The sequence below is a fragment of the Carassius carassius genome, chromosome 34, assembly GCF_963082965.1.
Source record: "Carassius carassius chromosome 34, fCarCar2.1, whole genome shotgun sequence".
Taxonomy (NCBI): Eukaryota; Metazoa; Chordata; class Actinopteri; order Cypriniformes; family Cyprinidae; genus Carassius; species Carassius carassius.
Window position 1 is genome coordinate 28,804,496 of NC_081788.1, and position 72,089 is coordinate 28,876,584.

The following is a 72,089-nucleotide window of genomic DNA, read 5'->3' on the forward strand; positions in this document are numbered from 1 at the left end:
CTCTTCTCTTCTCTTCTCTTCTCTTCTCTTCTCTTCTCTTCTCTTCTCTTCTCTTCTCTTCTCTTCTCTTCTCTTCTCTTCTCTTCTCTTCTCTTCTCTTCTCTTCTCATAAAACTCTATGCAAACCAACTTTTATTTAATAAATCATCAAAATGTCACTTTGTTAATGCCTTTTCCCTTTTTTTCAGGCAATCCCTGCAAAAATGAAAATTATAATCCTCAGGACATCCAAGATGTAGATGAGTTTGTTTCTTCATCAGAACAGATTTGGAGAAATGTAGCATTACATCACTTGCATCACATCTGTCACTTCTGGCCAAAATACGAGTCCATAATCCATAATAACACTACCACCAGTGAAAAAAATCCATCTCTGGTTTTCCTCACATATCAAAATCCACACACATATTTGTTTAAAACAGTTTTGGCTTGTAAACAGTGTTTGATACAGTATGTGCATATTTCTCTCCTGTTTCTCTCCTTTTTCAGGAAGAGATATTATGTAATATAGATTCATATTTTGGCCAGAAGCAATTTAAATGTACTAGCGGAAGCTATATAAAGGTACTATCTACATAATGTCAAGTGATGAAGAACTGTTGTAAATATGTGGACTGGATACAGTTATCATGCAGTATGCTGTGAAGGAACCAACTATTGTTGTGATTCTCATTCATACATTTTTGAATTAGCTGAAGTGTGTAATTTTGTCAATATGGCACCAAACTGAATTTCTGTATAATAGTAATAATTTATAATAACAATCAGTAATAATAATTATTATAACATAATTTTTTAACAGGTTTCCCAAACACTGCCCCTGCCTCTTGTACCCTCTGACACCTGTCTTCCATTGGTCAAAACCAGTTCACCCTTAAGCTGATAATTTGACCATTTTTCCCTGTTTTGGGGTGATTTTTAGTGGATGTGTGAAGTCAGATCTCCTCAAGTTCACACTGGTGTTCTAGCATATTAGAATGATTACTCAAGGATCATGTGACACTGAAGGACAGGCGTGATGATGCTAAAAATTCAGCTTTGATCCCAGGGATAAATGACATTTTCAATATATTCAAATAGAAAACTATTATTTTAAATTGAAATATATTTCACAGATATATTTTCAGCAAATAAATGCAGCTTTGGTGAGGCGAAGAGACTTTTAACAACATTAAACAATCATAATTATTCCAAACTTTTGACCGGTAGTGTATAAAGTAGTGCTATATAGTTTTCAGGTAGAGACATTTAAACTTGTGAAGTGTATACTCCCTTAAACTCATCAAAGACTGAATTCCTGCACCGGTCCGCGGCCCCTCCTTGCGTCTGACATTACTGAATAAAAGATCTTCTTCTCTTCTTCTCATGAGGCAGCTCTTCTGAAAGGATAATCACTCCTTTTCTTTATTCTGCCTTTTCTCTTTGCCAAAGCTGAGAGAACAGGAGCAGAGGGAACATGCACACCAGCTGGGTGAACCTGGGGTCAAAGGTCGGCCGTTTAATGGGAGGTTCAAACGTTGCTCAAAGCAGATAGGAGTGCGAAGGTGTCATTAATGTCCAGCCGGAATGCTCCAATAAAAACAGCATTTCCTCATGCAAAGCTGTCCATAAAAGAGCACAATAAATATCTCATTAGACTGATAGCTACTGGAACTCTGTATATATATTAGACATCTCAAAAGCACATGACAACATCTGCTAACAAGATACAGCATGCACACCCTTTACGGATGAACCCAAAATATGTCATATTTCCAGAGATGGTGAAACCCCAAGCATCTGCATTGCAAATGAAGCTTATTGTTCTTTATGGGCCATCTCAGGTTGACTTATGCGGTGACATTGCCGGTGGGTGAGATATGAAAGACATGCACAGAATCCTGTGCGGAGTGAAGTATGTCTGTAGATCTGGAAATCCAGCAGCAGAAGCGCATTTCCAACGCGAGCCTTTCGGTTCATGAATGTGCTGGAGGTGGCCTTGACTGTATGATGAATTACCGTCGCATATAATATTTTGTCACAGCAGGTTTATTGTGAGAAACATTGTAGGGCTGGAAAAGTCTTCTGCTCACCAATGCTACATTTATTTGATCAAAAATACAGTAATATTTGGAACTCTCAATTTCTCATATACATGGATCTAATGTGAAAACTGTTCATTTATGGCATTCAGCTTTTAATGTTGTGTCAGTTTTTCTAAAAAAAAAAAAATATTTTATTGCTATTTATTTATCTATTGTTATTATTAATTCATTTATTTTTATTATTACTATTTTTATTAAATATTAATATATTAATATTATTATTATTTATTAATGTATTTATTTTTTAAGTCTACCAGGGTTGGGATGGGTTCTAAATTTGCACAATTTTTTTTGTTGTATATTACTATTGCTAGAGGAAAATACAATAAACTATATATAAACTAAAAAAATATATAAATAATACAGTAATATTGTGTGATATTATTACGATTTAAAATAACACAATATGTTCTAACAATGTTTTTCTTATATTCCATTAAGTTATGAAAATATTATTTCTGAAAATCTAGGTTTTTTCAAACGTCTGAAAAACTTTTTTTTATTGTTATGTGAACGTTGAGATATCGTTCCACTTTATCCGTTTGTAAACAGTATGGAATGTTACTTTAGAATATTCACTGAAACATTCTAAACGTTACTTTTGAATGTTCTCTGAACATTCTAAAACAAGGTAACATTTAAAAAAACGTCGAATGAGCGTCCAACTGAAACATTTAAAAAATAAACCTTTCCAAGAACGATGTAAGGATGTTTTTCTGAAAACACAAGTAAAGACCTGATAACTGAACGAACTTGTTTCTTGTTGCTGGGAAGTAGACAACCCTTTTTTGCCTGACAAGTCATCAGAAAGTCTAAAAACATTTGCAGTCATTTCTTTGCATGGATAAACTCTTTCAGATGAACCTATCATATAAAAACAAAATAAACACTGATTGGTTGCTTTAACTGTGTATATCTCATTGTATTAGTTGCATTCTCGCAGTGATGTCATCAGTGGATGCTCACTGGTTTGCTGGTGACATGGAGATACACGTGTATATGTGTATGTAAGCACACAGACGTTCTGTATGTGTTGAAAGCGTGTAGCATCTGGCTCCAGCAGAAAACTCCCTCCTTCTCTGTTTCTCTTCTCCTCCACTTCCCCTTGTTTATCTAAACAAGCCGGACTAATCCCAACTATCAGGGGATGCTCTGTCAAAACGTGCGACAGGGGCCCTAAGGCGAACAGAGCCGGTGAGCAGCGTGCAGCTCAACCAGTTCACCAGTGACAGAGCAGAGGGGCGAGATTAGCATAATGCCTATCGGAGTGTGTGTGTGTGTGTGATGGATAGAGAGAGAGAGAATGTTTTGTGTGTGAGAAACAGGGCAAAAGTATATATCTGGTATAAAAAGGAACACGTATGCCACTGTGTGTGTTTGCAGTGACATGACAGCGTATTGCTGACTCTGTCTCATGTTTAGCATCTAACTTTTCACTCTGTGAAGCACCATCCGGTCTTCTTTCTCCTCTGGGTCTGCGGGACGGAGGAGAGCTCTGACCGCACCTACAGAAGCTGAGAGACGGAGCTCGTCTGAATATTCATGCCCTGGGCCCGCAGTACTACCCGAACCCCCCTAAAATCCTCTGCGCTCTACCCCAACGACGTGCTCCAGGTTAAGACTAGCTCCAAAAGAGACCCAGGCAGGAGAGAAGAAAGAATTAGTGAGAGGTTTGATGAACGACTCTTCCTTTTTTCCTTAGCCCCGCATTTCCAGGAATTAGAACATCTCGTTTTTTTTCTGATCTGATGTGTTGGGGCGAAATGTCAGATAACAGAAAGTGTCCGATTAGCGTCAAGTTTGATGTTTATTTGTTTGAACTGCACAGACATCAAGAGAAAAGTCAAAACCAAGATTTTTTTATTTTTTTTGTTTACATTTACATTACTCTTGCATTTTATTCCAATTGACTTCTTAATTATTCTTTAGATGAAATCACTGCACTCTACTGACTAGAGTGCATAAATCTGTAAAACTTTTCTTTGCAAGAAAAAACAAAGATCTAACTCTTTTTTTTATTATTAATTCTATACTGTTACTAGCATATTGTGGATGGTTGCTAGGATGTTTTTGCTGTTGTGTGTAGTTGATGGGGTTTCTATATGGTTTCTAGTGCAGTGCTAGGCTATTTGTAGTGTTTTGCGTGTAGTTGATGCGGGTTGACAGTGTGATGTCGGTTGTTGTGTGTTTAGGGGTCCAGCTCCTCTGATTCTGTTGTGTTTAGCTGTTGTATCGATGTGGATCACTAGTCTTGTGTTTGTAACTGGGCCGCATCTGTGAATGCACACTGGGCCAGTGTGTGTGTGTGTGTGTGTGTGTGTGTGTGTGTGTGTGTGTGTGCATGCAAGGCCTCATTATCCGAACACACCGAGCACTGGGATACTGGCCTCTATCAGCAGCCCAGTCGCCCACGGCATCTCTGTATCCCGACTGCCTCATCCACACACACAGACACACACACACACACACACAGCCCAATGCCAAGTGAACTCTAGGTTTAACATCAGGTCCAGGCAGATCTAGCACCTCTTATTGTTTTCAGAACCCATGAGCGCAATGGGACCCAATTGAGGCCTCATTACTTTATTGTTCTGAGAGGGTTTGGATGCGATTTACACACAGAATATTTTAATAATCCCTAGTTTGTTTCAGTTCAGTTCCATTTCTTGGTCCGAGCTTTGTTACACGACTCTTTCTTCCAGTTTAAAAGAGTATTTGTGTGTTTATTTATGCGCAGAGTGCTTGTATCCATCCCATCAAACTTTTTGTAATATTAGTGTCCTGAAAACACCTTCTCACGATGTCAATTAATCTCTAATATTCACTGTGGCTCATTGAAACAAATGAGCGTTGTGTGTTTTTTATTGCCTCTAATGGCTTCCTAATGTGCTGGAGTCTGCCTACTTAATAACGAAGTATCAATATGGCCCCGCTCAGTTATTAAGGCTTTTCATCATTTGCTGGACACTTGTTTAAACGCAGCTTGATTTGAACTGAATACGGGATAATAGAGAGGTGTGGCGATCATACGTTAGGAGTCCTAATCAATAACACCTCTGTTTTGCAGAGAAGAAGTCACGGATGAAGTTGTTGCGAGCATCTTAACAGGGGACGACAAAGACACGCTTTCAGCGAATAATGACCCGGGCTGCATCGCACGTACTGTTAAAGCAAAGCCTGGGGGTTTACTAACATCTCGGACCCCTGTCAGTCATGTGAAGGCCCATCCCTGCGCCCAATTATCTTTGAAGCCAGGGCCTCGGGGTCTGGATGTGATCAATGAGCATGCTTCGTCGTCAATACGGGTGCAGAAGAAGATCTATTGATCAGCCAACACTTGTGGACAGCCGCTGCGAGCAGGATAATGTCAGATTGAACCTCTGAGAATGTGTGTTCTCTGTGTGTGTGTGTGTTTGTGTGTGTGTGTACAGTACATAAGCCTATTTGGTCCTAGGTGTGTTGATGTTGTGCATTGGAAAAGTGTTTCTTTTGTTGAAGCTGAGGCTGAGGTGCTCACATGGAAGGCACAGGTTCAGATTAGAGCTTAATCTCTTCAATAACTTGTGGTTTAAGCATCACGGTTTGCTATTGTTCATATTAGACTTAGTGACTTCATCAAACTTGTAAATTATTAAACTTTAAAACTATAAAACTAATCAGGAAGAGTTAGAGAGCGTGTTTTTGCATGGATGCATATTTCTGTAGTTGACTGTACAAAAGTGTTCATCTATATTTCTGTTTTTGCAATAGAGAGAATATAATGTTATACACTAATTATTTGTTTATTTGTTTGTAATTTATTTTGTTTGCGTCTGCTCATCGAGGCATTTATTGGACCAAAGTTACAGTAAAAACAGTAATATTGTGAAATATTATCATAATTTCAAAAAACGATTTCTGTGATGTGCAGCTGAATTTTCTGCATCAGTCTTCTTCTGTGTCACAAGATCCTTCAGAAATCTTTCTAATATATTGATTTGCTGCTCAAGAAACATTTATCATCGTCATCAATGTTCAAAATAGTTGTGCTGCTTCATATTTTTGTGGAAACCGAAGTGACAATTTTATTTTCAGGACTTTTTGATGAATAGAATGTTCAAAGAACAGTATTTATTGAAATATAAATCTTGTCAAATTTGATCAATTTAATGCATCCATGTATGATTAATAAAAGTAACAATGTCTGAATGTTAAAATGTTGATGTTGAAACATTAGATGCAAAATATCAAAGCAAATGTATTTTATTGTAAAGAAAGATGCACTTTTCAAGTAAAACATTTAACAAAAATACATCTGTACAGCTTGAAATGATAAAACAGTAGTATTAGTTGTTGTATTGTGTGACATTTGTGTTTGTTTGGGGTTAATACAGTAGATCATGTTTATAGTGAATGTGACTCTCTACATCTGTGGTTCCTCTTTTACAACACCTGTACGGCACATAGACTTTTAGCAGAGCAGCATTTGAGCAGATGCACTCACTTGATTTGATATAAAACTCAATGACATTTTTAAGTGTTACTGAAGTGGCCAAATACTTAACAGGACCTCTGTGTTTACAACTGATGCGTGTGTGTGCGTGCGTGCGTGTGTGTGTGTGTGTTTATTAGGTGGCAGGTGGGCAGCGTCAGGACCAGGAGAGGCAGTGGCATCACGGTAAAGCCCTAAAGCCCTGTGGGACACTGGGATCAGGAGGAGGGGTCCAGATCCGTCCCGCCCGCTTCACCGCTGCACCTCAGCAGGCCTGACATCCACGCTCAGGGGGACGACCAACAATACAGCAAGCCTGCACTGTAATTAAAGCCTGGTCCAGACATGAGACCGCGGCTGACACAGCATGGGATGGAGCAGAGACCCAGCGGACTGATGTACATAAAACGAGTGCAAAACGAACAGACAGAAACAGACGCGCATGAGTAATGGAGGCTGCCGAAAACACACATGCGCGTGCACATGCAATCAAGATTAGGCACAAAAACACACTTTCTCACTCTGACAGGTCTGAATATCAAAGTTCCTCCGAGTTAACTGAAAAACCACTCGTGTGGTCCCGCAGGAGCCCAATAAGCTAACAGTTTTTCTTTGCGGCATGTACGTGCCAGATCACTTTTTGCTCCAAATCTGTTTCCCATTCCGCGCGCTGGTCCGGTGTCTCAATTATGATGGATGATGATTACAGAGAGATCGTTTTATGATGTATGCACTCGTTAAAACTAAAAGCCAGATCGTTGCGCTTGAGTAGCTAACCATTCTGTACATCATTTTAAGTGTGAAACTAATAAAGCCGGCATTTGATTTGAAGGACAGGAAATTAAGACGCCTTGATTCGGCCCAGAGAACGGGTGCTCAATAATCATAAGCTGCCAGACAGGCATTGTGTTTTTCCGACAGCCTTCAATGTGACTGGAATATTGGTCGCATCTTGTTTGGAATCAGATGTTTAAGAGAGATGTATGAGGGGTTTGTCAATGCAATATAGCATAGATGCAGAATTACCCATGTGTGTGTGTGTGTGTGTGTGTGTGTGTGTGTGTGTTTTTGTCGCATCATGTTGTTTCCTTGCACATATTACCAGATAAAACTTACAGAAACAGGAACCATTCTCAAAACTTTCTCAAACTTCTTCAAAAAGTCATATAGATGTTAGCACAAAATGGAACATCCCTACAACTTTATACATTTTTGATATACGTTATAATAATGCTGATAGAAAAGGTTCTTGCAACATAAAAAAATAAACGTTCAAATAATGTTATGGTTGGAAATAAAGTTAGAATGTTGTAAGAAACGTTTTGTTACATTTAAATAATGTTCTATCACAGCAAGAACATTTTGTTCTTAAAATATAAAAAATTTGGTTTCAACTAACAATCTAAGTGCAAATTAAGTTAGAAGAACATTGCAGGAAACGTTTTAGAAACCTTGGTATATCGTAGCAACCACAGCAAGAAAAACTGACGTTTTATTAACGTTCATACAATATTAAATATAATTTGAAATAATATTTAATAATAATGATCTTGGATGAAAATGAAGTAAACAAGAAAACTTCTTAAAATATGAAAAATAAAGATTCAAATAACATTCTGGGTGAAAATATAGTTGGTAGAACATTGTTTATAAACCCTTCAGAATGGTGTTCCCACAACGTTTTCATAACCTAAATTTGTTTTATCTAATATTACTTTAATAGATGCACTTTTTTATTTGAATTTCAAGTCAAGTCACCTTTATTTATATAGCGCTTTAAACAAAATACATTGCGTCAAAGCAACTGAACAACATTCATTAGGAAAACAGTGTGTCAATAATGCAAAATGACAGTTAAAGGCAGTTCATCATTGAATTCAGTGATGTCATCTCTGTTCAGTTAAATAGTGTCTGTGCATTTATTTGCAATTAAGTCAACGATATCGCTGTAGATGAAGTGACCCCAACTAAGCAAGCCAGAGGCGACAGCGGCAAGGAACCGAAACTCCATCGGTGACAGAATGGAGAAAAAAACCTTGGGAGAAACCAGGCTCAGTTGGGGGGGTCAGTTCTCCTCTGACCAGACGAAACCAGTAGTTCAATTCCAGGCTGCAGCAAAGTCAGATTGTGCAGAAGAATCATCTGTTTCCTGTGGTCTTGTCCTGGTGGTCGTCTGAGACAAGGTCTTTACAGGGGATCTGTATCTGGGGCTCTAGTTGTCCTGGTCTCCGCTGTCTTTCAGGGATGTAGAGGTCCTTTCTAAGGTGCTGATCCAGCATCTGGTCTGGATACGTACTGGATCCGGGTGACTGCAGTGACCCTCTGATCTGGACACAGACTGGATCTGGTGGCTACGGTGACCTCGGAACAAGAGAGAAACAGACAAATATTAGCGTAGATGCCATTCTTCTAATGATGTAGCAAGTACATAGGGTGTTATGGGAAGTGTTCCCGGTTCCGGTTTACCTAATTAATGCAGCCTAAATATCCTTTAACGGATTTGGATATTAAAAGCATATTAGTATTTTATATGTATGCCAGGTTAAAGAGATGGGTCTTTAATCTAGATTTAAACTGCAAGAGTGTGTCTGCCTCCCGAACAATGTTAGGAAAAGGACAAATAGGAAAAGGATCTGCCGCCCGCAGTTGATTTTGATATTCTAGGTATTATCAAATTGCCTGAGTTTTGAGAACGTAGCGGACGTAGAGGATTATAATGTAAAAGGAGCTCATTCAAATACTGAGGTGCTAAACCATTCAGGGCTTTATAAGTAATAAGCAATATTTTAAAATCTATGCGATGCTTGATAGGGAGCCAGTGCAGTGTTGACAGGACCGGGCTAATATGGTCATACTTCCTGGTTCTAGTAAGAACTCTTGCTGCTGCATTTTGGACTAGCTGTAGTTTGTTTACTAAGCGTGCAGAACAACCACCCAATAAAGCATTACAATAATCTAACCTTGAGGTCATAAATGCATGGATTAACATTTCTGCATTTGACATTGAGAACATAGGCCGTAATTTAGATATATTTTTGAGATGGAAAAATGTTTTACAAATGCTAGAAACGTGGCTTTCTAAGGAAAGATTGCGATCAAATAGCACACCTAGGTTCCTAACTGATGATGAAGAATTGACAGAGCAACCATCAAGTTTTAGACAGTGTTCTAGGTTATTACAAGCAGAGTTTTTAGGTCCCATAATTAACACCTCTGTTTTTTCAGAATTTAGCAGTAAGAAATTACTCGTCATCCAGTTTTTTATATCGACTATGCAATCCATTAGTTTTTCAAATTGGTGTGTTTCACCGGGCTGCGAAGAAATATAGAGCTGAGTATCATCAGCATAACAGTGAAAGCTAACACTATGTTTCCTGATGATTTCTCCCAAGGGTAATATATAAAGCGTGAAGAGAATGTATCAGTTAATGTTCAATTGAACTAAGATTAATAAATGTTTTAGAATTATTTGTCATTGTTAGTTAATATAATGTTTATTAAACATAACAAATTCAGCCTTATTGCAAAGTGTTACCAACGCAAAGTCTTGGGTTCGAATACCAGGGAATACATGAACTAAATGTAAACCTTGAATGCAAAGTAAGTTGCATTGGTCTGCCAAATGCGTAAATGTAAAGTTGACACATTGTGATTGATTGTAATGCAAACGAGGCAATCAATGTCGGAAAATAACAGGGCTTTAAGACAAGAATTCAGAAATCTCTGCACAATTAAACTAGAATAAATGTCAGGTGAAAATGTATGAAAAGTGACAACTGCAGCATTACCTTTAGTATCTGACGGACCATCTGTTAATGTCGCAAGTTCTTTTTACGTGTAGTTTTAGAGCATTAAACATTACAACCAATCACACACTTTTCTGTTGAGTTTATGAATGCAAAAGCCAATCAGAGGCATTTAGATTAGTCACCATTAATTAAGAAATCCTCAGTAAATGCTTGAGTTCTGTTCAGTGTGCACACTCAGTTCTGCATGAACAACAAAGCAATGTAAACTGCTTCTTTGATTATATCAGGAGGAGTCTTGCGAGAGTGTAAATCTCAGAATACAGGCACATTCTTTGCACATTTCTTTCTGTATATAATGTGATCTCGATTTGAATAACCAATTTCCGAAGTTTCAAAGAAGGTCATACAGGTTTAAAACAAGACATGGGTGTGTCGATGATTACAGATTTGACAATTTTTTGCTTAAGGTTGTTTGTCAGTATAATTTTGGCTCTCTTTGTGTCCATGTCCTCCACTCCACTTCCTGCCCTGGTCATGGCTAACAGGAAATGAAGCGATCTTCTGAGCTCTGATGCAAATGCTACACATCAATGATCTTAATTTAATCTCACAAGTTTCACATACTCAGCTGAGGGCAACATCTCCCCACCCTGCAGCCATCAGACACACACACACACACACACACACACACAAATTAACCCCATGCTAGAAAAAATAATTAGTTGTTTTCATCTAAAGCTGATCTCAGGGATTTCGTTTTGGGGCTGCACGTCACATCACTTTTCTCTTTCTCAAATCAAAAAATGTGTAAAAATGCATTTTTCCATTTGTCACATTGTTTAACCTCAATTGTCATTGCTGTAATACATAAAAAGTCATATTACTTATAAAGTAGTTATATCCATGCATGCAAAACTTGCATTAAAATATTTGTCTTTACTATAATACAGCAATCATTGTACAGTAAAGGTGTTCATTTAAAATAAATATAAACTTTTATTTAGCAAGGATCCACTAAATTGATCACAACTGTTTTCAACATTGATAATCTTCAGAAATGTTTCTTCAGCAGCAATTAGGATGATTTCTAAAGGATCATAATGAAGTGTGGAGGAATGATGCTGGAAATTCAGCTTTTCGTCACAGCAACCAAATACATTTGAGCATATCTTTACATAGAAAACAGTTATTTTAAATTGTAATACTATTTCCAAATTTGACAGTTTTACTGCATCAAATAAATGCAGCGTTGGTGAGCAGAAGAGATTTATTTCAAAAGTCTAAGCACTAAGAAAAATATTACAGATCTCAGGTTTTAAATAAAAAAAAATGAAAAAAAAGCAGTTTCCTCTGGTTTTCCTTTTGATTTTGAGGTGAAATGTGACCTGAATTGGAATTCAGCTTTGCAGTATATTATTATATAGGTCTCTTAGTCAACAGTATACTGCTTCTTTGCCATCACCACATCACTTCTAATGCAGTGGCATCAAACTGTAGCGTAACAAACCTCATTAGTTTCCTCCAGACAGTGATGCAGTGAGGTTTGAAGGTGTTGCTGTGGACACTTTCGAAGTGATTTCTAGTGAGATTAATGCACAAGAGAACTGCTTTACCTGCTCTGTAAGATATATTGTGCAATCATAGTCTTCCACGGTTTGACCTTTTGTGAGTATACTCACCTTAAAAGAGTAAATGGCAACTGTTGCTGTCCACCATATTGTTTATGTCAGACTAGAAAATTATTAGTTTTTACAAAGAATGCCAAAATGGATCTTTGTGTGGCTAATAATGTAGTGATGCGTTAACATAGAAAGCATACCAGTTAGCAGGGGCTAAAATAAACAAAATAGAGTTACCAAACTACCTTGAACAGCATTATTTTTATTTATTTATTCATTTATTTTTTGACTACTGACATTACAGCAGTCAAGGCAGCTCTGAGAAGATTCTAACTTGTATTTGTACAACTTCAACAAATGTGGAATGCTTTTGTGATGTGCTTTATTCTAGCCCAAGATGATAATGTTAATAATTTAATCACTTCTAAAGCGCATTATACTGTGAATCTCATTGTTTACAGAAATCTCCAGTTCCCATGTGTCTAAGACCTAGCAACAGTAACCAAGGGAGGCGGAGCACTGCAAACATTCTCTTGGTAGTTGTTTTCATATTTTCCACTAAAACTCAGAGGGTTCAGATAGTTGTGGACACAGTCATCCTTTGTGAAGAGTCTCCTACATAACATCCATCCTGACAAATTAGCAGCACTTTTCGAATACATGTATTTTCTCTAGATTTATTGCATGCAAAAGAAGCCATGATAAAGCACTCTGACTCGGCAGACGGCTCATCTCGGGAAGCGTGTAAGCTGTCAGATGAAGTTGTAATGGAGAAAGGCCTCCGCTGCTCAGGTTGATGTGCGTTCTCTCCCACACAGAGGCTGCCAGCCGACCAGCACTTTCCGCTGTTTTCTTTGTTGTGAGGCTGTATTCCCTTGGCCCAAGGGCTCATGGGTAACAGCTGAAGCTGTGGTGGAGGGGCCTTGCCAGCCTCAGGGCCCCAGCCACCCTCTCTCTCTCTTTCTCACTCTTTCTATGTTACCCATATGGTCCGTCAAGCGCTAATTCCCTAGAGGCCTGTTAGCAGCACACAGCCCCTGCTCTGCCCCTCCTCCCTCACTCTCCCTCGCTCACTCACTCTCTCTCTCTTTCCTCAACTCTCCCTCCTGTAACAGCAGTCCTGTGACGAAAGAACCACAGATCTCTCTCTCTCTCTCTCTTTCTCTCTCTCTCTCTCTTTCTCTCTCTCTCTTTCTCTCTCTCTCTCTCCAGGCTTCATCTTTCTTCCATTTCTCCAGGCTCTCCTCTGTTATATGGTGCGGTGTAGTTAATACTTGAATTTATTGCTCCCATTAGATGAATGAATTATCTCCTTTTTCGTAGCACAGGAAACACGGCAGACTGAAGCAGCTCTCAAAGCCGCAGGTATGGGATGCGTCTGACTTTCCACAGCTGTCTGTCACCAGGCTGTAAAGGGATCGAACACCTCTAAAATCATACGTCGTCTCTTCAATTCATAAACAATATGACTCTCTGTGTATTTTCTGTGTATCTCACTGTGTCACTCATTTCAGCAATAACACACATCTTCATTCAAGTGTTGTTTTTGTGTGTGTGTGTGTGCTATAGCTACTATTTGTTATTACTAAAGCTAATTCAATAGACTAACACAGGGAGCGTTTGGTTTCTTCTTTAATCACTCATTTGCAGTGACGGCCCTTCGGGGTCTAGAGGGGCCGCTGTCTTTCTAAGTGTGATTTATTCCAGCTAAATGTGAACTTGTGTTTCTTCAAACTCTCTCTGGACCTCCCCCTTTAAAACTCAGCAGACATCAAGTCTTACATGACAGATGTGTGCGGCCCTTTATCTGTAGTGAACCTTGCACTTTTGTCACATTCACCTAAAGAAAGCTTAAATCTATCACTCTGCATTATTCTTTGCTCTCTTTGTTGCTTGTGATTTTTTTTTTTCATTTTTTTATAATTTCATATGATGGTCCATCTCCAAACAAACATGGTCTTGTCATTGTACATGTCTAGAAACGCACAATCTTATTAAATAATGATATTTTTAGTATTTTATATAAGTGTTCAACAACTATTCCTTAATTTCAAGCCATCATATTCACCATACACTGATTTGAACCAGGAAATAAAATACAGTTTTGCATATGTAAAGTATTTTAAAAGTACTTCTGCATTAGTTAATCTATACAATGAGTTTAGGACATAAATTGCTCGTGATAAACTGATAAGAAACGTGCACACACACACACATACACACACACACACATTGAGTGCTAGCGCCCTCTATTGATCAGTAACATCATTAAAGCAGCTTACAATCATCACTGAAGTTCTACGTACATTGTTCTCACTGCTATTTAATATTCATTGTATATCTTTATTAATTATATTATACTCATTTATTAAACAAGTTCTCTTTTAATTTGTAAAAAAAGAACATATTCGTTCTGTAATTTCTGTATAAATGTTATTACACTTAATAAAACATGTTATAACCATGTGTTTATAACAATATTAAAATGCAATGTTTTTATGGTTTTCATTCAAATGTGATGTATTTTATTTTATTAACTAATGGATTAACAAAAATATGTTCCAAGAGTATTTTGATTATGTTTTAAAAACGTGGCTATGTATAAATTAAGAGAAAATTGCATTTTAGAATTTTGCAAACGTTATGGGAACATTACTTTTGAATGTTCTCTAAACGAACATTCTGAAACAAGTAATATTTCCTTTTTTTTTTTTTTGAAACCAAAACATTTCAGGAAAAAGAAAACGTTCATGAACCATCTACAAAAATATTTTTTTTGTGCCAACATTTTGAGATCATTTTTAAAAACCACATAACTTTGAACAAATGCTCTATTAATATTACTAGAAGAAATTTTGTTCAGAACTTTGAGAGAACCTTGCAAGAGCATTAGCTATAGAATCTAAGGAGTACGTGCTGTACATGGCAGATGAGCGTATAAACATGACTCAACACAGATATGTTTGGCTGTTGCTCTAAATGTCACTGTAAACTAGCAAAACATACCATTGATTTTGTAGCTTGGTGGTAATACAATAGTATCCTTTTAAGAGTTTGAATTTTTCTTAGCATTTTCCCCTTGTTTTTTCCCCCCATGAAATTAGTCACAATAGCATCATCTGTACTGTACAGTTTTGATGATGTCTTCATATCACACTGATGTTAGTGTGAGTCCCACAGTTGTGCTCTGGGTCGGTGTTTGTATAGAGAAACACATTGAAAAAACGTCTGTTTGTGTAGGATGAATCACACAGGGCAAATGATAACCCCAACTGTGCCACAGAGCATCAAAGGTGTGTGTGTGTGTGTGTGTGTGTGTGTGTGTGTGTGTGTGTGTGTGTGTGTGTGTGTGTGTGTGGACCTGCTGTCAGACGAGTGAATTATTTATCAGCGTGTTCCGCCTCCAATCTGTTTGGGCGACAGGAATGGATACGTCGGTTAAAACAAACAGAAGTTCAGATTTGTTCATGTCTCTTGTCCACAGCGTGACGGGGGGGACAAGATCTGGTCAACACTGAACCACATCAAAGCCTGCCAGAGCACATTAGTAAAGCAGGCCTGACCATCTACACAGCACAATCTCTGCTGTCTTCCACTGATCTCTGGGTTTTACAGATGTCTTTTGTGCAGCTAATTTAGATGTTTAAACCTCCTCTATACAGATAAACTTACCCGGCTGACAAAAACGTTCTGAGAATGTTTTGCTAACATTCTCTTTGTGATGAAAGTGTTATTTCTTTCATTTCTGAACATTCTAAATGTTCGATGAACATTTTAATCGTTTTTCAAACATTATGCGAACGTTACTTTCGAATGTTCTCTGAACGTTCTGTCAATGGCAACTTTTAATTTTTTTTTTTGAAAAACATCCAACTGAAATATTTCAGATAGCAATTTGTGAATGATGTATAAATAATATATTTTTTTTTGCAGTAATGTTTTGAGAAAGATAACTTAGGACATATGTTGTATTAATGTGACTGGGAAAACATGCGTTCTTAACTTGCTACAATTTTAAGTGAACAGCATCTTAAGTTTTTGTATAACTTCATAGGACTTGGAATATAGTTACTAATGTAGATTCTATACTGTTTTTGATTAATGATAATGATTTTGCCCTTTTATTTCTATGTATATGAGCACCATGAACATTCTGCTAAATGTTTAATTTTGTGTTATACAGAATGAAAAAGTAATATAGGTTTGGACTGACATGAAGATGAGGTGTGTTCCTTTAAATGTAAGTTTCTGCACTTGAATTTGAAAGGATGCTTGTGTTTTGCCGTTAACATTTGAAATGCATTTTGATAACGTGTTCTCCTACAATTCAAGTGGTAAATTTCAGTGTCGATCAGGGTTTGAATGTCACCTGTGCAGCCTGTGGCTCTGTTCAGATAGACGCACGTGGCTACAGGTGTGTGGGACGGCCTCCTATTCATGATTGATGTGTTGTAGGTGGGCTGTCATATGGCAGAGGTTTGGCGCTGGCTCGGCTGTAAAGATAAGAGATGTCACTTTGAAATGGCTAAGGATTTCAGCATGATGTCTTGATAACACACCTGTCAGGTGCTTTGTGAGGTCTGAGCAGAAGAGTTTGACTTTCGGGATCATTTTGTTTGTTTGTGATACCCATTTTTTTTATTTGGTAGTGTAATGTAATGAGTAAATGTCTATGGTCAAACTAAATAATGCAGTGAGAGAAGGCCACTAGAGGCACCAAACAAAACTGCAAATATAATGATTGTTTCCGAACAGGTTCTTGACATTCGTCCCTTTTGTTTTCATTTATAATGTTATAGTTACATTTTATACGTAAAAAAAACACGTAAGCAGCAACAGCCGTTTTCAACATATATAATATTGAGAACCATAATTGATCACAATAATTGTCCATAACTGCACAGCAAATTAGCATATCAGAATGATTTCTATCATCACAGGAATAAATTACACTAATATATTCAAATAGAAGAAAATGTTATTTTAAATTGTAATATTATTTCATAGTATTAATGTATTTTTGATCAAATAAATGTAGTCTTGGTGAGCAAAAAATACTTTTTTCAAAAACGTTAAAAATGTATAATTATTTCAAATTTCATGGGCATTTTTATATTGTCTGTATGCAGTCTCAGTATTGTTATCAACTTTTTTAAAAATCCCACCGTGAAGAAATAATTACACAGTTTACCTTTAAACTCGAAAGAGAGCTTTATAAAAGAAACATCTGAGAATAACTAAAACATCTTTTGCAGTGTAATCTACTGGAAAATGCACTCACTGATTGTCAGGTTAACATGCTCTTCATTTAAAAACATTTGTTTGTGCTGTGATTAAACACACTGTTTTTCCCCTCGTCCTGTCAGTGTGGAGTGATCTTCACAGCCTGTCATGTCCCGTGTGCCGAGATTTGATGGTTACCGGCTGGTTATTGGGTGTTTGACTGTGAGATCCATCACTGGCTGACGTTTGACCTCCTGTTAACTTACTGCAGAGGAAGTCCAGCCCTGTGGAAATCCTTCAGCTCTGTGTCTTTGAAACTTTAGCACTCCGCTTCTCTCTGTTGTGTCTTTAAGTGGCGAATCCCTCCCGAAAAACTTTGCCTGTCATCAAGTGTCTCTCTCTCTTGTTCTTGCTCTCTCTCTCTTTCACATTCGCACACAAGTTTTTTCTCTTTTCTTCTCTCTCTGTGTGGAGCTCCAGAGGAGCCTGCAGCTGGTCGGGGTTGAGCCCGCAGCGCTGCTCTCGGCTGGGCTGAGGCTCTGCAGGGGGCTGGGGAGGGGCTCTGGATCTCGCTGAAAGAGAAAAAGAAAGAGATCAAGGATAAAATGAAAAAAAAATCTGTGATCCCCCCAGCACCTCCCCCTTCCCTCCATGGCCACTGTTCAGTGTTCAGGTGCATTCAGAACGGCCTGAAAGTGCATTGATTTCTGATTCATCACTGTTACAATCTACTAAAACGCTGAATTAATTCACAGAAAAATATTTTCTAACAATGTTTTGCTTAAATTAAGTTATGAAGACATAGTTTTTGAGTGTCCGGTTTTTTAAGTGTATTTTGTTATGTAAATGTTTGAGGAAACGTTATGGGAATCTTACTTTTGCATGTTCTCTCAAACATGTAATTAGTAATAATGTTTAAAAAAAAAACAACTAAAATAAAAATAAAATGTTTTTATGTATAATGCATTATAAAGGCTTTCATGATGTATGTTCTTATTCATTATATAATTTTCTTAAATAACTGTAACCAAAAATAAAAAGCATTATAATATTTGAAGGTATTTTGTCAGGTGTTTAAATGCATTAAAATCAGAATGATTTCTGAGTAATGATGCTGAAAAATCAGCTTTGATAATTTACATTTGATATATTTTACATTTTATAAATATACTGACATATAAAACAATGTAAATTGTTATCATATTTCACATTTTTATTATTTTTCCGAATAAAAATGTGACCAACACACTGGTGGTCACTGGCATTAACAATTATTTTGCATTAAAAATTAACATTGCTTTCCTGTATTCCCAGCAAGAGCTAAACCCACGTCAATCTGCTCCGCCGTCTCACCAGGCCGAGCAGTTGGCAGTGGAATCTGCCAGCCATTTAACATTGTTATCAGTCCTTACGCTATTTACCTAATGCCTTTGTGTGTAATTGGATTACATGATCCCGCTTGTCAGCCCAGGTGTGTTGTGCATTTATTAAATGACTGACATTTTTATGTAGCTAAGCTGAAAGCGCCCAGCCTTTTTCACTCTGAGTGAAATCAGGTGCTCGGCTCCATGTGTGAGCGGCCATAAATGTGCACTCAGTAATAACCTTCCCTCTCCTCTGTTTTCGCCTCCGCTCTCTCCATCCTGTCTCTTTTTTTCTTTCCGTTCCATTTGCAAGGTGTGATATTGCTTTAATTCGGCCGAAACATGTGGAAAGATTTGGAATATCTCCGGGGATTAGTGGAAGAGGAAAAACTCAACATTTCTCTCTCTCCCTCTGTTTCTGTCCGGTCTCTCCGCCATTGCCAGAGTCGGGCAGCTTGTGTTGTAGAGCAGCAGGTTCTGCTGGGAATGAATGTAGTTAGTGCGACCTTTGACCCCGAGAGCTGTTGACATGGAAGGCGGCCAAGAAGGGCTCTTACAGGACCCTTTTGTTACTCTCATTCATGGCTCGCCTTTGCAAAAAAAAAAAAAAAAACTAGTTTTGTGTGTGGGGGGTGTTGGCAGCTCTACTTGTTGGAATGTGCTTGCTCTCTCTCTCTCTCGCTCTCCCTCACTTTTTTTCCCAGGCTTATTTGGATGAAACGGTGGGCCCACGACCAGCCCGGCTGCTTTAGCCCGGACCCTGCCCTTTCAGCTCTGTGGACACCGACAGATCCCTGGCCTGGGACTGCCAACTGGCACACATGAAGAGAATGAGTGAGTGATGGAGAAAGAGCGAGTCAGACTCGGACCGGGTCAGAGCGCCAAAGTTATCATAATCCAAGAGCCCAATGTGTCTTGCTTTGAACTCAGTCCAGGTGAAACAAGACATTTTCAACCTCAAATTAAAATGTTGATGACCAGATCACATTCTGTTTAATAACAAAAAAAATATGTATTTATCCCAGAGATGCTAAATAGCATATTTGAAAATTGTATTTAAAAGTTTCATGATATCAAAATGTTTGTTTAAATATATTTTGCATGTAACTGAATTATATAAAATAATGTGAATGTGATTGCTAAATTAACTAAATAAACAAACTCTGTAATATTTCACGCCAAATCAAGACATTTGGCATAAAGAAATTTTAGGACCAGTTAATATTATTTTCTTGAATGTGTCATTACAGTGATTTTTTTACATTTTTTTTTTTTTTTTTTTTGCAGTGATGCCATAAAAAAACCAACATGAGTTCCTCAAAGAACCTTAAACACTCTTAAAATAACGCTTCTATTGACACTGATGGTTCCATGAAGAACTTTTATCATCTATAGGACCATTGCACAAAGGGTTCTTTACAGTGAAAAAGGGTTATTTAGATTATGAATATTTTCTTCACATCAAGAAAAAAAGGTTTGACTGAAAGGTTTTTTGAGGAACCAAAAATGGTTGTTCTATGGCATCACTGTGAAAACCCACTTTTGGAACCTTTGTAAGAGTTTTTAAAATTACTCCTTTTTTTAAAAAGGCTGTAATACACTACAGAATTGTTGCCATGATTTCCCCCCTGAAGTAGAGTCTGAACAAGCTGACGCAAAAAAATCCCATAGTTTATGAGGTCACAGACTCTGATTTTTTAGATTCAGATTATAAATCCAGTCAGAGAAGATCAAACATGTTTGATATTTTGAGCCGATTTTAGAACACGTTTGTTTTTTGTTTTGTCATGTTTCTGCGTGTGTTTGTTGTCATCAGAAGGACATTAAAGTCTGGTAGTGTGTGTTCCTCAGTCGATTAGTGTATGATGGCCGGTTTTTCCTGTGTGTCAGTTTACAAAGTCAGTAAGTGTATACCTAGAGTTTTAATTTAATGTAATCCAGCCGTTAGTGTGAAAAACATTTTAATATCATCAAGAACCTTTTTCCAGTTTTGTCAAATAGAAAGTTTTTTTTATTATTATCATTAGATTCAATAAAAACATCGATACATTTTGTGCTCACATGATTTTTTATGTTTTTGAATAAAGTATCCTATGCTCATCAAGGCTGCATTTATCTGATAAAAAATCCAGTAACATTTTTTAAATAATATTACAATTGTTTTCTATTGAAATATAATTTCAAATGTAATTTATTCCTCTGATTCAAATCAGAATTTTCAGCATCATTCCTCCCGTCTTCAGTGTCACATGATCTTCAGAAATCATGAAAATATGCTGCTTCGCTGCTCAAGAAACATTTCTGATTATTATCAATGTTGAAAACGTTTTTTTCGTGGAAACCGTGCTACTTTTTTTCAGGATTCTTTGAAATCTTTTGTAACATTGTAAATGTCTTCACTGTCACTTTTGACCGATTTATTGCATCATTGCAGAATAACAGCATTCATTTCTTTCTCTCTGTATTTCTTATATTTTGCAGTAATAAGTATGAATCTGTTTGGCTGCTGGATTGATTGTCATCCGAAGCGAATCCTGAGCTCATCAGTGTCACGGCCTTGAGCTCCTGTAATAAGTTCATGGCTCTTCTATGGTGAAATGATTCTATTCTATACTTTGAAATTGATCAGATATTCAAGAAAAGCAGTTGGCTCTATGGATGTGCTCTTAATTCCATTCTTGTCTGCTAATAAGGGCTCATAATCACAGCTCTCAGGTTCAATCATGCACAAGTAATGCAAATAGCAAATGCAAACACCCCATAGAGTGAATTGCATGCTCCATTTGCTCTCACTGCGTCTTTATTCTTCACCTATAGAGTTCTCCTTCTCTCACGGAATGATACCACCGTGGTTTCACTCTGGTCCAGTTGAGTGAATTAACATGGTCCCAGGCTGCAGATTATATAGCACGTTAACCACTGAAAGAGATGTGCACCGTTCAGGAAAAAATCAATCAAGATTAGCTTCTCCAACTCTCAATGGAGCACTGTGAACCTCCTCAGGGGGTTAAGCTCCAATCCCAGAGCTGAGAGAGAGAGACAGATACGGGACGCAATCAGTCATTATGTGTTTTATTAAATATTAAACCTTCTGTTTCTGTGCCTTCGACTGCACTTTTATATGTCTGTCTCTCTCGGATTCAATTTCTTTTTCAATTTCAAATCATTTTATCTGACACACAATAGTACAGAAGTATCAATGTGAATAACAACAACAACACATTTGAACTTTTATGTATTTATTTAATAACAAAGAAATCAAGATTTTGCTTGCTAGAAAAATGCTAAATAACATTTGAATGCCTTTTAAATAATGTAAACTACTGTGTTTAATTTCTAATAGTATTTTATGCATTTACTATATTGAAATGTATTTAAAATAATTAATAAATAATTACTGAATAAATGTAACTTAAAAATGTAATGATATTCTTAATAGTAGAAATATTTATAATTCAAATTAAAATATTTTGTTGTCACAAATGCAACCAAACATTGTACAGCATTCATTAAAAAAAATCTGAACATGAATCAGAAAAATAATTATATATATATATTATATATATATGTCTATGTGTGTACATATATGTGAATACTGTATATATTCACACACACACACACACGTTTTTGTAAAAAGTGTGTTCATCCCATAGGCGTAATGGTTTTTATACTGTACAAACTGTATATTCTATGGCCCTACACCTAACCCTAACCCTCACAGGAAACTTTGTGCATTTTTACTTTCTCAAAAAAACTCATTCTGTATGATTTATAAGTGTTTTGAAAAATGGGGACATGGGTTATGTCCTCATAAGTCACCCTCTCCTTGTAATACCTGTGTCATACCCATGTCATTATACAGAGTTGTGTCCTGATATAGCACTAAAACAACACACACACACACACACACACACACACACACATATATATATAATAAAGGAAACACATTCTACATTATACGCCAAGTCTTTCAGTCCTCTTCTAACTCTTGCTAGAATCTAAACCATCAATGATTTGTGATGATTCTGTATTATTTCTGTCTTCAGGGACTTGCACTTACAGGGCAGGGCTTCATCTTTCAGCTATCTCAGTCTTTAAATGAAAAGACACTACAAAGAGAATGAGTAACGCTGGAAATAAGCAGAATACACTCACCTGCAAATCAAAGGAATGAACAAATACAGTTTGGAGGGCGAGCGCTGCACCCCTCCCCTCCATCAGCCTGGCCAACTGAGTCTGTTGCATGCTGGGATAGGGGAAGTGCCTGCCGGGGCTCCACAATGGCGGGCGGGTGGATTTCGGACCCTCCTCTTGTGCTGGTGTTGGCGGGGAGGCCTTCACAGTCTGCTCAGCACAGCTGGATCCTCACTAACCTTTAGTCTGCAGACTCTCTCCTCACTTCAGAATGGAGAAACATGTTTATTTCTGAAGGCCTCCGGTGCTGTCTCAGCTTTTGTAGTCCAGACGTTAGTATTGCACCATCAGGATGGAGGATGGATGCTGTTGCTCAATCATCGTTCCTTTAAATACAGATTTATTTCTTGTTTCTATCCAGTAACTCTCTATCTTTGAGCATCAGTGTGCTTGTGCTACTATAAAATGGATCAGTTCAGTTGAGACTCTTTGAAAACTGATTGGGTTGAAATTGCTCAAAGCTATTACTAATAAAACACACAATGGAATTTTATTTTATATTCTGTATTAATTTACTCTCTAACCTTAAACAGTCGAAAATTCATGTATTTCAAAATTCATGTATATCAAAACTACTGTATATGATTTGAAAGAATAATGATAACATTGTATAATAATAATAATAATAACAATGAAAAATAATTCAAATAATAAAGATTTAGCTGTCTACAAAGTAGGTATTAATGCTGTTAATAAAATTTTTTGTATTATTATCATTATTATGAATACCTGTTAAATAATGACGAATACATTAATAATAATATTAATAATAACACTATTGTTATCCATTTAATCATTTTTATTGTTTTAATAAAATAATAATAATATTAATGACCAAAACACTATTATTATTATTCAAATAATAAAAATATAAATGTTAATATTGATAATAGTTATGTATTCTTCATTATTTTGTATTATTATTATATTATTGTTGTAATTAAGAATATGTGTAGAATAACAATAATGAAGAATATGTCTCAGTGTAGAATAAGAATAATGAAGTATGCATAATAATTATTAATAATGAAATAATAATAAAAATACTATAAACATTTAACATTTTTATTGCTTTAAAGGTGCCATCTGTCATATCTGGCAAAAAAATCAAGTCATACTCCACATTCCAAACCAGATGGGGGCAGTATGCCTCAATAAAGTGAATTGGTCTACTCTAGAGTAACAAACGAGAAACGGCAGTCTCTATGCTCCGCCCCTACCTTCACAACAACCCTAGAGCATAGCCGAAGCCTATAAGACAGCGGTTCTCAATTGCAGTCCTCGCACCCCACTGCTCTGCACATTTTGAATGTTTCTCTTAGAGCTTCAGACATTTGTTCTATTCGAACATAAGTGCCCTGCGAAGTGGACATCACAGGATATTCAGCCATGATTCCAGTTCGAAGCGAACGTAGCTATAGGTTCCAATCAAAGTGCATTGAAGTGAAATGAAATGTCACAGTTGTCCATGTTTAAAGACGCTGCACAGCACAAATCAGTGAATGAATGTTTCGATGTGAGGTAAACTTCAACAGATTTCCCCTGCTCAGAGAGTAGGGAGCAATGAACATTTGAAAAACAGTTCATGCACGGAGTTCATTTCTAAAAAGCTGATTATCTGAATCAGGTGTGTTCACAAAGAGAAACGTGCAAAATATGCAGAGCAGTGGGGCGCGAGGACTGGAAATGAGAACCGCTGCTATAAGAGGACGTTTTGCCTCCAGAGGAACATTGGGTGATGTCAAGTGATTTTGAAACATGACATCTTCAAGCTACTCCCCTTCACCTTTCCCAGTGAATATGTTCATATTCGTTTTGTTCATATTACATTGAGTTGTATATACACATTATTGGAATTAAATTAATTTGACAGACAGCATTCTGTCAACATCATTGGTCAACATCAGAAGGCTGATGTTGACCAAGCTAGCGCCAACCAACGTAACCAGAGCTGCCAACTCTCAAGCATTCACCGTGAGACACACGCAATTGACTCTTTTCACACGCTTTCACGCCACACATCAATTTTCTCACGTACAGAAAAACCACGAAGCAAAGAGGACACGGAGACCAACAGACTAGACAGAGCAGGTTACTTATGATATAAAAATATGGGTAAGTTATAGCTAGCTAATTATCAAACGCAGCTACGGTTATCCATCGCTAACATTAGCACGTTTATAGAACAGCCTTCGATACATTTCTATGTTATAACTTCCCGGAAAAAAAATACACAAACATATAAAACAAACTTCTAGCGAAATACTAACAGCATCTAACTTACCAATCCAAAAGAAATGTTGCAAGTTCGGTGTCGAACCTAATTTCTTTCAGGTCCATCAGTTGGTTTACTCTGTTGTTTACTCTGGTTCGGCTCCTTTTCTTATCGGTTTTTATTATGTGTAATTCCGAGCGCGGTTGTTTCCCTGTAGCGGGTGGTGGTCTCTTGCCAAGGGCTTAAGTCATCCTTCCGCTTTCTTCCCTGAACTGAAGTAGTGGGCTGTACTTTCCACACGATTGACATCAGGTTAGATTACGCCCACAAGCCGTGCGAGTTATTCGTGTATTGCAGGTTGGCTGGTGGTTATGTTGCCCGCATACCGCCTCCCATGGCCGAAACTGGTATTACGACACCTGTCGGGCCGGGGCTAGTAATGCTACTGCTAATTAAGGTTGATATCTCTGCAGCACTATAACTTGACATTTTTTTAATGACATCATCGCCCTTATTTCTTCTCATACTTTTGATGCGTGTAGGTCATTTTTTGAATATTTTTACCTCAATTTTTGCACATGGCACATTTAATAATAATAATAAATAATAATTATTAAGTAATAATAATTTAGTTTTTATTATTTTAATAAAATGTAATAGCAATAATAATATTTACTTTTATTATTAATAATATTGTTGTTGTTTTTATTATTATTGAAGCTACTACTGCTCTTTGACTGTTTTTTTAAACATTGTTGCCTTTAATCAGGGGCGGACCAAAATCAGACCAAAAATACGTCATGACAAGGAAAAAAACATAAATCACACTGGATTGTAAATCGCATTTATTTAGAACCAAGAACCAAGAGAAAACATTACCGTCTACAGCCGCGAGAGGGTAATGCCCTCTCGCCGCTGTAGACGGTAATGTTTTCTCTTGGTTTATTTCTCTCGGTTCATGTCAAATTAATATTGATAAATAAGTCGCACCTGACTAAACCCGCTTTGAACTCCCGAACTGACTTAAATGATTCGCGATCCCCAAACTGACTCAAATGATTCGCGATCCTGCTCCGAACTCCCTAACTGATTCAAATGATTTGCGATCCCCAAACTGACTCAAATGATTTGCGATCCTGCTCCGAACTCCCGAACTGACTCAAATGATTCGCGATCCAGCTCCGAACTCCCTAACTGATTCAAATAATTTGCGATCCCCAAACTGATTCAAATGATTCACGAAGCCGCTCCGAACTGACTCAAATGATTCGCGAACCCGCTCCGAACTCACGAACTAACTCAAATGATCCGCGATGCCGCTCCAAAACTCCCGAACTGACTCAAATGATTTGCGATCCCACTCCGAACTCCTGAACTGACTCAAATGATCCGAGAACCCGCTCCGAACTCCCGAACTGACTCAAATGATTTGCGATTTGCGACTTATAGTCCGGAAAATATAGTAAGTATGGAACATGAGAGGAGAAAGAGTTACTTGCTAGGGATGATGTTAGGAAGTGATATTCAGGTTGCTACATTTTTAATGATTACAGTAGTTAAAACAGCTAAACTTCAACATTTTAGCTGTAAAATGCCACATGCAGTAGCTAATATTAAGAAATATTTTGTGCTTTTACTTTAAGAATGTTGGTAAAACACAGTTAATTCTTTGAATACAGAAGTTACATTTGTAATGGTGTATTTTCATTTAGATGTGGTATTATTATTTGTGCAGTAAGATTAATTACTGCATAAATTAATTAAGATTATTAAGTAATAAATTCATTTTAAGACAGCATGGAATATATTCTATAATTTGCTGTTATAACAGCATATTATATAATCTATTCCATGCTATCTTGGAATAAAACCTTTTTTTTTTTTTATCCATTTTATAATTTGTTTATTCAGGTTGATCTTAGACCAAGAGCAGTGAAAGACACTCACTTCAGCTCAACTTTAAATTACTTTTAAGCGCCCCAAGTCAGATAGTCACATCCTAGAGTTTTTTTTTGTCAATCCACCCTCAGAAGAAGACAAAACACCTGACAGTACAGAGAGTGTTTAGGTTGAGTGTTTAAATCAACAGTACACAAAGATGTACCCGCTGAGAATTCCCGACCTGATTCAAATGATTTGCGATCCCCAAACTGACTCAAATGATTCGCGAATCCGCTTTGAACTCCCGAACTGACTGAAATGATTCGCGATCCCGCTCCGAACTCTCGAATTGATTCAAATGATTCGCGAACCCGCTCCGAACTCCCGAACTGACTCAAATGATTTGCGATCCCGGTCCGAACTCCCAAACTGACTCAAATGATTCGCGATCCCCAAACTGACTCAAATGATTCGCGATCCCGCTCAGAACTCCCGAAGTGACTCAACTGATTCGCGAACCCGCTCCGAACTCTCGAATTGATTCAAATGATTCGCGAACCCGCTCCGAACTCCCGAACTGACTCAAATGATTCGCCATCCCGCTCCGAACTCCCGAACTGACTCAAATGATTCGCCATCCCGCTCCGAACTCCCGAACTGACTCAAATGATTTCGCGAACCCGCTCCGAACTCTCGAATTGATTCAAATGATTCGCGAACCCGCTCCGAGCTCCCGAACTGACTCAAAAGATTCGCGAACCCGCTCCGAACTCTCGAATTTCCTCGAATGAGAGGGCACTCAATTTTTTCAGTGTAGACTACAGGAGCACTGAGCAGCATAGAATTTGCTACTGTTTGTTACTGTTATATACTGTTATAACAGCATATTATATAATCTGTTCCATGCTATCTTGGAATAAAACCTTTTTTTTTCTTTTTTATCCATTTCATAATTTGTTTATTCAAGTTGAGCTTAGACCAAGATCAGAGAAAGACACTAACTCCAGCTCAACTTTAAATTACTTTTAAGCGCCCCAAGTCAGATAGTCACATCCTAGAGTTTTTTTTTTTTTTTGTCAATCCACCCTCAGAAGAAGACAAAACACCTGACAGTACAGAGAGTGTTTAAGTTGAGTGTTTAAATCAACAGTACACAAAGATGGCGCAGACAGACTGTTGTCGAGTTTCCACGCGCCGATTGCTTTGGGCAGGGTTTAGTCAAAGCCCAGGGCCGTTTTTTATTCCCAGTCCGTCCTTTAATTTTATTCCTTTAATCATTGTTTTTTCTGGCATTTTATTTAAATAAATAGCCATATGAGGCAGTTTGTGAAAATTCTGATTTTACTTCAGGTAAGGTATGATGCATTGCTTTATTAAATTTAATAAGTAAGCGATTTCTGAGAAAATCATGACGGGGAAGGTACCTGTTGCAAAGAGTTTTTGTGAATTTGGGGGCGGAGCTATCAAGATAGGGAGGGTAAAGATCCTTTTGGGTAGGCGTGATATTGTTTGAATATTAAAATAATTCCTTTTTTTCCCCATTTTAGTATGCATAGTCGGTAATAAGTAATCCACAGTTTGCCTTACTGACGAGTGAAACACTGACTCAGTGATGCTTTTACAACATTGATCTGTTTGGTTTAATGGCCTGACATGTAAACTTCAGGCGAATGGAATGAGTTTGTCAGACATATGGCAGGCTCAGGATGGGAGTGTTTGGGAAAGATCTTTGGAAACAACCATTATTTGTGCATGTAGTGCTGTTAAAGTGAAAAGATGGCACACTCCTGCTTTAAGTTAGCATCTGCTTGTGTTTAAATGCTTCTTCGTATATCTGGGCGACACAAGCACTGTTTTGAGCGATCTGTGCTCTGCATTTCCTTCTCGTGTCTGTCCTTCGGTCTGCTCTTGGTTAGCACTGGCTCTCTGTGATTTACCTGCTGTCAGTCTCATTTTAATGTCTTCCATCTGTTTGACAACAGCCCTGAAACAAACACGGAAGGCCTGGAAAGTCACTGTACAGATATCAGAGAACGCTTGAGTCATGAACATGTTAGAGGACAGACGATACTGCAGCCGATATCTCGCATATTTAAACTAAATCAAATTAAATCTTATTATTTTTACAGCTGGACTTTAACGTTCTTGTGTAGATGTGAAATGCTTTTTACAGTGCATTTAACTTCTACATGTCACTTACTGAATTTCCAAATTAATCTGTATTAGTTAATATTATTCTGGTTAATATCATCTGCCCATGCAGCAATTCTTATTTTAATAGAAAGGTCATTTCAGAGGTGCTGAAAGTTGCATTGTCATGAAAGATCACAACCGTGCATCTTGGAAAAAAAAATCTGCTGATTTACAAAAATGTCAGATTAAGGGGAAAAAAACAAGACTTCTTCACCTTATAAATGGTTGGTAATAGCAAAATGCTATGAAACACTGCATATTTTGTAAGAAAGTGTGACATGCTCGAGCAAAACAGAGACTATTCCATTAGGAAACAATTGATTTCATTCAGCAAATATAATGCAGAGCACATTATGAACCCATTATTATTTTTGGAGTGATGTGCATTGATGATTCATTTGAAATATGACTTAATATTGTCTCTAAATATATTCACTTCCATGTGAGATTTCAGCTCATTAATTTGCATCTCTGTCGTTATGGTTAATTGATTCCGACTCTTCAGATGAGTGATGTTTCTGAATCTTTTCATGCTACTATTGTTATTCATATTGATTTCACTGTGATGATGAAGATGTCACTGGCATTTAATTGATTTTGTTTTGTTATTCATTTTGTGTAATTCTCATTGCAGTCAAACACCTGCTTAAAAAAAAGATGACCTTTGACCTTTGAGAAACGACATTACATGCATGTTGCCCACTGATCAGCTGTTTGCAAGGTGACCTTTAACCTGTACTGCTATTGTGCTTTTCTTTACATATATGCTGGTATAGTACTACTGAACTGTGATAAACTGATCGTAACCACTACAGTCACTGAGAGGATCTGATAGTCTACAATATTCAAATTAATGGATATTTTTATCTTTACACAATCTAGAATTTTTGGTTGCATCCTCAATTAAAGACAGTATAAAATGTGCAGTGTTTTGGGATCTTAGATTGGTTTTGCAAAATGTTGCGCTTGCATTTTCCTGTTAATTTATATAACCTCTTTAAACAGGAAGCAGTTTAAAAGCTCTTCCTGGTTATTTTTTAAAGAGACTTGATCTATTGGATAACACCATAGTGTTATAAATAAGAAATACAGTTATAACATCTATAATTATTTTTAAATAAACAAGATAATGAAATGTGTACACTAACCCTAACCAGCCACTTTAAACCTGCTTGTAATTTACATTTGCTTGGTAACAGAAATTGCTAATCAGCCAATCACATGGCAGCAATTTAGGCATCTAGATGTGGTGAAGATGCCTTGCTAATAATGCTGATAATGCACCATGTCACAAAGCTCAAATAAAAAAAGTGGCCAGTGAGTGTATTTATACAACATTTCTCTCTGGTTTTCAAATCTGATTGGCTGAGAGCCTTTTCCAGGTGTACAATATTCTAGCGATAACAGAACTCACTTGTTTGTATCCACTTTTTTGTGTCTGAATGTAGTTTTAATCGTTTTTTGCAGGTGAGAATGTAGCCTAGTTGTTTAGACTTCAAAAAAGCGGTTTGTTAATAAAGCTTTGACGTTTTCAGAGATGTGAGTTCCAGGGCATCAGTGGCCGTTCAGCATTCATCAACCTGTCGAGAGCAACCTCACCTCGGACAGATCTTCTGGAATTTGCCGCTGTCTCTGATGTCTCTCTAGTGGTTAAACACAAGATATTATTCATTTTGGGTAAATCTAACTGGTACTTTTTGGTCTCTGAATCTATTATTTGTTTCAGAGCAAATCATTTCGGCTGATGGTAAGATCTCATCAAGTTATATTTTATGTAACTTTAATGCTGTCTATCAGAGTGCTGCCTTTGACTGAATTGCCTTTTTAACTTTTATGATGGTTGTTGTTTAAATATTATTATTCAATAAATAATATTTTATATAAATAATAGTTGTATTTAATAATTGTATTTAATATTGGGAAACATTGTGTGTTTGTGATGTGATTTTAATTACATTGTTCTGCCATGAGTGATTTAGCAGTAAATACTTTCATAATTTAGGAGTCGAAAGGTTGTAAACAAGGAAGCTTTTTTACTTTCAACAACAGCTTCAAATGCAGAGAGCAGCGCTGTCATCGGAAATCACCCTTAACAGATGAAAGGACAGTACGACAAAGATATCGCTTTCCTCAGCAGACATTCAAACTCATACAGATTGGCTGCAGAGTGAGACAAAGAGGCAACACCCTGAAACTACATTTATACCATAATAAAATCTGGATGCTGATCTCATCCAATCATAATGCATATTGAACATATATGTTCATTTACAGTGCCTAACTATGCGTTTCTAAGAAGCCAGGACGTCTAAAAAGCTGACATAACATTTTCTCGTCCTGCACTAAGATTTCCTGTTATGTCTTATCTTTCTCATGACAAATTTTTAAAGCACATTCATTTAAGCACATTAATTAGCCATAATGAAGAAAGAACACTCATTAGTAGAATAAAGCAAATAAAATTACCAATAATATGAATAGAAAATTACTTATCCTCCACAATTTATTTATTTACATATTTTTAAATCATTTTTATTTTGTTAATATTTATGAAATGTCTGCATTTCATGGATTGCAATGCAAACCATAGAATGACCCTTATTTAGTCCCTGAAAATGAAGATGACAATGACTCTATTTTTGGTTTTCAAACTTTTCCTTGACAGTAAATGTTATTAATTAAATGATTTAATTAAATCTCTTGACCTTTAATCTGTCCTAATCTTAAAGTAGAATTGATTCCACAACATTTTATATTAATGAAATACAGAACTGAGGCATGGATTACAATACTAACCATATAATGACTCTTGAATTATTTCTGTATTTTTTTACTACTATACACCTACAGCTCCATGTATCTAGTGAATGCCAGACATCAGTATCTTGGGTCTGGCTTGTCATACGGTCTCCTCTTGCCCTAACTCACCTCTCATGTGTGATGTGTTTCTGTCAGGCAGGACAAGTCTTTATGAAGAGCTCCTACTGGGGCAAAAGCATCCAACTCCACAGGCCCTTCACACTAAATAAACTTATATGTTTACACAGAGGCGCGCCACAGAGGAGCCAGTGGGGCGTTTTACCGCGCTCTCTCACTGGTCTCTGGGGCTTTACAGGCCATGTGGACGTAAAGGTGACAGAGACAGACTTGTAAGAGGATCCCGGTTGTAACTTTCTGAAACATCGTCCAAATCAAATGCTAGCAGGAACGCTCTGCTCTCTCTTTTCCTCTTTACGACCGCCTGTGATCACGCTTCAGCCTCCTGATGGAAATCACAGCTAAACCTTTGAACCGGGAGCGTTGCGTCCGAAAGCGTGTGTCACCCCGACCCTCGGCTGCTCAGATCCAGCACTTCCCCTCCTTTACTTAACCTCTGACCTTTCCAAACCCTACAAGTTCTGCAGTTCTGATGCCAAACGCAAGGAACAGGAAGTATAGGGTTACAAATTAAATATGCGCATGTCATAAGTCATAAATCCACCTGCGGTGGCGCTACTGAAACGGCATGTGGCTCACAGTGTCGACTAATAAAGTTTTAAAGCATTGACTTCCATCGCTGTCTCTCGCGGATGATGGGGGATGGAATAGGAGAAACATGAAGAGCAGGAAGGAGCGATAGGGAACAGACAGCCAGTTGTGAATCTTTGTAATATAACTATTAGTCTCTTTCAGACGGGATGCCTTTGTGTGTCCAAAAAGCACCAGGAGGTGTTATGACAAATGAAATTTCCTTTGATTCTTTCCCGAGCTTGTTATTAAACCGCGGTAAGTTATTGTCTCACTGACAAAAATCCACAAGCCTCTCCTGAGATCCATTTTAAAGTGTTTGAACAAATAATTGCCAGATGTTTCTTCATGAACAAGCCATCTTGATGAAAACGCTTAATCAGTGTCCCTCATGTTTCCAAATTTGACATTTTAATGTTCTCTCTCTCTTCTCCAGTTGCTGCTGACATCAGCTGATACAGGTCTCCATCCATCTTTCATTGTAGACAGAACATAAATAAAGACATCCAAAACGGAAAAGGGTCACATACATGCTGGGAGTCGAGTAGAAGAAGGTACATTCATATCTGCAGACTTGTGAATCATCTGCTTTTTTTCTTAAAGCCAGTCCGGGTTTATTAAACAGACTCTGACAAAGACTGACAACACTATTGTAGAAATACAGTCGATTCTGCAGAATACAACACCACTACTGCATAATGCCATATTTCTGCAATATAAATACCCTACTATTCAATGAATGAATAGCTTTATTAAACGAGGATCCTGAAAATCCTGAACATCACTGCTTTACTGCTGCAAAGGCAAGTACAGTCTGTAACAATCTGCTAACCAGCCCAACATAATCATCACTCCCTCTACTGGCCAATCAGTTCACTGCAGATGAAGGTGGGGGGCGGTGTCTTTAAAGAAATAGTTCACCCAAAAATGAAAATATGCTGAACGTTTACTCACCATCAGGTCATCCAAGATGTAAATGAGTTTGTTTCTTCATCAGAACAGATTTGGAGAAATGCAGCATTACATCACTTGCTCACCAGTGGATGCTCTGCAGTGAATGGGTGCCGTCAGAACGAGAGTCCAAACAGCTGATAAAAACATCACAATAATCCACAAGTAATCCATAATAACTTCCTTCAGTGAAAAAGTCCATCTCCTGTTGTCTCTCACGTCAAACTCCACACACGTCTGTTTAGAGCTTGTTCTGTGCAGAGTTCTCTCCTGATTCAGTCGAGATGACATTTTCACTGGAAAAAGCAATATTGTAATATACGTATATGTCGTAATAATGGATTTGTTTCTTACAAACACACAGCTTTTTTCTTCTCCAGATGTTAACTGATGGACTGGAGTGCTGTGGATTATTGTGATGTTTTTATCAGCTGTTTGGACTCTTATTCTGACGGCACCCATTCACTGCAGAGCATCCATTGATGATACACTGATGCAATGCTACATTTCTTCAAACCTGATGAAGAAACAAACTCATCCTAATCTTGGATGGTGAGGAGATTTTCAGCATTTTTAGGTGAACTGTTCCTTTAACCTGTGATGTGTAGTAACACAAAAAAAATCCAATTTGAACATATATTTCATATTCCTCTGCAGCAGTTTATGTTTACTGTCCCTCATTTTAGCAGTCAAGTTGCTAATTAGAGCATGCATTTTGTGTGTATTTTAGTATCTGTGTGTGTGTGTGTGTGTGTGTGTGTGTGTGTGTGTGTGTGTGTGTGTGTGTGTGTGTGTGTGTGTGTGTGTGTGTGTGTGTGTGTGGGTGAGTGAGTGGGTGTCTGTGTGTGCGCGTGTGTGTATGTGTGTGTGTGTGTGTATGTGCTCTTGTTCTTGTGCTATATCAGGACACAACTCTGTATAATGACATGGGTATGACACAGGTATTACAAGGAGAGGGTGACTTAAGAGGACATAACCCATGTCCCCATTTTTCAAAACGCGGTTTTTTGTTAGTTTTTTTGAGAAAGTAAAAATGCACAAAGTTTCCTGTGAGGGTTAGGGTTAGGTGTAGGGTTGGTGTAGGGCCATAGAATATACAGTTTGTACAGTATAAAAACCATTATGCCTATGGGATGAACACATTTTTCACAAAAACAAACATGTTTGTGTGTGTGTGTGTGTGTGTGTGTGTGCGTGTGTGCGTGTGTGTGTGTGTGTGTGTGTGTGTGTGTGTGTGTGTGTGTGTGTGTGTGTGTGTGTGTGTGCGTGTGTGCGTGTGTGTGTGTGTGTGTGTGGGGGGGGGCGTGGGGGCGTGTTTGTGCATGTACAGAAGCCCCAGGAAGTATTTGGACACTTAAGTCACCCTTAATAATATCTGAATGTAAGATCGAGTGTCATCTGAAAATAAGTGCTGTCTTTCCTTACAATAATTGACATTTGCTTTGATATATTTCTGATATATAATTATCTAATGTAATGATATTTAGAAATTTTTATATGTGACTTAATTTATCCACATGCTTTCAGGGACGCTGTGTGTGTGTGTGTGTGTGTGTGTGTGTGTGTGTGTGTGTGTGTGTGTGTGTGTGTGTGTGTGTGTGTGTGTGTTTAGTCCGTGGCTGTTGAGTGACGTGTTCAGCAGCACCTGTGTGTTGGTGTGGGATAAATGAACAGTGCTGTGATACTCTCCTGGATCCAATCTCTCCGCTGGGACCCTCAGGACTGACGCACCGACCCCGTTTAAGCCACCAGCTTTCTGTCAGATTTCTATATGAGTCCGTGCTTGTGGACTTTGATTTCTAATAGTCTGGTGTGTATTTCACTTAAATCTGTCAGCTGGATCTGTGAGAACCACAATATTGCAAGTCGTCTAAATGTTTTGGATAAGATTGCGTGCAACACAGTGATTGCAGAAAATTTCCTTAAATGTCAGAATTGCTTCTTCTGACTTATTTCTTAAATAAAACAACAATAGAAAAAGTTCTAAAGTATTTTATTTTCATATCATTGAGATACGGTTTTATTTATATATATTTAATATAAATTTGTATTAATAGCTAAAATATTTTTAATATATTTTTTGTCATTTTTATTAGTTTTTTAATCTATATAGTATTTTAAGCACAGTTTTAAACTCAGATAAAGTGGAAGCCATTTTAAGATGAATAAGAAGATTGTTCCATAGAGTGGGGCCCACCACTTCAAAAGCTCTATTTCCCCTCTTTTTCAAGCGGGTTCTAGGAATACGAAGGAGGGATTTATTTCCTAAACTCAGTTCTCGATTTGAAGTATATGGGTGGAGTAAATCCGATACATAATGTGGTGCAAGATTATTTAAGGATTTGTAGACTAGTAGTAAAATTTTATAGTCGATTCTATATTGAACAGGTAGCCAATGAAGGGATCTCAAAAGCGGTGTCACATGATCAAATTTTTTGCCTCCTTTCAAGAACTGTGCTGCTGCATTCTGAACAACTTGTAATCTAGAGCTTTGATTCTTGGAAATCCCATAATAAAGAGAGTTGCAATAATCTAGCCTGGATGTTATAAAGGCATGAATAGCAACTTCTAGAGAAGCATTAGATAGGAAAGATTTAATTTTGGAAACATGCAAATATGCTGATAAATTACTAACAGCATTCTCATTACCGCTGGTCAAAGGCAGATAAATTTGCATGTCATCAGCGTAACAATGGAAGGCTACATTATGTTTCCTGAAAATAGATCCCAAGGGAAGTAAATATAAAGAAAACAGAGTGGGTGCAAGAACAGATCCCTGTGGTACGCCACAGGATAGTTTGCGTAATGATGAAGTAAAATTTCCAATTTTAACAGAAAAAGTTAAAATTTTTGCAATTTCAATTTGATTGATTGTGAATTAGCGGAGATTTTGCTAAGATTTTGTTTTGGACTACAACAAACCAATAAAATATATGTAGGTTCAAAAAGACATTTTGTTCCTGAATAAGTGCATTAATTGACAAAAAAGCAAAGACTATCATGCAAACGTCACTAAACAAAATCACCTTCACAACTCATTTTATGTCAGTAACCTAATGCATTTCTAATTTAAATGGTTGAATAGAAAAACAACATTTTTAAATAAAATATGGAGGGTTTCTGTTAAAATCTGTCAAAATCAAGTTTTTTTTTTTTTGCTTAGCATTGCATGCTCTGATGAAATGTATTAAAAGTACATCTGCGATTTCTCGTTGACAAACCTTCACATTTCAGAAATCTGACAGATGTGTCAAACTCACAAGACCAAGAACACACTTTCCAACAAAGATGTGATTTTAAAGTTGCCTCTAACTGGCTGTAGAGTGAAGAGAGACAGACAAATAAGTCTCAACATTATTTGTTTATTTGTTTTTGTTTTTTTATTTAGTAATTGTTAGTAGGTGGTGGTGTTTTGTTTGGATGAATACATCGTTTTTATTCATTTTTATTTCAGTTTTGGTGTTAGTTATTTTACTACATCAAGTTAAACTGAATGAAAATTAGAAAACTTTAACTATAGCTGAAATATTTTTTTATATATAGAGAGAGAGAGATTTATTATTTAAAAAGCTTACATATTACATCATAGAAATGCAAGTATTATTATTATTATTATTTATTATATTAATTTGTGGTCACAGTGGCTTTTATTTCTTTGAATGAGGCACATCGAGTACAAATTTAGTGTCATATTTATTATTAATTTATCATTTATTTATTAAATTGAACCTTTTTTATCTAATGTACTGTATATTTAACTCTCTCTCTAAATAAGCATTAACACATCCCGACACTGTAACTCTCAACGTGTTTGATCCTCATGAAGCTGCGAGCGCAGAATAACCTGTATCTGCATTTCAAACATCACACCAGCCTCATTATCCCACAACTCGCCTGGAATTTGTTTGCGCTGTAACAGAGTCTTACAGCCAGCCGAGAGATTGTGGAAAGCGATCACTCCGTTCTGCTAATTTGCCAAAGTCCATCCATAACTAGATGAAGGAAGGTCTGGTTTAATCCACTGTCAGAGAGTGTGACCCCCCTTAAATACACAGCCGGGATAAAAGTGCAAACAGGATTAGAGTGTAATCCCTACAGATTGTTTGTGTCTTTCTCTGCTCATCTCTGCCAGCTTGTTGTGGTCTTGTCACACCCTTTAGAGTAAAAACAGATGGAGCGAGTGAAGGAGGACGAGAGAGAAAGATGGCAGAGGAAAGGAGAGAGAGTGTGTGTGTGTGTGTGTGTGTGTGTGTGTGTGTGTGTGTGTGTGTGTGTGTGTGTGTGTGTGTGTGTGTGTGTGAGAGAGAGAGAGAGAGAGAGATCCTCTGGCAGTTAATGAGAGCCCCAGTAAAGCGGATACATTCATGGACAACTGAAGGCTGCAATTAAGGATGAAGGTAGCTGCAGTCAGCCACTTTGGATCTTTTAAATGTAAATATGTCTGTCCCGCTCAAAGAGCTTTGCAAGTCGCTTTAAATTGAAGCTCTCTCTTCTTAATGAGTGAGCTGTGATACCAATAGTCTGTCTCTCTTCTCTTCACTCTACAGCCAGTTAGAGGCAACTTTAAAATCACATCTTTGTTGGAAAGTGTGTTCTTGGTCTTGTGAGTTTGACACATCTGTCAGATTTCTGAAATGTGAAGGTTTGTCAACGAGAAATCGCAGATGTACTTTTAATACATTTCATCAGAGCATGCAATGCTAAGCAAAAAAAAAAAAACTTGATTTTGACAGATTTTAACAGAAACCCTCCATATTTTATTTAAAAATGTTGTTTTTCTATTCAACCATTTAAATTAGAAATGCATTAGGTTACTGACATAAAATGAGTTGTGAAGGTGATTTTGTTTAGTGACGTTTGCATGATAGCCTTTGCTTTTTTGTCAATTAATGCACTTATTCAGGAACAAAATGTCTTTTTGAACCTACATATATTTCATTGGTTTGTTGTAGTCCAAAACAAAATCTTAGCTAAATCTCCGCTAATTCACAATCAATCAAATTTAAATTGCAAATAAATATAATACATTTTATAGAAATAGATTGGACAAGAAAATACTATTTCAGTCTTTCAAATTCCATTGTAACTAATTGTTTTTGAAATTTACTTGAGTGCAATTTCTGAGTGAAAATTGTTTCTACACCATTTCTTTCAGTGTTATACACAAATCCTAAATGACCTGAATAATATTACTATTATATTTTATACAGTGCTATTTACGTGTTATTTATGTACTATTATAGAATTTATTCTTATTTTGAATTTGCTTATATTTTTATATTTTCAGTTTTATATTTTAGTAAAAGTTTTAGTAATTTTGTTAAGCACTTTCATTTGAATTTTCATTATTGTTTTTTAAATATTTCCATTTAGCTTTAATTTATTTTTATTACTACTTGTTTTATTCCACTTAATTGCCTAGTTTTTTAACCTAAAACATTTATTTTATTTAAGCTTTATTTCAATTAATGAAAAAAAAATAAGTTTTTAGTTTTAGTTAACTATAAAAACAGATTTTATATTGTAAGACTTACATATAAATATATTTTATATCAAGTGTAACTGAAAATATGTTTTTTTTTTTTTTTTTTTTAGCTTCTAATAGTTCTAAAAGTCTTTAGGTTTGATGGTTTTTCAAGCCTTACAGACAGAGACATTCTTGCTATGGTGTTCAAAAGCATTTGCTAGGCTGTTCCAGTGAGGATGCTAGGCTCTCATTGGTTGCTAGACAAACAGACAGCTACATCAGATAGATAGACAGCTAAAAAGACTCAGAAATGCTGCTTATGTACAGGTTTCGTGGTCTGTAATGCTTGTGAAACCTGCAGATATCATGACAACTCTGATCTGTAGTCTCTGTGTGACTGTCAGATGGTGATTATGATATAAAGCTTTGCATAAAAGTATTTCTGCCCTTCTTCACTTAAACATCTTGACTAAAGAGGCACTATAAGGAGATCCTTTTTAACCTACTTTTTAACCTAGAGGAACTCAAATCTTTGAGTTTCGTTTAAGTTTGTTTGCAGCAACATCTGGAAAGAAGGTTGAAAACGGCTCAGAACTGCAAACGAGGAGTTGATTAGTCCATGTGTATGTGTCACCATTAAACAAACACGTCTTCCTTTGTTTATGAAAGAAAGGGAAACATAGCATTGTGTTGTGCACGAGTTCATTGTTCTCAGCTTGTGTTGAAAGTGTAAGAGGAGCATTAATGAATAAACATGGAGGGTTAATGAAGGGAGCTCAAGGTTGGATGTTTCCTCTGCTGAGCAGCTGATTTCCCACATAAAGTTTGCGTTAATGAGTATCAGCGGGCTTCCTGATGTTTTCTTGGTTTGTTTTTCTGTGTTGCTTCACACCAAAATCTGTAAAATTGCAGCAAACAGAAGGCGATAAAGGCACAGGGAAACGTAGGCATCCCACAAATGTAATTGTTCACGAAATTAGGCTAAAATATCACCAAATTTATTTTGGGATTGGTTTATTTAATGTGCTTTAAGAAAAATATGAGAAATGAACATGCACAGACACTCAAAGCCAAGAATGTGAGGGTTGGTGCATTAATGGGGTGTTTGAGTCTGTTCTCTGACTGATGTAAGCACAGCTTGGCTCTTTGTAATACTGCCCTTGAGAATCCCACAGGAGTGAAGCTCTGGCCCTCTGCACACGTGTGTGTGTGTGTGTGTGTGTGTGTGTGTGTGTGTGTGTGTGTGTGTGTGTGTGTGTGTGTGTGTGTGTGTGTGTGTGTGTGTGTGTGTGTGTGTGTGTGCATGTGTGTGTGTGTGTGTGTGTGTGCATGTGTTTGAATAAAGGAGAACAAGCAGAAAGAGACTTCAGGAGGCATTTATTTACATCTGCTTACCATTGCTGTCTTGGTACCATGGTATAGTGATGTTAATACAATCATAATTCGATATACACCATGAAACCATAGAATTACTCCAAGGTACTTTCAACAACACTGTAATACTATCTTGGTATTGTTTCAAGTACCTTGGAGTACAATGCAGATATCATAGTACATACAGTGAAAATGGTAATCATACCAATCTGATACCAGTACTGTACTAACTATATGTAGTGGGACGTATATAGCCCACTGTAATTAGATTAATGTGCGTGGGGTAGTGCGAGTCCAATCACAGGCTGGGTAGTGCCGTATAAAAGAGAACCTGTAGTCACTCTTGTGTGTGTTTGCCGGTTTGGTGTCGCGTCATTGCCCGTGGGACCGCCCCTCTTTCTCCTAGCGCTTCCGCTTCAGGTAGGCACTGTTTTGAACTAGGTGGTGAACACTGACGTGGGATTGTGTGTAAATTGTTTTATTCACTACTTCAGGATTCTTCGCGGCCGTTGGCAGCCCCGGCTCTCCTGTTACATGCCTTTACTGCAGTCCCGTGTCTCATGATACTTTGAGGTAGCCTTATGTGTGTGCGTTGGCTGATCAGTCAGTACACGGGTAACGTTATGCAACTGGTGGTAATGACTATGTGATTTAGAGTTGCGGGGATCGTTCGCTGTATGAGCCTTAAGTGGCGGCTGCTCTTCTTCGCCTGCCTCTCTGGCATTCCCGTGCTTCGGAGGGATGTTGTGTCCCGTGTCCTCTATACGCCGAGTTTGTGAATGAAAGGTATGTGGAACGCCCACTTTGTACAGCGCTCCTTATTTTATATATTGTAAATTCCTGATGTTTTTATTCTTGGGACGAATAGATGTTCTGTGACGCCTGGTGAGCAACGCTGACTTGACGCTGCTGCTTTAAATATAAGTTAGCCCACGTTCCTTACAACAACTCTCTCTCCAACACACGTGTGTGTGCGTGTATGTGTGTGCGCACTGCGCAGCCTAACGTGACGCCCGTTCTCCAGTATTAACCACTCTAACCGATGCGTGTCTTCCACACTATGTACATTCAAATTTTGCAGTATTTTCATTTATAATGGTTTGTGTGTATTGAGTGATTTGATTTGTTTATTTTGAGTTTTGCAGTGTTGTATTTATTTTGATTCGTGCGTTCCTTCAAGAGGTGCTGGTAGAAGGTCAGTGAGTAATACCCAATGCCAGCACCAAATTTTGTTTTTTCATTTTCTGTAGTATTTTCTTGTTTGTTGATCTAAATGTTTATTATTTGTGCATGTTTGAGTGAGCGTGTTTATTGAGACCATAAATACTTTTACACTCTTATTACAGGAGCTGAGGCTTGGGGGGCAGACCACTAGTAGGCCCATACGTGGTGGTAGAGCGCTCATTACAGAGTGCTGTGTGATTTTATTTCTTGAGTTTATTGCAGTGTGGGTGCTGTTACTTGTACACAGGGTGTGGAGAGTGATATTGAAGCCTTGGGCATGTGTCTGCCATCAAGCCTCGGCCTCCTTTGGATTATGGTCTCCTTTGCATGTGTCTGTTGATGATTCTCAGCTTTTATATATTTTACAAATGATTGTATTTAAATAAAAACTTTTGTATTATTGGTATCCACGTCTCTAGCCCATTCTTGCTAATTACGTTCCTGTGTATCTTTTACCAATTCTTAGTAACATCTATAGTTCCCTATTAAATAGGGTGGCGTCGTCATGTGACGCTAGAGGTTTCTATATTTGCCCCAAGTGTGAAGGGCGAAGGTCCCGCTACATATACAAAGTTAATTTTATAACTATCTCATAAATGCAAGACAATATTTCAGTATATGTAAATTACATTTTTTTTTTTTTCGATTGCTAAACGACAGTGAGCACAACTGGAGCTACATGTGCAAAACTCTAACTACAGTCTGCACTAGCAACACCCCTTTTCTGTCCAAGATACTAGAAAAGGTGGTATCCACACAATTATATTCCTTCTTAGAGAAAAATGGTATATGTGAGGATTTCCAGTCAGGATTTAGACCGTATCATAGTACTGAGACTGCTCTTCTTAGAGTTACAAATGATCTGCTCCTATCATCTGATCGTGGGTGTATCTCTCTATTAGTTTTATTGGTTCTTAGTGCTGCGTTTGACACAATTGACCACAACATTCTTTTGCATAGACTTGAATACTTTGTTGGCATCAGTGGAAGTGCATTAGCATGGTTTAAATCGTACTTATATGACCGCCATCAGTTCGTAGCAGTGAATGAAGATGTGTCCTATCGATCACAAGTGCAGTATGGAGTACCTCAAGGCTCAGTACTAGGGCCGCTACTCTTCACGCTTTGTTACCCTTGGGAGAAATCATCAGGAAACATGGTGTTAGCTTTCACTGTTATGCTGATGATACTCAGCTCTATATTTCTTCGCAGCCCGGTGAAACACACCAATTTGAAAAACTAATGGATTGCATAGTCGATATAAAAAACTGGATGACGAGTAATTTCTTACTGCTAAATTCTGAAAAAACAGAGGTGTTAATTATAGGACCTAAAAACTCTGCTTGTAATAACCTAGAACACTGTCTAAGACTTGATGGTTGCTCTGTCAATTCTTCGTCATCAGTTAGGAACCTAGGTGTGCTATTTGATCGCAATCTTTCCTTAGAAAGCCACGTTTCTAGCATTTGTAAAACTGCATTTTTCCATCTCAAAAATATATCTAAATTACGGCCTATGCTCTCAATGTCAAATGCAGAAATGTTAATCCATGCATTTATGACCTCAAGGTTAGATTATTGTAATGCTTTATTGGGTGGTTGTTCTGCACGCTTAGTAAACAAACTACAGCTAGTCCAAAATGCAGCAGCAAGAGTTCTTACTAGAACCAGGAAGTATGACCATATTAGCCCGGTCCTGTCAACACTGCACTGGCTCCCTATCAAGCATCGCATAGATTTTAAAATATTGCTTATTACTTATAAAGCCCTGAATGGTTTAGCACCTCAGTATTTGAATGAGCTCCTTTTACATTATAATCCTCTACGTCCGCTACGTTCTCAAAACTCAGGCAATTTGATAATACCTAGAATATCAAAATCAACTGCAGGCGGCAGATCCTTTTCCTATTTGGCGCCCAAACTCTGGAATAACCTACCTAACATTGTTCGGGAGGCAGACACACTCTTGCAGTTTAAATCTAGATTAAAGACCCATCTCTTTAACCTGGCATACACATAACATACTAATATGCTTTTATTATCCAAATCCGTTAAAGGATTTTTAGGCTGCATTAATTAGGTAAACCGGAACCGGAAACACTTCCCATAACACCCTATGTACTTGCTACATCATTAGAAGAATGGCATCTACGCTAATATTTGTCTGTTTCTCTCTTGTTCCGAGGTCACCGTGGCCACCAGATCCAGTCTGTGTCCAGATCAGAGGGTCACTGCAGTCACCCGGATCCAGTACGTATCCAGACCAGATGGTGGATCAGCACCTAGAAAGGACCTCTACATCCCTGAAAGACAGCGGAGACCAGGACAACTAGAGCCCCAGATACAGATCCCCTGTAAAGACCTTGTCTCAGACGACCACCAGGACAAGACCACAGGAAACAGATGATTCTTCTGCACAATCTGACTTTGCTGCAGCCTGGAATTGAACTACTGGATTCGTCTGGTCAGAGGAGAACTGGCCCCCCAACTGAGCCTGGTTTCTCCCAAGGTTTTTTTCTCCATTCTGTCACCGATGGAGTTTCGGTTCCTTGCCGCTGTCGCCTCTGGCTTGCTTAGTTGGGGACACTTCATCTACAGCGATATCGTTGACTTGATTGCAAATAAATGCACAGACACTATTTAACTGAACAGAGATGACATAACTGAATCCAATGATGAACTGCCTTTAACTATCATTTTTGCATTATTGACACTGTTTTCCTAATGAATGTTGTTCAGTTGCTTTGACGCAATGTATTTTGTTTAAAGCGCTATATAAATAAAGGTGACAAAGGTGACAACAGTCACCTGAGCTAAACAGTTCACATCACCTGCAAAACTCATTCAAAGCAACACAACTCGACACATGTATCAAAACAGGCTCCGTGCAGCCAAACACTACACACACCCCTCCGAGAGGAGAAACACCACACACAACCCTCGCTGAGAGAACACACACCGTCACTCGGAACACACCGAGAGGAGAAACACCACGCACAACCCTCGCCGAGAGAACACACACCGTCACTCGGAACACACCGAGAGGAGAAACACCACGCACACCCCTCGCCGAGAGAACACACACCGTCACTCGGAACACACCGAGAGGAGAAACACCACACACAACCCTCGCCGAGAGAACACACACCGTCACTCGGAACACACCGAGAGGAGAAACACCACACACAACCCTCGCCGAGAGAACACAAACCGTCACTCGGAACACACCGAGAGGAGAAACACCACACACAACCCTCGCCGAGAGAACACACACCGTCACTCGGAACACACCGAGAGGAGAAACACCACACACAACCCTCGCCGAGAGAACACACCGAGAGGAGAAACACCACACACAACCCTCGCCGAGAGAACACACACCGTCACTCGGAACACACCGAGAGGAGAAACACCACACACAACCCTCGCCGAGAGAACACACACCGTCACTCGGAACACACCGAGACGAGAAACACCACACACAACCCTCGCCGAGATAACACACTCCGTCACTCGGAACACACCGAGAGGAGAAACACCACACACAACCCTCGCCGAGAGAACACACACCGTCACTCGGAACACACCGAGAGGAGAAACACCACACACAACCCTCGCCGAGAGAACACACACCGTCACTCGGAACACACCGAGAGGAGAAACACCACACACAACCCTCGCCGAGAGAACACACCGAGAGGAGAAACACCACACACAACCCTCGCCGAGAGAACACACACCGTCACTCGGAACACACCGAGAGGAGAAACACCACACACAACCCTCGCCGAGAGAACACACACCGTCACTCGGAACACACCGAGACGAGAAACACCACACACAACCCTCGCCGAGAGAACACACACCGTCACTCGGAACACACCGAGACGAGAAACACCACACACAACCCTCGCCGAGAGAACACACACCGTCACTCGGAACACACCGAGACGAGAAACACCACACACAACCCTCGCCGAGAGAACACACACCGTCACTCGGAACACACCGAGACGAGAAACACCACACACAACCCTCGCCGAGAGAACACACACCGTCACTCGGAACACACCGAGAGGAGAAACACCACACACACCCCTCGCCGAGATAACACACTCCGTCACTCGGAACACACCGAGAGGAAAAACACTACACACTTGTTTCAATATTCTGTAGTAATTTACGGAATTACAGTAATGAGAAAAAAAAAGGTAGGAACTAAAAGTTCATAGTAATTCGAACAAATAATTTTCAGGGCTAATCCTGAAATTGCCATCAGCAGTGTTTGAAATCTCTTCTGTTTTGAATGTGTGCTTCACAGTTTTGACAGCAGTGTGTTAGCATTTGAACAAAGTGCTGTAAATCCACAGTGTTGTGCAGGTTGTGGTTAAAGTCGTGGGATAAGTGTGTAGAGTTTTGAAAACTGTGTTCAAGCAATGAAAAACGAACAAGAGTTTGGTCCACATGAACTGCTGCTGTGCAGACTGTAGTTAGAGTTTTGCACATTTGACTCCAGTTGTGCTCACTGTCATTTAGCAATTGAAAAAAACTGTAATATACTGTGTGTGTGTGTGTGTGTGTGTGTGTGTGTGTAAAAGTAATGCATTAAATTTTTGCGTTACTCCATAAAAGAAGTAACTAATAACGTTACTTAGTTACTTTTTATGGAAAGTAATGCGTTATGTTACTTTTGCGTTACTTTTTAAATCAGGACAGGGCTTGCTTGTTTGTTTTTTAAATAAAAAAGTTGTATTTTATAAAGATTTGCTTTATTCAACATCAAGAAGATCAAGCCCTTTCTTTCGGAACATGCTGCACAACTCCTTGTTCAAGCTCTTGTTCTGTCCAGGCTGGACTATTGCAATGCCCTCATGGCAGGTCTTCCAGCCAATTCTATCAAACCTTTACAATTAATTCAGAACGCGGCAGCAAGATTAATTTTTTATGAGCCAAAAAAAATATACACGTCACACCTCTGTTTATCAATTTGCACTGGCTTCCAATACCTGCTCGCATAAAATTCAAGGCATTGATGTTTGCCTAAAAAACTACCACTGGCTCTGCACCCATTTACCAAAATTTGTTACTTCAGACTAATGTGCCCTCTAGAAGCTTGCGTTCTGCAAGTGAACGTCGCTTGATCGTGCCATCCCAAAGAAGCACAGTCACTTTTACGGCTTAAAACACATCTCTTCCATCTTTATTTGACCCTCTAACTTTAACACTCACAATTCTAATTCTATTCTTAAAAAAAAAAATCTAACTACCTTTCTAATTTTTTTGTATTCTATTTTCTTTCCATTGATTATGCAAGTGTGTGTGTGTGTGTGTGTGTGTCTTAGAGACATTGCCACAGTTCTTCTGGATTGAGTCTGTCTCAGTTTGTTCTGTTTCTTCATGTTATTCCAGACAGACTGATGATGATGAGATCAGATCAGATCTCTGCGTGGAGCACTGGCTGCTGTCAGACTCCTGGTGCAAACAAAAATCTCACTGGATTATTACAATTAATGGCAAAAATAATGTTTGGAAATATAAACTGATATTTACTACTGACACACTACAGCAAAAGATAGAAATAACTGACTTAAAACCATTTTTTTGTTAGTTAAAATACTAGTGGCCTAAGACTTTTGCACAGTACTGTATATGTAGATATATATATATATAGTTTTTTGATGTTTTAAAAAGAAGCCTCTTCTGCTCTCCAAGGCTGCATTTATTTGATCAAAAACTGTAAAAATTTGAAATATTATAATAGCTTAAAATTTCTATGGTTTTCTATTGTAATGTATGTTAAAATGTAATTTATTCTTGTGATCAAATCACCATTCCTCCAGTCTTTAGTGTCACATGATCTTCAGAAATCATTCTAATATGCTGATTTACTGCTCTCTTCCAATGGTGTCTGTGCAGTCAAATCAACAATGTTGCCAGAAATTGTGTCCCCAACTAAGCAAGTAGCATATAATGTTCTGTATATAATGTAAATCTCTCTCCTTTTTTTAATCTATTATTCATTGGTTTCCTCCGAATCTCTGAACCGTTCTATGGTTCTGAAAGCATTCCAGTCTACAGGTGGCTTGAGCTCCAAATTCAGAGCGGGTCACAGGATCCAAACCCCCAAATAAAGTGGGAAGATTAACCTTCCTTCAGCTGCAGCCGCCTCAATGTTAACAGACAGCTAGCAGTTGTTTGCCCTTGTCGGGTCAGTCACCTTTCTTTCTCATGTTTGGCTTATATACATTCAGAAAGTCTTCCAGTTTGGTGGACCTTCAGACAAAGACCAGTCACTTATCAAGTGGCCATAATTACGCAGAAAATACACAGAGTCAGATTACATTACCTACAACGTGTAATCTAATGGACTGATTTACTGACTTCAATTCTTGTCATGTAATTTGGAATCAGTAACTGACTATAGTTTGTAATTAATCTACCCAGCACTGGTGGTTTTGAGCGAACAGAGAGGAGTGAGGAAGGGTTTTTTCCCCAGTGGGGGTTTACAGGGTTTCTGGCCACATCACATGGTCTATTTAACACCCCAGTGAGGGACATGCGCATTTACCCCTTACTGGCTCTCTAGAGCCCTGCTCGAGGGTCAAAACAACCAAAGTGCTTATATGTTTATGTTTAGGGAACATGATAGAAGCAGAAGAATGTTTTTGGATGAACAACAGTTTATTTGGCCCACAAAGTGATATTATAAATTCCATCCCTCATACTTTAGTACTTTTTATTTTAACAATAGTTTATCATTTTAAGACTTTTCAGTGGTCTGTGATTAACACTCACTGTCACTATGAGCATTAGTACTTGTGATCCTCAGACCACATCAACGACGTTTGTCTTCAGCCCATCCTCAGAAAATGTTTTGTCTGTATATGCGTTCTGCTTTTAGGAACATCTTGTCCTGCACTTACGAGCGTTCATCTGAATCCATAACGCACAATTGCACTCATGAGCGAGCACCAGACAAACAGTACTGATGCTTCTTTTAGCTTTGTTTGTTTTTGGATTTTGGGGGTTTTATCATTCCACCTCTTTCTCCTCCACTCATGTTTTCGTTCTCTTCGTCATTATGAGAGAAAGCAGGGCTTGCTTTATTCCCACAGCGCTCTGAACTCTTGAGTCCCATCAGACCTGCTTCAGATTAAAGAGAGCGGACCGGAAAGTGCTTCCTCTTTGGCAAAAACCAAAAGCCCATCAATACAATGGAGCAGCTCTCAAGATTTTTTTCTGCCTCTCTCTTACAAATATAATACCACATTTCTGTCGATATTATTGAGATGCGGTGCATAAACGCAGCCGCTCTCTCCCATTTCTTTTAACCTGTTAATGTGTATTGATTTGTGCCCACCCTGCAGGAGTGATCTTCTGTTCGACTGGCGAGCACTGACTCTTCAAGCTTTCAAGAGCCAGAGTTTCTCTGCTTTTATCAAAGCTTACAGCATCTATCATGGGGGGGGGGGGGGGGGGGCTTTTTCCGGGGTGGTGTTGATTCATTTATTTATTTATTTACCTACCAATGTGTTGCAATAAAAGATATGAATAATGATTTCCACCGGAGCAGAGTCAAAAGGAAAGTTTTCTAGGAGCACTTAGCCGTCCACGCATTGACTCCGCATCGATTTGCTAATGTACCGTATTCATGTTTCTGCTGTTTATTTTGTCTGATATTTCTGTAACATCTTTATGTGATTCTCCCTGTTGTCGAGATCCAATCCAGTGGGAATGGAAAAATCTTGTAAAGAAGGGATTTGTCACGACTTGAAGTCTTTCAACACAATCATTGCTATGAAGACATCTTGAGTACATTTGTTCACAAATAGCTATAGGTAGTGTCCACAATTATCCAACCGGTCACTCAACTGGTCATTTTCAAATTAATTTTACTCTAAAATAAATTTCTAAAATAGTACTTCCCACTTTTCATTTGCATGATGCACATCCTGTTTGTTTGTTTGTTCATTTATAAATGAATACTGTGTAAAAATGTATATTCATTATTTATTTATTGTTTTTATTTAGTTTCTTATAGTGTAAAACATTTCTTTCTATTTCATTTTATTGTTAGTAATTTTATTATTACTGTTATTAAATATTATTACTTTTTTTAAGTTTTTATTTATTTTTATGTATATCTGCAATTTATCAATCCAATTTTCTATATAGTTCTGAAATTTATGCATCATTAAACTGTTATAGATATTAAGCACTTTTTGTTTATTACTGCATTGCAGTGGTTTTAACATGAGAAATTTTCCAGGTCCATTTAATTTCATTTTATGTCACGTTTGCTGGTAAGAACCAATTTTGCACACATTTGGCACTTGCTAAGTGTTAATTTGTGATTCTGTACATGGGTATAACCAATAATACAACCACTGCACACCAATTTATAACAATGTTTGTTTTTGTTTTTTATCCAGAATGCATTTTTCTGAGTCCAACCAATATCTTGAAACCGGTGTCTGGTGACTGTGCATGCATTTGAGCAGGTACATTTATTTATATGATTTGTTTGTGTAATATAACTCTTAGTTTAGCAACAGTTTGACACAAAATGTCCTTTGCTGAAAATGACCTGTGGTAAACATGAATCATCATTTACCGTCTGATATGGTGCTAAAGAAGGAACACACGCTTCTCTCTGCAGTGGGCTTCCTCTCATCCATACAGCACTGTCTGAGATTCCGGTCTTATATCCTGTAGGACATGAAAGGCAGTGGGATGGGACCGCCGAGCTCTGAGAGGCGAGAGAAATCCCATGTGGGCAGATGGAATGGGAGCTTCTTGAAGGACGGGAATGTCGCTGGAAGACAGAGATCATTCTCTCCAGATGAAACGAAAGTGTGAAGATGAGAGAGACCTTTGTGATCTGGACACGTGTGACAGGCTCAAAGTCACATGTCCAGTAATGATTCCAAAATGTTCGTGGTTAAGGTCATAAAATGATGTTGGCTGTGTTTTAGCAAAGGTCCAATGCTGAAATTCATAGAGCAGAAAGCATTGAAAAGTCTGGGGTCAGTAAGATTTTAAAATATTTTTGAAAGAAGTCTCTTATGCTCAGCAAGGCTGCGTACAGTAAAAACTGTAATATTGTGAAATAATTACAAATTTAAAACAGCAGTTTTCTATAAATATGTTTTAAAATGAAATTTATTCCTGTGATGCAAAGCTGAATTTTCAGCAGTCATTCCCATACAGCAAAAAAATTCTATTTTGAATTCTATTTTGAAAGCATGTGAGAATGTATTCTGCCCTTCAGATATTTCAATCCAAGATAATACATTGGCATATCACAATTGATATTTTTGTTGTTGTTGTCTGTAATGTGTGACCATGTAACATGTCTAAATAAAATATATATAGTATAAAAGTATAAAAATTATCTTAAATGTTTTTACTGTCTCTTTTGATCAAAGTCTGTGTAATATTCTGCTCTGTAGATATGGCTCTCTGTAGAAGTTTTATCACTCGTTGTAGCCTATTGTCTGCCAGGTGATATTTCAATCCGTCACTCGCACTAAAGTGTGAGGTGTAAGAATGCGTCTTGTTTTTGCACAGTTCTTTATGCAATACTATGTTATGAGCTCAAAACATTTTGTGCATTTTTGATGCTCCATTTGCATGGCTTTTCTTATGTTGCAAACTTGCTTGGTAACACAACTGTTACACTAATTGTGCTTCTGATGCAAAGCATTTAAGTACAAGACCTGTGAAAGCTATAAGTCACAACTCAAAGCTAAAAGATTTGTAGAAACAAGCCAAAATGGCTTGCATGCTTCAGCAAATGTGTTTTTATCTCACATCTCTTCAAAATATCATGTTTAGTTAAATTCATTGCTTGCCATTTCTTTGTAATAATTTGTTTAATTAGCCATTCCTGAGTGAAAGTCATTATTTTTATAAAAATTGTTATAGAAAAAAAAGATTATTGGAATATGTTTTACAAGAAAATACTTCTACAGACTTTTCTACTTCAAAATGATATTTTTGATTCAATGTGTTGCATGTTTCTTTGTAATTATTTGTTATTATTTGCAATTCCTGACTGACAATTGTAAATCCTACACTCGTAATGAACTGCTTTTCTGTATTCCTCAGTTATAAGTTGCTTTGGATAAAAGTGACTGCTAAATGAATACATGTAAATGTATTAAATGTAAATAAAACAGATTATTGGAGTACGTTTTACATTTTAATAAAAATCCTGTTTAATTCAATTCAGTCCAATTACTTTCCATTTCTAAATTGGTGGTGTAACATGCAACAAGCTACTTAATATAATTTTGCAGAAATGTCTCCACAGGCACAACTCGTTGAAATGTTTACACTTCCATTAAATTAAAGGTCTACGTTTTATCAGTTCACGCATTCTTGGGAATCGAACCTGTGACTTTAACATTGCTAATGCCATGCTCTGCTGCATCAGCCACAGCCATGTTTTTCCCAATGAGCCTGGGTTGCATTATTATGGTCAATAATAAATGTTGTTCACTTTCACACAGGTCTGGAGAAGGAGCCAGAAAATGAAGAGGCTGGAAAGGCCGAGCAACATCACTGACCATGTAATTATCCACTCATGTCCCTCCGATGGCAGGCTCAAGCTCCCTGACATCTCCTCACCCGCCTTCACCTGTCACTCAACTCATGTTTCTGGCAGCCCTTGGCTGACCCGTCTTACCCCTCCGCCCCCCGTGACATCCGCCCCCTTCCACTGTCACCTTTCCCACCTTCCCTGTCACCCGTACGTGTCGACCAGTCTCATTTTCAAGTGAGAGGGCCACCCGTGGACGCGACATCTCTCTGTCTGCACGTCTCATTAGAAACAGCTTGGCTGTGGGGCTGACAGCACTAATCGAGCGAGCGCGACAGGAACCGGCCAATCTCACAGACTGTCTCTCTCCTGGCCGAGATCTGCCCTGCTCCTGAACCTCCCGAACCGCTGGCCACAGGAGAAAAACCTGTGTCAACAAACTAAGTGCAGATTGTTTGCGATCTGAATGCATCAGTGGAGGCCGAAAGGGACATAGAAAGGAAGGATTTGGGCAGATATCAACACTGGGTCATTATTCATTCCCCCTCGTGAGGACCGAACCTGTATTCTTCTCTTTAGAATAAAAATAAAGTGTTCTTTTGACGAATCTTCATGCAACTCATGCAACAATAACGTCAGGTTACATAAACGACAAAAAAGCAAATATTACAGTAGTTTTATGAATGATTACCACATTCATGTACCATGCTATTCATATAGTTATCTAACACTGTAAAAGATAAATCCTGTAAATAAAAAAAGGTCAAATGACTGGCCAAACAAAAACAGCAAAACTAAAGTAAAATATCTTAATTTATACAAGGAAGAATTTGCAAGTAAAGTTGTTTGTTTGGCAGTTATTTACCATTTTTTTTAAGAAATTATATATTTTTTTATATAATTTTTTTTTTACAGTTTAGTAACTTTAAAGTATACCATGGTATTTTCATGTCTAAAAATCATAAGTTAATGTTTTATAATGGGGTTTGTGTGAACCAGGGTTTATTTAGTTATTTATTTATTTGTTTTTAGCAATAAAATATTATTTTGTTTAGAACATTGTTTCTGATTAAGTTAATCATAAATACTACCACAATATTATGAGTTTTCTATATGTTTATTTCTTATGTTTATTATTTTTTTATTGGTATTATTTTATTCTATTTACTGTATTATTTTTACTATTTTATGGTTATTACTATTGTATAAATATTAACATTTATAAATATTAAAAATAAAATTGTCAGGTAATCACAAGAGGCAGACAGGTGGTGAGTTGAAATGAGATTTATTTTTATAAGTGCAGCAGAACCGGGATGCAAAGGTGAGTAATGAAGTAGATGATAACGTTCACTGTGACTTAACTGAGAGGTAACCCAAGTCTCTGGTTTAGGAGCTGGAGGAAGAGTGCGGGAAGGTTCTCAGAAGGAGGACGGTAGGCTGACGGCTGACGAACGGGAATGAAGGCTTCTGAAGGTAAGTGGTTTTCTCTTGAGGTGAGTAGCGCGGTGGTATTGACGAGGCCAGACGATGACTGGTGAGTGAGAGTGGTTTATAAAGGGTATGAGATGATGAGATGGCCAGGTGAGGGTGATTAGAATTCAGGGGAGAGTGAACGAGAGGGTGGAGCGAGTGAAGATGATGGCGTGGCTGTGACAAAAATATTTATGAAGATTTAATTATTTTAATTATTTAAAATATTATTATTTTCTTTATTTTATCAGCTTACAGCAGTATTATCATAAAGAATACCACAGTATTGCATGAGGATGTCAGTGTCATGCTACTTTTCTGTAATACATTTTATTAGACTATTTTATTAAGATTTATTTTTAAGTTTATGATTTTATTTTGTCTTCTAATTTAATTAAATTAATTTTTAACTTATTTTAACATATATTAATAGTTTTGATTTGTTTACTTTAAATCACAAGAATAGATTTGAATTGATGCATATGCACGTTCATTTTTATTATTTATATTTTATTCATTTACAGCAATATTAACTTAGTATTATATCATAAATACTACCACAGTATTGTATGACTGTCAATATCATGGCCCTTTTAAGTTTTTTAGGGTTTCTTTCTTTATTTATTTTTTGACTATTTTATTATGGCTTTTAAAATTTTATTTTAACTTTTTATTTATTTACTATTTAATTTTAACTTATATTAGTTTCATCGTGCTTTTGTCCTTTATATCACAAACTGAGGTTTTAAATGATGCACATTTGTGAACGTCTAAAGAAAAAGGATAGAAAAATAAGAGATTTTTTATTTTTATTTTATAAGCATTGTAGTGCTTTAATGTCCATTTTAGGTTCTAACTGCCACATTCAAAAGAAAAAAAAGAAAAATAATAATAACGCAGGTTTGCATCAGCATTTGATGGCCTGCCACGTTCTTCATTGGCTAAATTATTCACCTCAAAATTATAGTTACATGCAGTGGATCGGATGTTAGCATCGGCCCTTCTGTGTACTCGGTTTTAACTACTCATGTTCATCAAAGCTTAGGCTAATAATGGAATAAGCAGCGTTTTCTGCCGTCAAACAGAAAAGGAGGTCAATTGCAAAGACTGGAGAAGCTCAGGAGAATAGATCACCCCATGATCATGCTGAGCTTTCAGATGGCCTTGTGCTGTTTAAAAACAAAGACATTGAGTTAAACCCTCACGCTCTTATTTCAGGCTTTGCTTGTCCTTGAAGATTCACTATTAAGAGTTAGCCCAAATGAGGCTGCTGTGTTTGATGTGTGTGATAAACAAGCTCATCGCTCGTATCGTTCTTCCTTAACAATGCATCTCTTAAAAAAACATCACATGATCAAGATTGATTTAAACATGAATCTTAAATCCTGTGATTGCTATAGATACAGAGAGAGCTGTGAAATCCCATCATGAATATTTCTAAAGACGTGACCCGGGGCAGGATGTAGGGCGAGTGCTATCCCAGCATGCCCTGCTGTGAGGGAAGCTGATCAGGGGTGCATTTCCCGTACAACGATGCAACTCGCTGGTTTAACTACCATAGTACGATGCATCTTTAAAGAAATCAACTAGCTAGTCACTACTGTTTCCCGAAACCATAGTACCTGTGTCGCAGATCCATCGTTCAAACTACGCTGGTTTAAGCCGTCGTTCTTCTTCTTCTTCGATCTAATGGCAGACGGGAGACGTGAGCACATAACGCCATCTTCAGTAATTTGGTTTTATTTGATCTTTTCTTCGACTCGAATTACGCTTTTGAAATGATGTTACGTAGGAGTCGAGTAATAACGAATCATTCATTTGTTCTGCAATACATTATATACACACACGGAGTTAAAAATGTGCTCTTTTCTGATCTCAATGTCAATAATTTCACAATTTCATATACATAGTATTTCTTAGGCTATTTAGCTAATACTGATACTGATTTTTTTTTTTTTAACTGTGGTCTACTGTTGTGGACACCTGATGCTTATTGTGCTAAATATTTCCTATTTAAGTCTCCTTGCCATTCTGTCATGTGTTAATGAAAATTAGCCGAAAACCCCAACTTTCAAAGCATGAAATTGCAGTTCTTTTGGAGGAGGGGGAAAATAGTTAAGTCCAGCTATTTTCAAAGCTGCAAAACAGCATTACAAATGCTGACAAAAATAAAATCTGTGCGGAAATAACTCAAAAAAATTATGCTGGCTATGGATACGAACAAAGCCCAGAAGTCAGGAATAATGGAGGGACTTCGCAATTGTGACAAAACGGAGGGCTACGGCACGTAAGAGGGAAGCAAACAAGACTGATGGGGTATCAATACAGTTCCTCCTCTCCCTCAGAGGAAGAGAAAGTTTTGGCCATCCTGGGGCCTGTTGCAATGGAAGGATCCTTGGAGGTATACATGTGTATCAACCAGGCCTTTGCCTTCAAAGTTCAGGCCTCCAACATCAGGCCCTCTCCAGTCTGCATTGCTTTAAATTCAGTTGTTAACTACACTCCATTATTATGCTGTTGGAAATTTCTGGAGGTGGTGGGTGATGGCCTGATGGATGGGTGATGGAAGCACACATGACTCTTTTGTGTGGGCCACTTCTGCAGTTTGCAGGTGGCTGAAGAGGATGCATGGCTTTGGTGATAGCTGGCTGCTGGGAGACAGGATATCTTCTTCACCCATACCTCCTGTCACCTGCAGCATCCAGCCACCATTGCAGTTTAAACCATTTATTTAATCTGACAAAAATCTGTTAAATATTTGGTTTATTTGCTGATATGCATTAAATGAACACTTAAAAACACGCACAAAAAAATAATTTTGCAAACAGTGTCTATACTGTGTGTCTGTGTCTGTCTCTCTCTCTCTCTCTCTCTCTCTCTCTATATATATATATATATATATATATATATAAATACGTACATACACAAACACATTTGTAGAGAGTATTCTATTTTATAATTCTGTAAAAACAACAAAATCTCTCACATATTTACACATTTTTGTTACTTTATTTTGGTACATTCATTTACTATAAAATTACTTTGATTTGAGTGTTAACATTTTATATAAGTGAAAACCTCTAACACACTGTTTTACCAATATTGTTATATGACAAATATGTCTTTTGGAATGTTTTTACAAAGGTAACTCACTCGACAAACTCCCCGTCTCTTCGCACAAACGAAACGATGCGGCTGTGTTCCAATCGAACTTACGACCATAGTTGGCTAACGATGCTTTCGGGAAACGCACCCCAGATCGTTTTCGTTCTGTAAGTACCCTTTACTGATAGCACAGCACTTCATTTGACTGTATATGACTGATGCTGGAACTGTTTGCTCTTAAAGTAAGTGAGGATGTCGAATGTTAATACACTGGTACTTTGCTCTGTGATTTTGCACATCCAGAAGCATGTCACATCCAAAAATCAAAGTATACCATGGTATTATGATTTTTAAAAACGTTTTAACTGTTTGAAGATGAAGTACAGAAGAAGAGGGATTTATTTTATATTTTATTTAAAAATATAATTATTTAGTTTTTTATTAACCTGCAGCATTATATTTAAGTTAATCATAATTTAGCATAGATTTTTTACTTTTTTTTATAAATATTATGTTGCAATATTAATAATTATAAATATTTTTGTTTTTTATTTTATTATTCAAAATCTCCATTCAAAATGTTTTACTTACTGTATATCAACATTATTAAGTTATTTTAAATGCCACAGTATTATCACAATTATGTCATTATGCTGTACTTAATGTTATTTTATTATTATAATAAGCATTTTAAAGTTATGAAAAAGCTACCGTTATTGTACTTGTTTTTTTTTCAATTTTATGAATATTAAAAAAAAAAAAAAAAAAAATCGAGTTTTGTGCTGAAAATGTTATTGAGTCTTGCTTGCTATGCTGATGCTAAGGTGTTCTGAAGGATTTTTAGGAGGTTGCTATGTGGTTTCTTAAAGTCTAGCATGTCCCTCCTTGATTCTCATTGATTTCTATAGATTCAGTCCTTTTTTCAATGCATATCTGTGGAATTTCTTTCACCTGTTTTGTCATCAGCATGTGCAAATCGCAAGCCTAAATGATGAAATAACACTATTAGGATTCAATAAATCATCCTATATAGGGCATATGTGTAATTTCCAGTTCTGTGAGCGACTCGTGTCTCCAGAGTTCGTTAGCGAGGCCTGTGAAAATGCAGGAGGGAAACTATCATCTTTAGTCGGTGTGAGAGTCTGGCGCTCGAGAGCCGCTCCAGGCCACCGTCTTCATTTTCCCAGTCAGCAGGTGTCCTTGCAGGGTTATAATAGGCCTTACATGTGTAATTAACACATGGAAAGGCGTGCAGGACCTGTCGCAGGAGAAAGCGCACTCATTCTTCTCTTGAGCTTCTCATCGGTTTTCTGGATGTCACTCTCTCTCGCTCTCCTTTCCTCAATGCGAACACATTTACAAACGTCTCCCTCGCACCTTCTTTCTCACTCTTGCTCTCTTTCACACACGCTTTGTTCTCCTCTTTCACCTGTTTCCATCTCCCACCTCTTTCTCTTGCGCTCGCTCCTTCTATTATTGATGTCTTTTGCGTTTCTCTTGATCTCTTGTTCTCAACCACTCTCTCTTTTTCAGGAGCTGTAAAATGGTGACTGGTCCTCGTCGACGCTTCCAAGAACTTGGAAAGACAATGGAGAGACCACCTAAAAAAACACGGAGACGTGAAATGTGTAAGCTGGAAAGGCCTGGTTGCATTAGGGAAATAATGACTGCGTTGAATCTAGTGTGCTGGCCGTCTGAAATGCACGTGTGAAGATGTGTAAAGATGCATTGATTACGAGGCATGTATGAATGCATTGGCAAGGGCCTGGAAAAAAAATGTCTTCAATATGGAGTAGTGAGGAATGTTTATTTATAGTAACATTTTAATTCTATACTGGGAAATATTGATAAAATATTGTGTGATTTTCAAATGTTATGAGAACTTTAGTCAGATTTGATAGTATTTAAATCTGAATTTTAAAATAAAACTCAATTTTGTTTTTCAGAAGTGAATTAAATATTGAATTTAAGATTTTTTTGTATAATTTTATTTCATTCTATACTGAGAAACACTGATCAAATATTATCATATATTTAATCAGATTCATTAAATAACATATTCTTTATCAAATTTATATATTATTTATATATTATTTAAATATTAATTAAATCTGAAAATTGATTTTAATCAGATTTTATTTAAAATATTATTTAAATATTTTTAAAATCTGGATGAAAATATTCATAAAATACTATAAGATGTTTAATCAGATTAATAAAATATTATTTAAATATTATTTAAATCTGAATACAAACAACGATTTTAACCCATGGTTGTTCCTTTAAGCATTTTTTGTGTTTCACAGGTGAATTTCTGTTAAATTAATTTTTTGTATAGGAAACCAAAAACATTTTCCCATAACTTCCTCCTTTTTAATTTTCAAACACCTTTTTATGCATTTGTTCTTTATTATTGTTCTACCCTTGTCACAAGGCCCAGAATTAAAATTTCAATTAATTTTTTAAACACATTAAAATTTTTATGTAATATGTAAAATATTTTTACATATTTAAAAATTTTAAATAATAATTTGTTGCTTAAATATATAATAAGCTGAAATGTTGAATAAAGTAAAATAAGAATTTCCCCTTCATTGTGCAAAAAGGAAATATTTCATGAAATAAAATAAAAAGTCATATTTCATGAAAACTATTTCATAAATGTATTATCTAAACCAACAGCATGTTAAATCGTGTACCCACTATATTACTGAAAAAGTTGTCACCTGTAGCAGAAGAACTGCTTCTCAATATTATTAACTCATCGTCATCTCTAGGTCACTTCCCAAAAACCTTCAAGCTGGCGGTTATCAAGCCTCTTATTAAGAAACCACAACTAGATCCTAGTGAACTGGCAAATTACATACCCATTTCATGTCTTGTGTTCAATTAAAAAATTGTATAAAAAGTGTTCGCTCAATTGTGCTCCTTCCTGCAAAAATAAAATGATATCTATGAAGAATTTCAGTCAGGTTTCAGGCCCCACCATAGCACAGAAACTGCACTTGTTAAAATTACAAATTACTTACTTCTTGCGTCAGACCAAGGCTGCATCTCATTACTAGTTTAATTTGATCTTAGTGCTGTGTTCAACACCATAAATCATGACATACCCAGAGATCATTTACAAAACAATATGGGTATTCAAGGGCAGGCTGTAAGATGGTTTAGATCCTCCCTGTCTGACCCTTACAACTTTACTTATTTAAATTGGGAATCATCTTAGTTAACAACAGTAAAATATAGAGTGCCACAAGGATCTGTCTTAGGCCCTCTGCTATTTTCAATATACATGTTGCACCTTGGTAATATGATTAGAAATGACAGGATTAGTTTCCATTGTAATGCTGATGATACTCAACTATACATTTCAACAAGGCCAGATGAAGCTAACAGAGTGTTTTATTGGACCAAAAAAACAGTACACAGAATCTCATATAGGTAGTCCAAAATGCAGTGTCTAGAGTCCTTACCAGGTCAAGAAATATGATCACATTACCCCAATTTTACGGTCTCTACACTGGCAACCTGTTAAATTCCATGTCAGTTACAAAATATTACTTATTCGTAAGTGGTTTAGCTACCTAACCAGTCTACTATCTCGCTACAATCCATCATGCTCCTTAAAGTTGCAAAATTTTGGACTTTTGATTGTACCTAGGACAAAAAAGTCACTAAAGGAGGTAGAGCTTTTTCCCGTTTAGCTCCCAAACTCTGGAATAGCCTTCCTGATAATGTTTGGGGGCTCTCTCTGCTGTTTAAATAGATTAAAGACACATCTCTTTAGTCAATTGTTCACATAATGTCTCATAACTCTCATAACATTATACTCTAGTTATATCTGATCTCATGCTAATTATTATTATTTGCTTGGTTTTAACACATTATTTTATTTTTTATTTTTTGCTTGGTTTGAACAGCGGCTACACTGATTTTTCTATATTTGCTTCTGTTTCTGTCACGAGATGGGAATCCCGAGGTAATTACACAAGGTTTAGTCTGGATCTTGCCTTTATGAAGATCTGAGATGGCTGAACACCTGAGAAGAGATGATGCCAACCCCTCTGAGGACCTCAGTTGATGCTAACCCTGAAACAACATACAGAACTAACAAATATTGCTACTTACTATGCAATCACATAATAATTGCTGTTAATAGTGCTCATCGTCTGGCTGATTACGTCTTGTATTCATTTTTCTGAAAATTACCACTTATAAGCTACTACTAAATGTGGAAACTTAATTTACTGTAAAGTTGCTTTGCAATGATTGTATCGTAAAAAGCGCTATACAAATAAACTTGAATTAAATTGAATTCTAAAATGTAAAGAAAAGAAAAAAAAACATGATTTGACGTGAAAACTATTATTATTATTATTTCAGGACCTAAATTGACCATGGATGTAGAAAAACCCTTATATTGTTTGTTGCAATATGCAAATGACAATTAAAGATATAGTGACTTAAAGTCAACCTTCTGAAACCAGCCTCGTTTAGGTTTCCTTTTAAGGTGCTCAGTAAAAAAACTTAGATTTTTCATTTATTGTACTTCCCTACTAAAATATTGACATAAAATGTATTCCCTATGTATTTTTATGCACTTAAGTGTATTGTTGACCTAAAAACATGCTGAGGCCAATCAATCGTGACTCGAATCTACTGTCTATTTCACTTGTAACTTGTAGAGCATTTCAAACCACTTATTTACGAGGTTCCATTTGGGCTAGAATTCCGTCTTAGAAGGCAGCTGTCTATGTAGGCCACACGCCGGGTTTTGGAACGGAGCTCATGTTAAGAACCTCCTGCAGAGAAAACCAGTGACCGCTTGACAGAGCCCCTCTCGCAAAACCTGTAATTAACCGCCGATACATTAATTAAGAGTTAACGTGGAGAGAAAAGCTGTGGTCTAATTGAGGCCGACGTGTGTTGTAATTAGAGCTATAGTCACACATTGAGATTTTATGAATGAGTGACTTTGCCAGGTTTTGACGCCTTCTCGTTCTCGCGCAGCAGCCACTAGCTGTTATTAGTCCGCGTGGACGTGAAGGAGACAATATGTTGCTGGTCAATGTTTCTTTTTTCAATCCAAACAGATTTTTTCTCCAGGCTTTCTCTGACTCTCCCTGATGTTAATTAGGGGTGTCCGACACGTGGGGGAAGGAGGAGGTGGAAGCTGGGAATCCAATTATTTCTCTCTTTTTTTTGCCCCAAACGTATTTTTTTTCTCCGTCCATGTTATACGGACAGAAGGTGGATGAGCTGCAGAGATGTGGACTAGGAAACCGAATCAGAATGAATCCGAATAATGAAGAAGTTCGGTAACTGACCGCCGCAGCTTTCGTCAGGTGTTTGTTTTGTTGTTTGAACAAGAAAACAACATTTAGAGAAACGCACCTGTAGAGAAATGAATTCATAACATCCTGTTTCAGGCCTTAGCGGTTTAGTTTGTCGTGTCAGTTCAGTCACACTGTATAAATCATGTCACAGATTCACAAGTTTGCATATAATTAACACATTAAAGATTTTCAAGAAGGCTCTTCTGCATTTATTTGTTCAAAAATACAGCAAATAAAAAATAAAATTTTTTAAATATTATTATATTTTCAAATAACTGTTTTCTATTTAAATCTATTGAAACATGTAATATATGTATATAAATAGTTCTATTATCAGATGACCTGTATTTTGCTTTCACCTTTTAAACTATTAATAAAAAATAAAAAATAAAAAATAAAAACTTATTTTCTATGTAAATATAGTTTTTTTTTTCCTTTTTTTCAATCCATTCCTTTATTTTTGTATTTATTTATTTAGCTCTTTTTTGTACCTTGGTATGAACTACCATATGTAAAACATAGCTACAAATATATATATATATATATATATATATATATATATATATATATATATATATATATATATATATATCCTTAGATTTTCACAGAAAGAAATACAGTATGCATGTTTGACATGACTTTAGGGTGAGTAAAAAATAACAAACATTACCTTTTTTATTGTATTTTTCCTTTATTTTTTATCTATTTTTATTTTTTACAGTAAGCTGTACTTTGTGAACGAAATCTTTATTGTCTGGTGAATGAGTGAAGTTATTTTGCTATAAAACAAATGAAAGAAAGTGCTTTATTCAGTTCGCTCTCGATGTCAGTAGACCTGATTTGTTTCTCTTTATGTGTCAATCTTGGTGTGAATCTGCTTCAGTTGTGTGTAAGTGAGAAAATTAAATTGAAGAAGGTACTCTGTGACCAGTAAAATTCAGTGCATGTAATTTTTAATTAACAAAGGTCTCTCCAAACATAAACCCTAAAGTATTAGTCCGTATTCTGATGTCCTTCATCATAATAACTTGTATTTCATCTACAATCACGTGTGAATATCCATCAGTCTGTTGGCACAAGTCCTTCTGAAGTCATATGGTTGCATTTTGTAAATAATGAACAAATGATGAGGAGAAATCCCTCATGTTTGCAGAGTACAGATGGAGTGTAAGAGCAGGAGATGAGCATGTCTCTTACACCTCTGAGGTCAGCGGCTCCGGTGACGTGATTTATGAGCGTTTCCTCCCGGCTGGACGTCCAGTAGCTGTCGCTGACGCTGGTGTTCACTCTTTACCTCTCATCAGCTCGTTCATCACCTCCTCAAGCACAGCGCTTCACCCCGTCTGAAAGAGCCACTTCAAAGGCCTCGCTGATCCGTGTGCGTCCGCGGCCAGAGAAACGCTCGTGAGAGAAGGCCTTAATCTGAGTCACACCGCTCCATTGATCTTCAGGCTGGAGCTTCGCTTGTGTGTGATTGTAAACCTGAAGATGCGCTGGGAGCTTCTGGGAGCTTTTTAGTTTTAGCTATTTATTTTATTCTTTGTTTTTTGTTTCTTGCTTGTTTTTTATTGATTTTCATCTGTCTGTTAGATATATTTTTTTTATTTAATAGATTTTATCTATCTAGCGTATCTATTAATTTTGTTTTATTTTTAAATAAATGCATTTATGCATTTAGCAGATGCTTTTATCCAAAGTGACTTACAGTGCATTCAGGCTATCAATGTTTACCTATCATGTGTTCCCGGGGAATCGAACCCCCAACCTTACGCTTGATAACACAATGCTCTACCACTTGAGCTACAGCAACACTTATTATTATTATTATTATTAACTATTAGTTATTTCTTAATTGCTTATTATTTTTGGTATTTATTTATTTATATATATATATATATATATTATGTTTTTTATTTATTTATTCATTCATCATTCTTTTTTTTTTCAGTTTTATATTTATTTATTAGATTTTTTTAATCTAGCTAGCTAGGTACTCATATTGTGGTCTGGAAAATATAACTTAATTCATTTAAAGTTTATCTAGACAAGTATATGGAAACTATCTAAAGTTCTGTGAATCCTAAAGCAGTAAAAAAGCATCTCCATATTCGTCCTATGTGTCCTCTTAAGGTGTAGCATATATTTATTACTTTTTTTAAAAACCTGGCTACATTTCTGTGTATAGATTGCTTCTTTCTTTCTTTCTTTCTTTCTGAACTTCGATCGTTCAGTTCAAGCAATTAAATCTTCAGGTGAGCTAAACACTAAGAATTATAACTTATTAGTTGTTTATTGGTCTATTTGTTTCAGGATATGCTGAGAGCACCAACACTAGAGATGATTCTGCTGAGCTCGTCTGTTTATGGGCCAGAGTCAAGTCAAGCCTTGAGGGAAGACGGTCATGAGGGCAAAGGTCAAAGGCCTTCAGTGTCTTTCTGCCCAGTCATCAATCTCAGAATTCGGCTGATCTTACTCAAGAGCTCGAGGATTGGCTGGATGTCGTGGTCCAGTTCGCCACTGAAGGAAGATTATGGCCAATATAAAAAATGATTTTTGATGCAATATATTTTGCTGGATTTCCCAATTGTGTGTTTTTGTATTATTATTATTATTTTGTTTTGTCCTGGTGTACTTGTGGCTTTTTCAACTCCAGTATTAACATTTTTAGGTGTTTTAAAATGTTTTTTGTTTTTTTTGTTTTCTGTCTTTGATGCTTTGTTTTTAATTATACTAGTTGACTAGTTGTATTACATGATTCTCACATGACTTCAGTTTCTATTGTTCTTTATAGATTTAAATATTAAACTTTTTCTTTTTGTGTCTGGACTGGATTAACTGGATTAATCAACTTGTAAATATATATTAAACGTTTTATATATATTATTTTGATGTGTTTTTGGTACTTTATTTTAACTTTTGTAACGTTTTATTTATGCACTGTTTTTGGTGCAGTGTTTTCAGTTTTTACTATTCTATTTATTTATTTTTTTATTTTTTCTCTGCAAGAACAAACAAATCCCAATGTTTAATCATAAAGTATATGTTTGCCACTTTTTCCAGAGTTTGGGATAGTCACTAGTGAAGAGCTTTGCACTGCGGTGAATGTGAACCCAGTCAGATTCCTCCAGGTATGATGCTTCATCGTCCTCTCATGCTTTAGGTTCTCACACTGATACATCAACATTACACTCCCCAAAAACGAGGCTCTTTTTCTATCTTCCCAACTTTCATTATCTTAAAACCTTCCTGAGCTCACAGTCACACTACAAACACTCCCATTAAGCACTGCTCTAGCTCTTCAACAAATAATGGAGCCAGTGCATCCGAATCCAACCACCCCTCGCCCAAACCGTAATTTTGTTTGGCCATTTCAAGGCCAGCTGTGACACTAATAGCCGTGCTTGTTTCCCCATGACTACTTTTAGGCGGTCAACACACTCCATCAGCTCTCTCTCAAGACTCCATTTAGACTTTCATCTTCAAAACCCATTTTTTTCCTCCAATATCCACCTTATTTAGCCCCGGCGAGTGTGTTTTATACCAACCAGGGTTGGATACTCGACGTCTCTGTCCATTAAATGCACCCTAGCCTATGGCCTACTGACAGACATCAATGTAGGTTGAGAGTCTTTGGCTGCAGTTGAATATTTTTATCTTTTGCCCCTCAGAAAGCTTCTTAATTATCCGGATCAAAGGTTTGGAGAAGGCGTTAAGTGTCAAGAAGCCTTGCTAGCTAGCGTTGCTCTTTGATCAATCAGATGCTAGACCTTTCGCTAAATTGTGACTGACACCGAGTTGCTTTTTGAGTTCATTTTTGTAGAAATAAACGCATTGTGCCTTTCGTTTACTTGGAGAACGGAGCTGTTTGAAGCAAAAGTTGTATGTCATTTCTGTCGACTTCCTGCTGCAATAGCCTCCTCATAAAAGGCTTTCTAGCTCACCCGAGGCCGGAGGAAAGAGGTTCCTAATCTTACCTGAAAGAAAACGAATTTGAGCTGATTATGTGAAGTGGAGCAGGGTCAGCTGCTGTAGGATGTGGTTTATGCTCGAGATGTTGAAGTGAGCTCACTGTGTGCACGTCTTACTCTTTGTTATTACACTGAAAGCCTGCAGCGAGCGCTGGATATGGAGGTTCGGTGTGTTATTATCTGAAATGCACTCACAGAGACTGTTTCCCATCACAATACACATGCAGTGCAGTCTTACACTGGAAGCTTCATAAATGTTTAAATTCATCTAGTAGCCTAAAGTTACAAGGTCAAGCGATTTTGGACACTTTCAAATCTGTCATTCAAGAACTTTTAAATATTTAATGTTTTTATATATTGGTTTTACCTTTGTCTTGCTTTCTGTTGATGATTTGTTTTCAACTAACTTCTGTTTTATTTGCTTTTATTTTAATTTTAGTTTAGTTGTGCTGTGGTTTTGATGCCTGCCTTGTTTTCGACTTTTTGTGTTCCTTAAGTAGACTGATCAACTTTTAAGTGTTCTCTTGTTTTGTTTTGTTATTATTTCATTTAATTTCAGCTTGTGCTGGTTTTGGTGCTTTTTCAACTTAAATATTGTAATTTCTGGGGGGTTTTATGTTTTTGAGTGTGTTCCTTAACTTTGTATTTTATTTTATTTTATTTTAATTAATTTATTTATTTATTTTTATTTTTTTGTATTTTATTTTATTATTTATTTATTTATTTATTTAGTTTTTGTTTGTGCTGTGATTTTGGAGCTTTTTTAACTTTAGTATTATAATTTTTATGCTTTTTCAGCTTTTTTAATTTTGTATATAAATATATATATATATATATATATATATATAGTATTGTGTGTGTGTGTGTGTGTGTGTGTGTGTGTGTGTGTGTGTGTGTGTGTGTGCACTGTGTTTTTGTTTTTCGTTGTTGTTTTTCCTTTATGTGTATTTCTTAACTGGATGTATCTATTTTTAAATGTTGTGCTCCATTCTATTCTATTTTTAATTTAATATTAATTTAATATTTTTTTTGCCAGAAAACAGTTTACATAATACAGCATAAGAGTTTGAAAGAATGTAACCATGTATACATATATATATATATAATCTTTATTTATTTTTTGTGGCTGTCACTATTAATTAATCATCCAATAAGAATTTACAGTCAAATATCCATTTACAAATTGTTTTAAATAGTAATTCTTCTTATCAAATGTGTATATTAAAGGTATATTTCATCATTTATTCACACTTTTGTTGTTCCAAATCTGTATACATTTCTTTTTTTCTGCTGAACTCAAAGAATTTTTAAAAACAGCTTCTGGTCCCCAATGGCTTCCATAGTCTCCCATAATTACCCTTAATCTTCAAAATATAGTTTTGGGTGAACTATCACTTTAACTCTTTTTCTAAAGAAGCATTAAGACGGCGATGGCATTAAAACTCTCTGTGCGTTGATCTATTAGTTGTGTAAATGCTGACTAGATGTAGATCCCATAAAATTCCACAAACAGCATCCCAGTGCAGCTGCTGTGTGTAGTAACCAGTAAAACACACTGTATACTGTATGCATTCCGACATTTCTTTTCTGTCTGAAAACAGTCTCACAGTGTAGTTCTGATCAGAGGTCTGGCTCGTCGCCTAACGGCTTGCAGGACCCCAGAAGAGCGCACATATGGGACGGATAAAGAGGGTGTTTCTTGTGGTGTGTGCTGATGTTGACACCTCTGATGTCTGCTGGTGTAAAGTTGCTGCTGAATGGCATACCTTCATGCTCTTCTCCAGACCTGACCCTCCTCCTCCTCCTGCTGCTGCTCTTCCTGTAGGCCTCGCAGATATGCAGAGCTCAGCTGCTTGCAGGCCTCTCATCTGACCTTTCCCAACATGCACAAGGGCTTTTATTTACTTTCAACCGCAGATTGATCATGCATGCTTCTCAGAGAAGGAAGGCATGGATGTTTGAGGAATGCTGATCAGCACTGAAGCTGCTCGAGTCTTACCTGAAATATGAATGCATGCTTTATCTTTAAAATAACACATATCCAGCAAAGATGTTTAAATAAGAGACATCGACATAAAAATTCTATCCAAGAAATACAGTACCCACCAATTGCAGTCAGACATATTTAGGGGCATGTGAATCTGAAATCAATCATACCACAACAGTCGACCAGCATGCAACTTGAATTTGCAGTTAGAATTTATATTTATTATTTATTTTAAAAAAGGGACATCGGATGCAAAATTCACTTTTGTTTTTACAGTGTCTTAGCAGTGTGGACACAACCACCCTACAATGATGAAAATCCATTCACATTTTTATGAAATTTAATGAGCTTGCATAATATGTCAAGTACCAGATGCTTTCTAAAAAAGCTGTTGTATTGTTCCATGACAGACCCTGAGGAAACATTATGATAAGCTCTCAAGTTTCTATTAATATCATAAAAGCATCCATTTCAGGTCTTGCACTGCACATTTCAGGGTGGGGCTTTTTCTTATTCATATATTCATCCATATGCTTTACAAGATTTACATGTTTTTGGAAAGCCACAGCTGTGGGCCCCTTAAGCTTTAGGGCCCCAACTGTAGGCAAGTCTAAGCAAGGAGTTCGGGAGGGACAATAAATTGCATTTACATTAAGAGCGGAAGTCGGACGGCATCTCACAGGACATTGTACTTGTTTACGACATGTAGATGGGTTATTTTGTAAAAGAATGACCTTCTAAGCTCTTTTCCTGCTTCCCATCTGTCCTCTTTTTTCTCTTTCTTGTTGTTTTTGTCTCTGTGGTCCATGTGACGGTGGCTCATTATCTGACCCCAGCCTCTCCTGCAGCTGCACCAATTAGTTTTGACCCAGAAGGAATTTCAGGAGACAGAGACAGGCACGCTTCCATACAGCTCATCGAGAGGATGCTCATGCATGTGTGCTTTCAGAATTATTTTAGAGTGCTAGACCCATTTTTAACAGCATTTAACACATTTCCAAACACACTTGAGCTTTGTTTTAAAACCTTGATTGTCCTGATTTAAAGCTCTTAAGTGATCTGGATCACTTTAGTGTTTCCATCATGAAATGCATATGATGCAGATATACCACACACATTTGCTAAAATTAGATTTTAGATATTATTATCTTCAGATATTCTTTAAGTGTTGAATCATATAAATGCTTAAAATCTGCAAGCAGCAAACTTTGTGCTTATACCTTTTGCAACAGATTTTGATCAATTTTGAAAAATTTATTGTTAATACGGTTAAATGTATTGCAACTGTTATCAAATGTATATTAAACTTTCTCTTTAATTTATTTTCTTTTATCCACAAAACAGAATACATAATACAGCATTGGGATTAAAATAATAATAATAACAAAAATAATACATAATCATAATATAGTACAAAAACTTTTTATTATTAACTATTATAATTTTTTTATTACTTTTTTAATTGATCCAATTTAAGAATTGTTATTATTAAGAATGTTTATTATTATTATTATTATTATTAAATAAAATAATAGTAATAATAATAATAACAACAATAATCTTTTGCTTGTGCTTTTGATGATTTGTATTCAGTTTTATTTTATTTTACACATGTATATGTGTATTAATTTGGTAATATTAAGTTGTTGTTATTGTGCTTATAAATATTTTAAATTAGTTTTTTCATTTTAGTTGAAGTTTTAGTAGTTTTGTTTTGTTTAGTTTTTTCATTTTAAGTTGTTTTTTTTCTTTAAATATGTCTATCTAGTTTTATTAGTTTTTATTTAGTTAATTTTTTTGTTATTTTAGTACATCAAATTAAACGACAATAAAATTACAGATACTGCTTTGGCAACTAGCTGAAGCTGAGTTTTTTTGAGAAAGTAAAAATGCAGAAAGTTTCCTGTGAGGGTTAGGGTTAGGTGTAGGGTTGGTTTAGGGCCATAGAATATACAGTTTCTACAGTATAAAAACCATTACGCCTATGGGATGAACACACACTTTTCACAAAAACAAACGTGTGTGTGTGTGTGTTTATGTACATATATATGACTTTTATTTTAAAATGCATGAAAGAACAGGTGTGCTTTAACTTAAATTCTACTCACTTTGTGCGTGGTAAACATATAATAACCGCAGCAGTCATGTGCTGAAGTCCCTGCAAGGTAAATTATTTAGGGGCCCTTGGTTGAGTCCCAGTCTGTGTAGTTGTGAGTCAGCAGGCCTGTCCTGAGTGCTGTAATGCTAATACTCTAATCTGCAGCCATTAGAGAGCAGCAGGGCCGGCCAGTTTCATTCACGAGCAGGTGGACGGACAGACTGCGGCCGCGGTTAAAAAACACGCACATCATGGCAGTAATGAGGAAGATAAAAAGCCATTTTCCCTGCAGCGCCCAGGTGGTAGAGAACCTGTTTACCACGGGAACACAAGCTGGAATCAGCAACTGGAAAACAAAATCAAGGATTTTCAGCTTACAACTGAACTTATTATGCATAAGAAATAAATATATATATATATATGTGTGTGTGTGTGTGTGTGTGTGTGTGTGTGTGTGTGTGTGTGTGTGTGTGTGTGTGTGTGTGTATCTATATAAAGGTTTTAGAATTTTACATTTGACTTTTTGAAAAAAAAAATGATTCAGTGAATTTACAAAAAAAATTTATGGTAAGTGGTTGCAATCAATTTATTTAAGCTACATTTAAATAAATTTTGCTGAAACTAAATTAGTTTATTTAACTATAGCTAAAATAAATTGATTGCAACCACTTACCATAAAAAAATTTAGTAAATTCAATGAATAATTTTTTCAGTGTAAGGGACACAAAAAAAATTCTAAATGAAACAGTTAAACAGTTAGGTTACAAATAAAACTAAATGCAAAGCATCCAACACACAAAATGTAAATAAAAAAAAATAAAGATAATTAATTCTCAGTTCTTATTGGATATTTACATCAACTAATTGAATTAAATATTTATTATTACTATAAAAATAATAATAATGATGATTTAAAAAAATGCATTGTTTCCATGCTGTATTATGTAAGCTGTTTTCTGGATATAAAATTATAATAATAATAAAATATGATTCAGCCAATTGATTCTCAATGTCAATTCTAATGCTTAAAATAAAATATGTACATGTTAGATTGACACAAGCAATCAAACTCTCATACACAGTAATGTGAGGTGGATATCTGTGTTTAGAGGGCATGCACTAGAATGATGCCTAAAAGTGATGCATGAGAAATAATGCATTGGCGTGTCCCATCATGCCCCATCATGTCTGTAGTGGCCAATTCAGTTCAGCGTTAAATGTTTCATTCTGAATCCTGAGAGTGTTGCATTAGTTGTTTGTTCAGTTAGTGTGAAAACAACACTGTTATATTTGTTTGGAGCATAAACGTGGTTTTTCCTGTTGAAAGAACAAATTCTTGTTTCCCTGTAGCGAACTGTATGTGTCTGACCTAAGGAACAATCAGTGGTCATGCAAATCCCGACATGGGAGATAAACAGCATACTGTATATATCCATAACATGACATATGCATTTTAAATAGATCAAATTAATACGTCCTTGCTGTCGTTCCTATTGTGTATTCCTATACCTCCAGATAAGGGTCTGTCAAATAATATAATAGCCTCAATTGTATTTCATGAATGTGTGGCTGTGAAGCATATCTTTCATTAACAGATCAGATGTGATCGGATCTTTTTGGTAAATAAAGAGCACATATATTCATATACGGCATCATATACAGTAAGTGCATTAAGTGATATGTTATGTGTAAACTCATCTATGTGCCCGTAGGCTGTGTCCTGATGTCCTGTATCCGATCGGCCTGTTCGGTCATGGATGAGTGAGCTGCCCGCTCTTCTGCGTTTTCTGGTTGCCGGTTGTTTTTGATGCCCTCGGGGCGCCATAGCAGTGAGACGATATAAACCAAGTGGACAGGAGAAAATCAAGTCCTTTTACCATGCTTTATTAGTGTTTTTATGCATGATATGAGGCAGCAGCAAATACAGTACATCAATGTTAAATTAATAAGAATCCATGTTTTTCTAACAAGTAATATAGTGTATATATATAATAATATAGTATATATATATATATATATACAACTCAACTGGAGTTTGAGATGATCGTGATGTTAAAGCTTTGT